We start from the raw sequence: 72,089 nt of genomic DNA, 5'->3' as shown, positions 1-72,089 counted from the left end.
CATGTCTCCAGGTCAGGTTGCTGTATCTGGTTCCCTGCAAACAAATGCTAGCGAGGCCACATTCTCACACACACCTTTTTATAGCTCGCTGGTGCTTTGTAGCATGCGCGCGCACGCGCACACACACACACACACACACACACACACACAGAGCTGACATTTACTGATCTGAGCTCCCTCAGCATCAAAGCCGACCCTCAAAGAATTTATCTCCCATATTAATCCACTAAATCAGCCTTTAACACGCTCTTCCTCCTCTTTCGAGTCTTTACAGTGCTGTAATTAAAGGATAAAACACTTGGTGGGGTGCAGTCAGAGGAAAATAATCAGTGATGAGGTGGTGTGATGAAGCAGAGTTACCATTACCACCCTGACGTTGATTCTTGTTCTGTAACAGCACGATTTATTCCTTTTATACTGTCCCACAGCAATCGATCAACAATTCTAATATTTTATTTTTATCCGTTTTTAGTCACATTTAAAGTTGTGGAATGTCTGTGAAGTGAATTATCACATATTTACTATCACTTAGAGACAACCAGCCTCTTTTTTTTAAATTTCCTTTGAAGTTAATAATACATTTAAAAAAAAAAAGAAAAAGGAAAGAAAAGAAAAACGTAGTAATGGTTGTTTTGTCCGTGTGTGACATACAGCAGGTGAGTTTTACACCAAAGGAAAGTCATTCGGAAATAAATGGGGTCAGGAAGGTGAGATGATGAATGCTAGTCTTAACACAGAAGTGTGTGTGTGTGCATATGTTACATGTTGTCATAGTAGCCTTCTTTCCTCTTCCTGTATCACTTCCTGTTTCCTATTTTCAGTTCAAGTTCCTGATTTCCCACAGCGACTCGGTGACAAGTGTCCTTAATGATCGTTATTAAAGCGACGTGATTAACTTTTCGCTTTCGGGAGGAGTCTCCAGTCTCGGCGCTTCGTAACAGTTGTGACTTTGAAGTTCTGTCATCTTCAGGACAGACGAGTTTTCGGTCACATGACAAGCTGCGCATATTTTAACTTGAAGAGAGATTTTAAAAAAGGCGCTGCTGAGGAAATGACTGTTGCGTGACACCTTGTTTCACAGAAACTAGAAACGGATAAAAAGTACGACGTGCTGTTCTTTAATAAACAGGAAATTGTTGTCGTTGGAAAACTGCTGTGGAGTAAGTGGAAAAAACACTGTTGTTAGACTCCGCTTCATCACAGCACCCGGTCGTTGATTAGTTTCCTAAAACAGTACAACACCGAGAGTTTTTTTCTAATTACTTGTCTTGTTTACATGTAAACATGTGTTGCCGTCTGGAGCACCGTTACAAAGGCAGTAGGTCAGAATGACTGTCGGTCATTTCCTGGTTCTCCTGCTGTGACTCCGCCTCTGATCAGCGTTCTATTGGATACTATTTCCTCGGAATTCCCAGCTATCAATAAATACCAGCCGTGATTTAGGCTACGTTCACACTGCAGGCTGAAGTGACTCAAATCCGATTTTTTCGCCCATATGTGACCTGTATCCGATCTTTTATTGACAATATGAACAACACAGATCCGATTTTTTCAAATCCGACCCAGGCCGTTTGGATATGTGGTCCTAATTCCGATTCCTATCCGATCTTTTCATATGCGACTTCAGTCTGAACCGCCAGGTCGCATTCATCCGACTTACACGTCATCAACAAGCCACAAACGTCACTATTCTGCGCTGAAGTAGGCAGCGGGTCTCTCAAAAAAAGTTACAACAACATGGCGCATAATCACGGGCGCAGATAGAGGGTGGGAGTCGTCCCACCCAGATTTAAATTCACCTCGTTCGGTCCCCCCCACTTATAGGGAGGAAAAAACGTCTATGCTGTCTTTCTTTGCATAAGGCAAACCTCACGGAAAAATCAAAAGACTAATTACCATTCGGTTTATTGAGGTGCACAGCAGTGTATACATAGTTGCAACAACTCACATAAAACAAAACAAAGACTGATATTCGGTTGGTTGAGCTGCACAGACTGCACAGGTTGCGAGCTCGAGCTTGGTTGCTATGGTAACCCACAACAAGTTTGACAGGCATATCGGGGTTGGGGTTGGTTTGCTGGCAGCTTTGTCCCCCCCAGTTTTTTGTCCCCCCCCCCAGTTCAAAAAACGTATCTGCGCCCCTGCGCATGACATCAATGCGAGGGACGCTTCGGGCTGTGAAGGTTCTGAATCTTCTCAATGGAAGGACGCAGAGGTTAGGGAGCTGATTTCCATTTGGGGGGATGCAGCTATTCAAGCTAGATTGGATGGGCAACCGGGCGGTTTTACTTCCGTAAACACTGGCCATGCTCACTGCGTGTGACGTCGTCGTATCCTGCAGTGCGCATGCGGAACACTTTTAGGTCGCTTTTCGTTCATACTGAGGATCACATACAAGTCGCATATATTTGTTAATGTGAACGACCTCACAAAAAAATCGGATTTCACAAAAAAATCGGAATTGAGCATTAAGCTTTGCAGTGTGAACGTAGCGTTAGACAACAGTCTCAATATTGAGACGCTTCCATATTTGTTACTATGGAAACAACCTTTGTGATATAATCTAAAATCTTCAACAAACCATTCTTTTCTCAAGAGATCAATCTGTGTGTGTGTGTGTGTGTGTGTGTGTGTGTGTGTGTGTGTGTGTGTGTACCTTGTGTTCATCGTGGCAGCGGAACACGTAGCAGGTGGCTCTGGTTTCATCCCGAATCAGGCAGCCGAAGTAACCCGGCTCTCGGCTGTTGTGGATGAGTTTGGTGACGTGATGCGGCCGCTGCTGAAACAGGACGGTGCACCGCAATGGGTCCCACATGTCCTGCCCACACGCCACGCCCAGAACACACCGCACCCAGGAACACGAGATCCGCAAGACCACCGAACAATCGCGTATCTGGAAGCCCGAGAGACGGGTTATTACATGTTATTACAGGTTACCTGTATGACATGAATTCATGGGTCTAACACATTCATTTTTACTCACGATGCGATAAAATAGCACTTCTTGAATTTTTGTCATGGCAACAAAATAACGCCAAAACCCCCCTCAACATCCCAAACATCCCTGGTTCTTGTCTGCAGTATTTCTTTTGTACTGAACAAAACTTACGTCTCAAGAATTGTGTCCCGGTTGGCCCTGCGTACACTGTGTCAAAACTTTCCTTCGAAATTTTCACCGATTTGACACATTTTCGTCGCTGCTATTAACCAGTTGTTTGCTCCTCCCTCACCTCTATAGCTTGAGGTCCAGAGATTTTCGTACTGAAGCTCCTTTCCTTCAGCCGAGGCCTGCGGATCTCGGCCACCACCCACGGCAGCATGGCCATAGAGGTCTGGGGGTGGACTGCTAACGAGCCCACCAGCGTTAATCTGTATTGGATCTCTTTCTCCTCCTCTTCCTCATCTTCATCTCCTGATCCTTCTGGGAGGGGCTGGGATGTCGGGGCGGGGTCGCCTCGGGGTTTCACCTCGAAGCAGATGCCCTCCATGAGCCCTGTGCATCAAAAAGTTTAACTGAGACAAAGAGAAACATCTCGTTATTACTCGTTACAAGATAACAACTTACTTGATTAAAAGTAACTATAAATGGATAAAGTGTACACGTCGATTTTTTTAAACATTAAAGCTAAATTAATTATCACTGAATTATAAGAGGAATAAAAGGCTTGTGTGTGCTGGATTTGGAATTGAGGTCAGTGCGTCCATCCTGAAAAACCAGAATCTCCTTTGTTTTTGGTGCGGATTTGTAAAACTCCGCCCCTAGACAAGAAATAAGAAAGCTAAAACTCCGGATGGTAACAGAACCTTCATCATGTCACCCTGATGTTGATTATTTTCCTGTAACAGCACGACCCCAAGTGTTTCGAATTTTGGTAGGCAGGGCCTCAGGGCATCTCACGTCTACTAATGGCGCCATTTTAAGAACGTTAGAATCCGCACTAACAGTCATGGTCAAAGCAGTGTTAGCAAAACATTAGCTTAATTTACACTTTACTGTAATTTACAGTCTAAAAAATGTATGTTTAACAAGATCTTTTGTTTTCCAGTGACACAAAGGGGAAAGTGGGTGGAGCCAGATGACATCATATGTTATGCAAATAAAAAGTGAAGCGATATGGTGATACAGTGAAGCAAACATACAATAATCTCACCGGTTAATTGGTTCAAATTGTGAAAATATGGAAATATGGATGCCGGGATTAAACTACGTAACAGCTGATGCTAAAACACGTAACTGTTACGTCACATCCAAGCAATTCGAAGGTACGGTTACAGTGTCATGGATCCACCATATGTCCTTAACGCTACGCCCGACGCTTGAATCAGTATTTCTATTGTCACGACTGACTGTTTTCAGCCATGTGAAAGTCCTCAGGACGGATGAGTTTACGCTTTGTGGTTTCTCAGTAACATGAAAACCTGCAGGGTTTTTTTCAGTCGTATGAACTTCAAGAAAGAGAAAGAAGGACCGTTTACAGCTGCTATAACGTAAGTGAAAATGGGAAGTAACTCGTTACCTGGACAGCATTTAACGTAAATATGAATGGTTAAAAAGTACCAATAATTAGTCAAATTGCTGTGATATAAGAGAAATAAAACACTTTGGGTGGTGGCAGGAACTCCACTTGGCGCCAGGCTGCATCTATGTGGCATCTAGGTGGAAAAAACCTCTTTAGCATATCAACATACATGAGTTTGTTCCATACCCAGGGATTTTTTTTATTTTTTTTTATTTTATATTATTCTTTTAACAGGGACGATGCATATTAATAAAAACATTTACATGTAAATACGCAAGATTATAGCCAACGGCTAATTTGCATCTTTAGTCCCTGTGGCAGGTTGATCTTTGGAATAATAATAATAATAATAATAATAATAATAATAATAAAAATAAGGTAAATAATGATAATAATAGTATCCAGGCATTAAAGTGCTTGAGTGCAACTTTTGATCAACAGGTCAATACAGTATACACAGACATATAAATAAGGTCAGGTAAAAATCCAGAATATAGACAATCATAAAGTACTTAAATGCTAAAGTCCAAGCATGTTAAAGTGCTATGCTTCAGTGCAAAAATGCTTTAGATGTTAAAATGCAATATGCAATGTCAAAAACAAGCTGATGTTACATGCTTTGCCTTTGGCCTATTTCTTGCACCAAAGTAAATGTACAGATGTTAAAGCACTAATTAACATGTATTTGGATGTATATTGGATATTGGATGTATTTGGATGTATGATTATAGAAGACATTTCTAACCATGGGACCTGAAACATGGCCTTAGGATTAGATCTGGATGAAATCTTGAAGGAGCTTGATCTGATCCCCCAGGGAAGGATCGGTTTTACACAGACTAATTTTAGGTTCAGCAACACACACACACACACACAAACCATGTCATCTGTGTCTGACACAGGTGGTTTCAATGATGTCCATTCTATATATGAACAAATGTGTGTGTTGTGCCCCAGTTGGCAGACCTCTCTCTCTCTCTCTCTCTCTCTCTCTCTCTCTCTCTCACACACACACACACACAGATATATAAATAGTAAGGAGTGTTATTTAAGCTGTGTTTTAGAGGACAGGAAAAAATACAGCAATAAAAATGTGATCACAAACACTGAAAATATTTTTCTTTTCAGGAACTTGATAATGCAGCCATCATGCAAGTGTGTGTGTGTGTGTGTGTGTGTGCATAGTAGGATATGCAGTGTTTGTAATATAAGATGCACTGTAAACTGTGCACTGCATGAGGAAATGTAGAGGAACATTAAAGATAATATTAATTCATGGATGGAGTTTTAATGTTGACATCTGCAGGGTTTTTTTATTTCTATAACAGCACTTGTTTTTGAGAACACATTTACACGAGTATAATAAATGTAACAATCTCTCTCACTCTCTCACACACTCACACTGTCTGTACCTTGATGTGCAGAGGCTCCGCCCACTTCACCGGATTTTCCCGTGAAACCCCGGGACTATCCGCTCCGCTCCCCTCGCTCCGCTCGCTCCTGACCCCGGGACTGTCCGCTCCGCTCCGCTCCCCTCGCTCCTGACCCCGGGACTGTCCGCTCCGCTCCGCTCCCCTCGCTCCTGACCCCGGGACTGTCCGCTCCGCTCCCCTCGCTCCGCTCCTGACCCCGGGACTGTCCGCTCCGCTCCCCTCGCTCCGCTCCTGACCCCGGGACTGTCCGCTCCGCTCCCCTCGCTCCGCTCCTGACCCCGGGACTGTCACTCTCTCACCCCGGGCTGGGAAAGGTCCTGTGACGTCATGTTTGGGAACTAAAACTCTGAGACGGAAGTCTCGCGCTTCTCCTCCATCAGACTTCAGTTGAGAGAGAGACACAGAGAGAGAGAGAGAGAGAGAGAGAGAGAGAGAGCACGCGCGCCGCTCACACAGCCTCCGCTCCTCACCCCCACCCTTCTCGCTGGCTCTTTGCACCGCGCATGCGCGATTGGAAGGTCGCTTCGTTGCTAGGTTACTGCGCGCGCTGAGAAACAGCGGCGATGCGACCGATACTTTAAAAATAAAACAAACAAATAAATCAGTAAATAAACACGGCTGCGGGAATATTATTTAAAAATATATTTGGCATTACAAGTTATAAAAATAAATCAAAATTAAAAAAAAATTTTTTTACCTCAAATTAAAACTTGCTACGATACAAAAACTTGCCGAGTTACAGTTTTTCTCCATTGGTTTGGCTCAGTTCTTGAAACTGAGATGACATTCTCAAAACAACATGGACAAATCCCCAAACTAACTTGCAGTTTCTCACAACAGAATGGCATTTATCATTGCTTTCATCAATATTTCAAATGCTTTGTACATGTCTCAAGCATTTAGTACATCCATGCAAATGGCTATGTACAAATATCCTACAGTTAACACAATCAGTCTACATTTAGTACATTTTTCAAATGAATGTATCTTGCTGATCTATCCCAATTGGTTGGTTCTCAGTGTAATGGTCATTGTCCTCAAAACATGTCAGCACATTTTCATCGTATAAGTCATCATGTGCAGAATAGTCTGCGCAATTGTCAAAATAGTGTTAGGAAATTGGAATAGAATACAGTACATATTTTGTAAGACGGGCGGCACGGTGGTGTAGTGGTTAGTGCTGTCGCCTCACAGCAAGAAGGTCCGGGTTCGAGCCCCGTGGCCGGCAAGGGCCTTTCTGTGCGGAGTTTGCATGTTCTCCCCGTGTCCGTGTGGGTTTCCTCCGGGTGCTCCGGTTTCCCCCACAGTCCAAAGACATGCAGGTTAGGTTAACTGGCGACTCTAAATTGACCGTAGGTGTGAATGTGAGTGTGAATGGTTGTCTGTGTCTATGTGTCAGCCCTGCGATGACCTGGCGACTTGTCCGGGGTGTACCCCGCCTTTCACCCGTAGTCAGCTGGGATAGGCTCCAGCTTGCCTGCGACCCTGTAGAAGGATAAAGCGGCTAGAGATAATGAGATGAGATGAGATTTTGTAAGATGTCATAGTAAATTTAGGATAATCATGTTAGTAGGTAATAGGTGAAATCAGTTTCTGACTAACGAAGGAGGAGTGTCCCACTTTGCAGGTGACCAATCCATCTGTTTGTTGAGTTACCTGACAGGTGTTATCTATGTTTTGGAGTGCTGGCATTGCTGTATATATACAGCTTGGCCTGGTGCTAGTACTTTTTCCTATGTCAACATGGAGAGAGAGCAAGTGCATCAACCAGGGCAATCTCCACTTGGAGGAAGGGGAAGAGAAGGAAGAGGAGGTGGAGGATTGAGGGTGCGTGAAGGTAGAGGAGAGGGAAGAGGAGGAGGAGGAGTGAGGGTTCGTGGTGGTGGAATAGGAGGAAATAGAGTTCGCAGACATCATGTTGTCCCAGATGAAATTCGGGCCACCATTAACTCTGGATGGCCTTTCTGTTTCTTCACGTGCAGCAGTAAAAGACCTCGGGGTGATTATTGACCCCAGTCTTTCATTCGAAACTCACATTGATAACATCACCCGGATAGCTTTCTTTCATCTCAGAAATATTGCAAAGATAAGAAATTTAATGTCATTGCATGATGCAGAAAAACTAGTCCATGCTTTCGTTACCTCCAGGTTGGATTATTGTAATGCCTTACTGTCTGGATGTTCCAGTAAGTGCATAAACAAGCTCCAGTTAGTTCAAAATGCAGCAGCAAGAGTCCTTACTAGAACTAGAAAATATGGCCACATCACGCCTGTCTTATCCACACTGCATTGGCTCCCAATCAAATTTCGTATTGATTATAAAATACTACTATTGACCTTTAAAGCACTAAATGGTCTCGCACCACAGTACCTGAGTGAACTTCTGCTCCTCTATGACCCGCCACGCCTACTTAGATCAAAAGGTGCAGGCTATCTGCTGGTACCTCGTATAGTGAAGGCTACATCAGGGGGCAGAGCCTTTTCTTACAAAGCCCCACAGTTATGGAACAGCCTTCCAAGTAATGTTCGGGAATCAGACACCGTCTCAGCGTTTACAGTTTTTCTCCATTGGTTTGGCTCAGTTCTTGAAACTGAGATGACATTCTCAAAACAACATGGACAAATCCCCAAACTAACTTGCAGTTTCTCACAACAGAATGGCATTTATCATTGCTTTCATCAATATTTCAAATGCTTTGTACATGTCTCAAGCATTTAGTACATCCATGCAAATGGCTATGTACAAATATCCTACAGTTAACACAATCAGTCTACATTTAGTACATTTTTCAAATGAATGTATCTTGCTGATCTATCCCAATTGGTTGGTTCTCAGTGTAATGGTCATTGTCCTCAAAACATGTCAGCACATTTTCATCGTATAAGTCATCATGTGCAGAATAGTCTGCGCAATTGTCAAAATAGTGTTAGGAAATTGGAATAGAATACAGTACATATTTTGTAAGACGGGCGGCACGGTGGTGTAGTGGTTAGTGCTGTCGCCTCACAGCAAGAAGGTCCGGGTTCGAGCCCCGTGGCCGGCAAGGGCCTTTCTGTGCGGAGTTTGCATGTTCTCCCCGTGTCCGTGTGGGTTTCCTCCGGGTGCTCCGGTTTCCCCCACAGTCCAAAGACATGCAGGTTAGGTTAACTGGCGACTCTAAATTGACCGTAGGTGTGAATGTGAGTGTGAATGGTTGTCTGTGTCTATGTGTCAGCCCTGCGATGACCTGGCGACTTGTCCGGGGTGTACCCCGCCTTTCACCCGTAGTCAGCTGGGATAGGCTCCAGCTTGCCTGCGACCCTGTAGAAGGATAAAGCGGCTAGAGATAATGAGATGAGATGAGATTTTGTAAGATGTCATAGTAAATTTAGGATAATCATGTTAGTAGGTAATAGGTGAAATCAGTTTCTGACTAACGAAGGAGGAGTGTCCCACTTTGCAGGTGACCAATCCATCTGTTTGTTGAGTTACCTGACAGGTGTTATCTATGTTTTGGAGTGCTGGCATTGCTGTATATATACAGCTTGGCCTGGTGCTAGTACTTTTTCCTATGTCAACATGGAGAGAGAGCAAGTGCATCAACCAGGGCAATCTCCACTTGGAGGAAGGGGAAGAGAAGGAAGAGGAGGTGGAGGATTGAGGGTGCGTGAAGGTAGAGGAGAGGGAAGAGGAGGAGGAGGAGTGAGGGTTCGTGGTGGTGGAATAGGAGGAAATAGAGTTCGCAGACATCATGTTGTCCCAGATGAAATTCGGGCCACCATTAACTCTGGATGGCCTTTCTGTTTCTTCACGTGCAGCAGTAAAAGACCTCGGGGTGATTATTGACCCCAGTCTTTCATTCGAAACTCACATTGATAACATCACCCGGATAGCTTTCTTTCATCTCAGAAATATTGCAAAGATAAGAAATTTAATGTCATTGCATGATGCAGAAAAACTAGTCCATGCTTTCGTTACCTCCAGGTTGGATTATTGTAATGCCTTACTGTCTGGATGTTCCAGTAAGTGCATAAACAAGCTCCAGTTAGTTCAAAATGCAGCAGCAAGAGTCCTTACTAGAACTAGAAAATATGGCCACATCACGCCTGTCTTATCCACACTGCATTGGCTCCCAATCAAATTTCGTATTGATTATAAAATACTACTATTGACCTTTAAAGCACTAAATGGTCTCGCACCACAGTACCTGAGTGAACTTCTGCTCCTCTATGACCCGCCACGCCTACTTAGATCAAAAGGTGCAGGCTATCTGCTGGTACCTCGTATAGTGAAGGCTACATCAGGGGGCAGAGCCTTTTCTTACAAAGCCCCACAGTTATGGAACAGCCTTCCAAGTAATGTTCGGGAATCAGACACCGTCTCAGCGTTTACAGTTTTTCTCCATTGGTTTGGCTCAGTTCTTGAAACTGAGATGACATTCTCAAAACAACATGGACAAATCCCCAAACTAACTTGCAGTTTCTCACAACAGAATGGCATTTATCATTGCTTTCATCAATATTTCAAATGCTTTGTACATGTCTCAAGCATTTAGTACATCCATGCAAATGGCTATGTACAAATATCCTACAGTTAACACAATCAGTCTACATTTAGTACATTTTTCAAATGAATGTATCTTGCTGATCTATCCCAATTGGTTGGTTCTCAGTGTAATGGTCATTGTCCTCAAAACATGTCAGCACATTTTCATCGTATAAGTCATCATGTGCAGAATAGTCTGCGCAATTGTCAAAATAGTGTTAGGAAATTGGAATAGAATACAGTACATATTTTGTAAGACGGGCGGCACGGTGGTGTAGTGGTTAGTGCTGTCGCCTCACAGCAAGAAGGTCCGGGTTCGAGCCCCGTGGCCGGCAAGGGCCTTTCTGTGCGGAGTTTGCATGTTCTCCCCGTGTCCGTGTGGGTTTCCTCCGGGTGCTCCGGTTTCCCCCACAGTCCAAAGACATGCAGGTTAGGTTAACTGGCAACTCTAAATTGACCGTAGGTGTGAATGTGAGTGTGAATGGTTGTCTGTGTCTATGTGTCAGCCCTGCGATGACCTGGCGACTTGTCCGGGGTGTACCCCGCCTTTCGCCCGTAGTCAGCTGGGATAGGCTCCAGCTTGCCTGCGACCCTGTAGAAGGATAAAGCGGCTAGAGATAATGAGATGAGATGAGATTTTGTAAGATGTCATAGTAAATTTAGGATAATCATGTTAGTAGGTAATAGGTGAAATCAGTTTCTGACTAACGAAGGAGGAGTGTCCCACTTTGCAGGTGACCAATCCATCTGTTTGTTGAGTTACCTGACAGGTGTTATCTATGTTTTGGAGTGCTGGCATTGCTGTATATATACAGCTTGGCCTGGTGCTAGTACTTTTTCCTATGTCAACATGGAGAGAGAGCAAGTGCATCAACCAGGGCAATCTCCACTTGGAGGAAGGGGAAGAGAAGGAAGAGGAGGTGGAGGATTGAGGGTGCGTGGAGGTAGAGGAGAGGGAAGAGGAGGAGGAGGAGTGAGGGTTCGTGGTGGTGGAATAGGAGGAAATAGAGTTCGCAGACATCATGTTGTCCCAGATGAAATTCGGGCCACCATTAACTCTGGATGGCCTTTCTGTTTCTTCACGTGCAGCAGTAAAAGACCTCGGGGTGATTATTGACCCCAGTCTTTCATTCGAAACTCACATTGATAACATCACCCGGATAGCTTTCTTTCATCTCAGAAATATTGCAAAGATAAGAAATTTAATGTCATTGCATGATGCAGAAAAACTAGTCCATGCTTTCGTTACCTCCAGGTTGGATTATTGTAATGCCTTACTGTCTGGATGTTCCAGTAAGTGCATAAACAAGCTCCAGTTAGTTCAAAATGCAGCAGCAAGAGTCCTTACTAGAACTAGAAAATATGGCCACATCACGCCTGTCTTATCCACACTGCATTGGCTCCCAATCAAATTTCGTATTGATTATAAAATACTACTATTGACCTTTAAAGCACTAAATGGTCTCGCACCACAGTACCTGAGTGAACTTCTGCTCCTCTATGACCCGCCACGCCTACTTAGATCAAAAGGTGCAGGCTATCTGCTGGTACCTCGTATAGTGAAGGCTACATCAGGGGGCAGAGCCTTTTCTTACAAAGCCCCACAGTTATGGAACAGCCTTCCAAGTAATGTTCGGGAATCAGACACCGTCTCAGCGTTTACAGTTTTTCTCCATTGGTTTGGCTCAGTTCTTGAAACTGAGATGACATTCTCAAAACAACATGGACAAATCCCCAAACTAACTTGCAGTTTCTCACAACAGAATGGCATTTATCATTGCTTTCATCAATATTTCAAATGCTTTGTACATGTCTCAAGCATTTAGTACATCCATGCAAATGGCTATGTACAAGTATCCTACAGTTAACACAATCAGCCTACATTTAGTACATTTTTCAAATGAATGTATCTTGCTGATCTATCCCAATTGGTTGGTTCTCAGTGTAATGGTCATTGTCCTCAAAACATGTCAGCACATTTTCATCGTATAAGTCATCATATGCAGAATAGTCTGCTCAATTGTCAAAATAGTGTTAGGAAATTGGAATAGAATACAGTACATATTTTGTAAGATGTCATAGTAAATTTAGGATAATCATGTTAGTAGGTAATAGGTGAAATCAGTTTCTGACTAACGAAGGAGGAGTGTCCCACTTTGCAGGTGACCAATCCATCTGTTTGTTGAGTTACCTGACAGGTGTTATCTATGTTTTGGAGTGCTGGCATTGCTGTATATATACAGCTTGGCCTGGTGCTAGTACTTTTTCCTATGTCAACATGGAGAGAGAGCAAGTGCATCAACCAGGGCAATCTCCACTTGGAGGAAGGGGAAGAGAAGGAAGAGGAGGTGGAGGATTGAAGGTGCGTGGAGGTAGAGGAGAGGGAAGAGGAGGAGGAGTGAGGGTTCGTGGTGGTGGAATAGGAGGAAATAGAGTTCGCAGACATCATGTTGTCCCAGATGAAATTCGGGCCACCATTATTGATCATGTCATCAACCATCGCCTCACAATGGCAGAGGCAGGGCGCAGAGTGCAGCCTAACGTGCCACGCTCCACAGTTTCCTCCATCATTCAAACCTTTCGGCGGGAAAACAGGTATGCACTCAGGCAATGACAACTGTTTGACTGTGTGTGTGTGTGTGTGTGTGTGTGTGTTTAGACCCAGGCCGAAAATCTTACCTCGATGTGAAGTCACAGTATTATACAGTTCACTACTGTAGAATGACAAAGGAAATACTGTTGTAAATTGGACAAAATACAGCAAGAATTCGCAATAGAATGGCAGTGCAATTGTAAGTACAGTAGCCTACAAATACAGTAAAGTGGTGTGTAATGCAGTCATTACTGTACAGTGATTGATAATCTGTAACAAACACATAAGGCAAGGACAACAAATAGTTATGTTGTCTATGTGCAGGATTGGCCGACAACCTCATGCGGGTGGAAGAAGAAAACTTCTAACCGATCGCCAAGAACAGGAGATCTGGAACATGGTGATAGCAAATAATGCCATAACACTGACACAGATCCGGGATGCAGTCCTCCAAAACAATGGTGTCTTCCAAAACATCAACTCCATCAGCATATCAACAATAGACCGGGTTCTGAAGAAGAACCTAATCACCATGAAACAGATATACAGAGTACCATTTGATAGGAACACTGCCAGAGTAAAAGAGCTATGGTACCAGTATGTGCAGGTAAGTCAATTATTCATTGTCTATCATTTTGTAACCTATAAGTAGCCAACACTGCAGAGGTTCCAATTTCTGAGGGTTTCAGTATCCTCCTCTTTACCTTTGGATTCCAGCTTTACAATATATGACCACAGCATTTTGCTGAACTGTAACAGAACACTGTCAACAGTATGTCTCTGTTCTCTTTGTATCAAAAACTACCCCAGAAAATCTGCATAAGTCTGCACTCTAGGATTGGAACCACAGTGGGTTATATTGACTTTGTGAAGAACATATTGTGTAGCATTGCTGTGACCATATGACCCATCTACATGATTGATTTTTTTTTTACTCTGTTTATCTCTTTTCCAGAGAATCCTGGCACTGGAGGGGAGTGAAACACCACACATCCTAGTGTTTGTTGATGAGGCAGGCTTCAACCTGGCCAAGGGCCGCAGGCGTGGCCGAAACATCATTGGCCAGCGGGCCACAGTGGATGTCCCAGGCCAGCGGGGGGGGGAATATAACCATGTGCGCGGCTATTTCAGAAAATGGTGTGGCCACCCACACTGCAAGCTTGGGCCCGTATAACACAGAGAAACTCCTCCGTTTCCTGGACCAACTATATGTATATTTGGTCCCAGAAAATGAGAGGGGTCTCGAAGGGCCCCACCTACCCCAGTTTGTCATTGTATGGGACAATGTTAATTTCCACCGTGGTCCACGCATCCGGGCATGGTTCAACATGCATCCAAGAATGCATAATGTCTTGTTACCACCATATTCTCCATTCCTGAATCCTATCGAGGAGTTTTTTCTCTGCTTGGAGATGGAGAGTATATGAACACCATGCCGAAAACCAGAGGTCTCTCCTCAATGCTATGGATGCTGCCTGTGAGGATATAACAGGTGATCAGTGTAGAGGATGGCTCAGGCATTCACGACGCTTCTTCCCACGCTGCATCTCAAGAGAAAACATCAGATGTGATGTTGATGAGAATCTGTGGCCAAACAGAGCACAGAGAATGGATGGCCAGGAAGATGAGGATGGTGACCAGGCGAGAGAGGGGAGTGACCGCGACTAAACAAAATGTCTTCATTTGTGACTCTTTATTTACAGTATTCATTTTTTGTTTGTTTTTGTGGGTTTTTGTATTTTGTGTACACAGTATACACAGCGTATACATTTTCCTTTTTATTGTTCCCTACCTACAGTAATGTGTACAATTCACGTTAGCTGAGAATAAAAATGAAAATTCCTCGGCAGAATGAGTGCAGCGTGTGTGTGTGGTGTGAAAACTGTATTCCTATAGTTAGACATATGCCATGACAAAGCGTCTAAGCATTTTGACTCGCAGTACTTACACAATACCAAAGGGACAATGCATTTTGGAGGCACTGACTAGTTATATGAGAAGGGAATGTAGTTTTGACAGATGGGTAAACTGTTTTGGGAGCTGTACAAACATTGCCAGGTGATCCATGTAGTTGTGCTGTACCATCCAAGTTATTTTGACAGAAGAACTGAATGAATGAGAATGTGCCAAAGCAACTGAGAAGGATTTATGCCATTTTTATGGTACTGACTATTTAGATGGGAAAGGGATTTCATTTTGAAGCATGGATGAGTAGTTTTGGGAGACAAATGACATTTTGCTGGTTATCTGAAGTGTTGTGCAGAACTGTAAGTCTGTTTGGCCAAATTGCCTTATAGTTATGAGACTGTCATCTCAGTTTCAAGAAATGAGCCAAACCAATGGAGAAAAACTGTAAAAACTTGACAGGCAGACATATAGATAGATAGACAGACATTTAGACAGATAGATATTCAGACAGATAGATAGACAGATAGATAGACATTCAGACAGATAGACAGACAGATAGATAGATAGACAGACAGTCAGTCAGATAGATAGATATTTCATTTTTATTCGGAATCACCATTAGCACTTGTTATAAAGAAGGCTATTCTTCCTGGCGTCCAATCATCTCGCATCACAACATCAAACAAACAAATCATACATATACATACAATACACATTCACAATACATTACAACATACAATACACTACAAACCAAACACACAATAGATCACATATTGAATCAAATACAATAAAATTCATAAATCTGTTGATTTCTAATATAAATTACCACAGGTTTCTCTCCACTTTCCATATTACCTTTTCTCCAATTCATCTCATCTCATTATCTCTAGCCGCTTTATCCTTCTACAGGGTCGCAGGCAAGCTGGAGCCTATCCCAGCTGACTACGGGCGAAAGGCGGGGTACACCCTGGACAAATCGCCAGGTCATCACAGGGCTGACACATAGATACAGACAACCATTCACACTCACATTCACACCTACGGTCAATTTAGAGTCACCAGTTAACCTAACCTGCATGTCTTTGGACTGTGGGGGAAACCGGAGCACCCGGAGGAAACCAACGCAGACACGGGGAGAACATGCAAACTCCACATGGAAAGGCCCTCGCCGGCCACGGGGCTTGAACCCAGACCTTCTTGCTGTGAGGCGACAGTGCTAACCACTACACCACCGTGCCGCCCTTCTCCAATTCAAATGATAAAAAACATAAACACCACCAAATGAAAGAAGTCTGAGAGTGACCCGAGGATGCAGACACCCAGCCCCCAACACCTGCCCACCTACACCCCCCAACAGCGGAGGGTCCCTTGTAGAGTGGCACCTGTGAACACGTGCCAGACACCTGCACCCCGAGACACCCCCCACTCCCACTCCTCACTTCCAAAAACATAAATCATAAGACAAACTCAATAAAACAATAAACAATACAGTCCATTTTTATCATATTCAGTAATATTTTGGACTTCTCACAAAAAAATCGTAATTCATGAAATCCTACAAGGTATTGTTTTATCAGCATCTTAAATCTTTCCCTAGTATTCTCATGCACAATATACACTGGCAATGAGTTCCACTTCTCCATCGCTCTACAGTGGTGCTTGAAAGTTTGTGAACCCTTTAGAATTTTCTATATTTCTGCATAAATATGACCTAAAACAACATCAGGTTTTCACACAAGTCCTAAAAGTAGATAAAGAGAACCCAGTTAAACAAATGAGACAAAAATATTATCCTTGGTCATTTATTTATTGAGGAAAATGATCCAATAGTACATATCTGTGAGTGGCAAAAGTATGTGAACCTTTGCTTTCAGTATCTGGTGTGACCCCCTTGTGCAGCAATAACTGCAACTAAACGTTTGCGGTAACTGTTGATCAGTCCTGCACACCGGCTGGGAGGAATTTCAGCCCGTTCCTCCGTACAGAACAGCTTCAACTCTGGGACGTTGGTGGGTTTCCTCACATGAACTGCTCGCTTCAGGTCCTTCCACAACATTTCCATTGGATTAAGGTCAGGACTTTGACTTGGCCATTCCAAAACATTAACTTTATTCGTCTTTAACCATTCTTTGGTAGAACGACTTGTGTGCTTAGGGTCGTTGTCTTGCTGCATGACCCACCTTCTCTGGAGATTCAGTTCATGGACAGATGTCCTGACATTTTCCTTTAGAATTCGCTGGTATAATTCAGAATTCATTGTTCCATCAATGATGGCAAGCCATCCTGGCCTAGATGCAGCAAAACAGGCCCAAACCATGATACGACCACCACCATGTTTCACAGATGGGATAAGGTTCTTCTGCTGGAATGCAGTGTTTTCCTTTCTCCAAACATAATGCTTCTCATTTAAACCAAAAAGTTCTATTTTGGTCTCATCCATCCACAAAACATTTTTCCAATAGCCTTCTGGCTTATGTAGTGAAAGTTCATTATGTCTACCTATTGAAACTATTCTTGAAATTCGTTTCTTAAGACAAGGATTTTTTAAGATGTTACCTTGACAGTTTCGGCGATAATCACTCGACATCTGGTGACTGTTTTGAAGAAGGCGGAAGTTTATCGCCGAAACTGTCAAGGTAACATCTTAAAAAATCCTTGTCTTAAGAAACGAATTTAAAGAATAGCCTTCTGGCTTGTCCACGTGATCTTTAGCAAACTGCAGACGAGCAGCAATGTTCTTTTTGGAGAGCAGTGAGCAGAGTTTTGGAGAGCTCCTTGCAACCCTGCCATGCACACCATTGTTGTTCAGTGTTCTCCTGATGGTGGACTCATGAACATTAACATTAGCCAATGTGAGAGAGGCCTTCAGTTGCTTAGAAGTTCCCCTGGGGTCCTTTGTGACCTCACCGACTATTACACGCCTTGCTCTTGGAGTGATCTTTGTTGGTCGACCACTCCTGTGGAGGGTAACAATGGTCTTGAATTTCCTCCATTTGTACACAATCTGTCTGACTGTGGCTTGGTGGAGTCCAAACTCTTTAGAGATGGTTTTGTAACCTTTTCCAGCCTGATGAGCATCAACAACGCTTTTTCTGAGGTTCTCAGAAATCTCCTTTGCTTGTGCCATGATACACTTCCACAAACATGTGTTGTGAAGATCAGACTTTGATAGATCCCTGTTCTTTAAATAAAACAGGGTGCCCACTCACACCTGATTGTCATCCCATTGATTGAAAACACCTGACTCTAATTTCACCTTCAAATTAACTGCTAATCCTAGAGGTTCACATACTTCTGCCGCTCACAGATATGTAATATTGGCTCATTTTCTTCAATAAATAAATGACCAAGTATAATATTTTTCTCTCATTTGTTTAACTGGGTTCTCTTTATCTACTTTTAGGACTTGTGTGAAAATCTGATGATGTTTTAGGTCATATTTATGCAGAAATATAGAAAATTCTAAAGGGTTCACAAACTTTCAAGCACCACTGTATTATGACCGTCTTCTGAATACTGCATGTATTGGCTCTGGGCAATATAAACCTTCCATCAGCTGCATATCGCGTTTGATATTCATGTTGAACAAAATTAGGCAGTAACCTTTTATACAATATTCTTGGGGACTGTGTTAACATAATATTCCTCAAAAAGGTTAACAAGACATAATAATACCTCTGTCTTACAGTTAACCATCTCGATCGATTATGCATGTCCTTCACGTTGGTTCTGTAAGAACAATGTAATGCACAACGCGCTGCTTTATTTTGCACAACTTGCAGTTTTCTCATGTCTTTCATAGAAGCACTAGACCATATTACAAAACAATAATCTAACTGTGACATCACTAAAGCATTTAGAACCTGTTTGATAACTTCCAGTGGCATACCTTTTGAAATTCTTCTTACAACTGACACTCCCCTTCCCATTTTTCTTACAATTTTATCAATATGGTTAGACCATGATAAAGTATGATTAATAGTAATGCCCAGAAGTTTAGTCTCTTGTACTTGTTCAACAGAAATATAATTTACTTGTAAATTCAATTTTGGTTCAGCTTTCAATTGATACCTTGATCCTATTAATATCCTTTGTTTTGGTCACATTAAGCACAAGTTTATTACTGGTTACCCACTCTACCACTAATTGTAGTTCTTTCTGTAATATATCATTAACAATATCAGCTGATTCTGCTGCTGCATTTCTTGTTGAATCATCCGCGTACATAGAAATTTGAGCTTTACTCAGCACCAAGGGGAGATCATTAATGAAAATCGAAAACAATAAAGGCCCTAAACAGCTCCCCTGTGGTACTCCACAGTCAACAGGACTTACTTTAGAAAAACTACCATTAAAGTAAACAGTCTGCCCTCTATCTCTTAAGTACATGTACTATGGCCGGGCCTATAGGCATGTTGATAATCTGTGTTTAAATTATATACATCAAAATATCTTTGTATTTGTTCAAAAATAATTCTCTCCATCACCTTTCCTAATACTGGTAACAAACTTATAGGACGACTGTTTGTGCCTGAAAAAGGACCAGATGGATTTTTTTTTAAGTGGAATAATTTTTTGCTATCTTCCATGTCTTAGGACAAATACATTTTTCAATACTCAGATTAACAATATGGCAGACAGGAACTGAAATCACACTGGCAGCTAAACTGAGAAATTTAACATCCAAGTTATCCACCCCTGGTGACCTTTCCTTACATTTTTTAATTAAACACTCAACATCCTTAACAGAAACCTTTGCTATTTTAAATTCATAGTTCTTATTATTCTTCACTAACTCTTTAATTCTTGTTATGGAAGAATCAATACCTGTCTGTTGCATATTACTCCTTAAATTATTTATCTTTGAAGAGAAATAATCATTAAAATAACTAGCAATATGAACTGGTTTAGTCAACCATTTTCCATCCACTTCTATATATATAAATAGATAGATGTATGGACATTTAGATAGATACAGTTAGGTCCATAAATATTTGGACAGAGACAACATTTTTCTAGTTTTGGTTCTGTACATTACCACAATGAATTGTGAACAAAACAATTCAGATGCAGTTGAAGTTCAGACTTTCAGCTTTAATTCAGTGGGTTGAACAAAATGATTGCATAAAAATGTGAGGAACTAAAGCATTTTTTAAACACAATCCCTTCATTTCAGGGGCTCAAAAGTAATTGGACAAATTAAATAATTGTAAATAAAATGTTCATTTCTAATACTTGGTTGAAAATCCTTTGTTGGCAATGACTGCCTGAAGTCTTGAACTCATGGACGTCACCAGACGCTGCGTTTCCTCCTTTTTAATGCTCTGCCAGGCCTTTACTGCAGCGGTTTTCAGTTGCTGTTTGTTTGTGGGCCTTTCTGTCTGAAGTTTAGTCTTTAACAAGTGAAATGCATGCTCAATTGGGTTGAGATCAGGTGACTGACTTGGCCATTCAAGAATATTCCACTTCTTTGCTTTAATAAACTCCTGGGTTGCTTTGGCTTTATGTTTTGGGTCATTGTCCATCTGTATTATGAAACGCCGACCAATCAGTTTGGCTGGATTTGAGCACACAGTATGTCTCTGAATACCTCAGAATTCATCCGGCTGCTTCTGTCCTGTGTCACATCATCAATAAACACTAGTGACCCAGTGCCACTGGCAGCCATGCATGCCCAAGCCATCACACTGCCTCCGCCGTGTTTTACAGATGATGTGGTATGCTTTGGATCATGAGCTGTACCACGCCTTCGCCATACTTTTTTCTTGCCATCATTCTGGTAGAGGTTGATCTTGGTTTCATCTGTCCAAAGAATGTTCTTGCAGAACTGTGCTGGCTTTTTTAGATGTTTTTTTAGCAAAGTCCAATCTAGCCTTTTTATTCTTGAGGCTTATGAGTGCCTTGCACCGTGCAGTGAACCCTCTGTATTTACTTTCATGCAGTCTTCTCTTTATGGTAGATTTGGATATTGATACGCCTACCTCCTGGAGAGTGTTGTTCACTTAGTTGGCTGTTGTGAAGGGGTTTCTCTTCACCATGGAAATTATTCTGCGATCATCCACCACTGTTGTCGTCTGTGGGCGTCCAGGTCTTTTTGCATTGATGAGTTCACCAGTGCTTTCTTTCTTTCTTTCTCAGGATGTACCAAACTGTAGATTTTGCCACTCCTAATATTGTAGCAATTTCTCAGATGGTTTTTTTTCTGTTTTCGCAGCTTAAGGATGGCTTGTTTCACCTGCATGGACAGCTCCTTTGACCGCATGTTTTCTTCACAGCAAAATCTTCCAAATGCAAGCACCACACCTCAAATCAACTCCAGGCCTTTTATCTGCTTAATTGAGAATGACATAACGAAGGAATTGCCCATGAAATAGCCTTTGAGTCAATTGTCCAATTACTTTTGGTCCCTTTAAAAACAGGGTGGCACATGTTAAGGAGCCGAAACTCCTAAACCCTTCATCCAATTTTAATGTGGATACCCTCAAATGAAAGCTGAAAGTCTGGACTTTATGTCCATGTCCATTATATAACTATAACTTGAATATGTTTCAGTAAACAGGTAGAAAAAAATTTGTGTCAGTGTCCAAATATTTATGGACCTAACTGTAGATCTATCAACAATTAGACAGACAGATAGACAGATATACAGATAGATCGATCGATCGATAGACATTTAGATAGAGAGACAGATAGGTGGATCAACAGTTAGATAGATAGATAGATAGATAGATAGATAGATAGATAGATAGATAGATAGATAGATAGATGATAAACAGACAGACAGACATAGATAGATTCATCAATAACTTTATGAACCCCAGAGGCATTAAGGGCAATGACCTAAAACTATTCCAGAGGACTTTTATGTGAAATGGAGCTACTGATTGACCCCCAAAATGGCAAAGGCCCCTGGTGTCCCAGACAGAAACAAAGCGAGTGAACATTTTATCAGTTTTCAGCACGGCTCAGTCTCCACTCAGAGTAAACATCACCTGTTACACATTATTCCGGATTTACATTTTACTTCTTAAAAACATATACAGTACTGTTTATCCATCCACTATCTATACCACTTATCCATCAGGGTCGCAGGGTGAGCTGGAGCCAATCCCAGCTGACTCCGGGGGAGAGGCGGAGTTCACCCTGGGCAGGTCACCAGTCAGGGTGAACAGCCATCACACTCACATTTCCACCTGCAGGGGATTTCGAGCAGCCAGTTAAACTAATCCCAGTCTTTGGAATGTAGGAGGAAACTGGAGCACCTAGAGGAAACCCATACAGAAAGACTCCAGTCGAATGGAAGGTTCAAACCCAGAACCTGTCAGGACCAGATTTATCCAGGTTCTCCTTTCAAAGACTCGATTATTATTGCAGGATGTTTCTTGCTATAATCACCATAAAAACAGAGCTTCGAGTCCAAAATGGCTTCCTATTCACCCAGTCAGTGCTGACGCCCTAATTCCATCACCTATGTAGTGAACTTTTTTTTTTCTGCACACAAACTGCACTGGAAACGGCTCCGTGTTAGATATTTAGATCTTCCGGCCACTGAGTATGTCAAATTCAAGAAGGATACCTCAAAAAGTAAAAACCAAAACACAAAGCACTGTGACATTACTTTTATTTTATTCTTTGCTAAGAATGAAGTCAACTGAAGAGCATTCAGCTCAAAGCCGTGTGGAGAAAAGCAGCATGTGTGATATAACAGTGCAGAAAGGACAAAGAAGGCAGGGGAATGTTTAAATATTAAATAAAATCAGGAACAGGTTTGGTATTAAATACTAGTGTACAAGAATGTTTCTGTCGTCTCTCAGCTGGTACGACTGAGTGCGTGTGTGTAGATTAAATCCCAAGAATTTCTGCTTCAGGTATAGTGAGGATTGGAAATGCATTTTCTAACAAAAAAAAAGTAAAACGTGGAAGCTTCGGCATTTATTATTCAAACATGTCCATCACATCACGAGACTTTAAACGGTAGACCAGCGTTGGTGGTTGAGTTTGGATTGGGACCACATGGTGAGTTGAGAAACAATTAATTTATAATGAATTACAGTTACAAGGCATTTCAGACGCTGAGGCACTTTGCAATGATGGACAGAATGATGAAAAGATGATCATTAGGTCACCTCAGGCCTCTCAGACCTGGACAGAGAGTTACACTGGATTAAAAGACCTCACCATTCCTCTTTCAGCTCACATTTCATTATATTTAGATCAGTGCTTTTGAATCAGGAGTGAAAAAGTGCACTTAAGGCCAGTTAAGGAAAAGTACTCAGGTGAACCATCCAGTGAATGTTTAAATATTCACTCATTGACTGTCCGAAATCCTCAAGAAGAAGAGGAGAAAGGATTCTAACTTGCATAGTGGTTTAAATGTTTCAAATTTGACCCATACATATTTTATTGATCAACTCGACAGTTAAAAATATCGATCCATCTCTAGACAAACCTCAGACCTCTATTTTTTAAACATTTATTTACAGTATTTCTGCGGCTTTCTGTGAAGAACTACAAAAACGACACTGAAGATTGAAGACGTTTACAATGTCTTGCAAAAGTATTCATCCCCCTTGGTGTTTGTCCTGTTTTGTCGCATTACAAGCTGGAATTAAATTTTTTTTCGAGGGGAACACCATTTGATTTACACAACATGCCTACCACTTTAAAAGGAGCATTTTTTTTTTCTGGCAAAAAAAAAAAATTAAGATGAACCCCCCCCCGAAATCTGGAGTGTGCATCGGTATTCTCCCCTGAAAGTCAATACTTTGTAGAGCCACCTTTTGCTGCAATTACAGCTGCAAGTCTCTTGGGGTATGTCTCTATTAGCTTAGCACATCTAGCCACTGGAATTTTTGCCCATTCCTCAAGGCAAAACCGCTCCAACTCCTTCAAGTTAGATGGGTTGCGTTGGTGTTCAGCAATCTTCAAGTTATGCCACAGATTCTCAATTGGATTGAGGTCTGGGCTTTGACTAGGTCATTCCAAGACATTTAAATGTTTCCCTTTAAACCACTCCAGTGTAGCTTTAGCAGTATGTTTAGGGTCATTGTCCTGCTGGAACGTGAACCTTCGTCCCAGTCTCAAACCTCTGGCCGACTCAAACAGGTTTTCCTCCAGAATTGCCCTGTATTTAGTGCCATCCATCTTTCCTGTCCCTGCGAATGAAAAACATCCCCACAGCATGATGCTGCCACCACCATGCTTCACTGTAGGAATGGTGTTCTCAGGGCGTTGGGTTTGCACGTGTCATTTTCCATAATGACCAAAAAGATCAATTTTAGTCTCATTTGACCAGAGAATCTTCTTCCATGTATTTGGAGAGCCTGCCACATGCTGTTGGGCAAACTCCAAACATGTTTTCTTAAGCAATGGCTTTTTTCTGGCCACTCTTCCATAAAGCCCCACTCTGTGGAGTGTACGGCTTAAAGTGGTCCTATGGACAGATACTCCCATCTCCGCTGTGGATCTTTGCAGCTCCTTCAGTGTTATCTTTGGTGTCTTTGTTGCATCTCGAATTAATGCCCTCCTTGCCCGGTCTGAGAGTTTTGGTGGGCGGCCTTCTCTTGTCAGGTTTGTAGTGGTGCCATATTCTTTCCATTTTGCTATAATGGATTTAATGGTGCTCTGTGGGATATTCAAAGTTTGGGATATTTTTTTTATAACCCAACCCTGATCTATACTTCTCCACAACTTTGTCTCTGACCTGTTTGGAGGGTCCTTGGTTTTCATGTTGCTTGCTTAGTAGTGTTGCAGAGTCAGGGTCCTTCCAGAACAGGTTGATTTATACAGACATCATGTGACAGATCATGTGACACTGATTGCACACAGGTGGATCTTAATCAACTAATTATGTTGCTTATGAAGTGAATTGGTTGGAGAAGTTCTTATTTAGGTTTTTTTTTAATGAAATACCTATGCACACTGCAGATGTTTTTTTTCATCTTAATTATTGTGTGTTACAATTAAAAAAAACACCACCACCACAACGTGCACCTTTAAAGTGGTCGGCCTGTTGTGTAAATCAAATGGTGCTAACCCTCCAAAAATCCATTTTAATTCCAGCTTGTAATGCGACAAAACAGGACAAACACCAAGGGGGATGAATACTTTTGCAAGACACTGTACATGCACACTAATATTCCCTTATTATTCTGAGCAGAACACAGATCACATAAACAGCATATTATTGTTTGGATATGCCAAATGTGGCCCTATTCTGGGCAAATTTGATTTGACACATGGCCTCTTGCTCCATACACACACCAACTAGACAATCAATCGGAGGACAGATAGCTGCATATAAACAGGAATGTTAACAGAATATTCATAGGAAGATTTTTTTTTTTTTCAGTAAGTGGAATATTTTGTGTAAAACAGCTACTGATCAACTGGTCATTAAATAAAGTTAATGTAAAGGTTTCTAATGAAGTGTTCTGACATTCAGATCATGTTTGAACAGGAAGTTTGATACACACTCACGGGTGTGCTGTTACAGGAAATTAATCAGCGACAGGCCAGGGTGGTGTAATGCAGGAGTTTCTGTCGCTACCCTGCAGCACGTCCTGCAGTGAAGTGTTTTATTCCTCTTGCACCACAGCGACTTGCCAACCTTATACATGTTTCTATTTATATAATATATGGTTTATCCATTGTGGAAATTCTTCCAATCAGATTGGAGAATTTAACAGTGCTGTGGCATTAAATTCACTTCAACATTTGGTTAAGACAAAGATTAAAGCGCCAGTTTGATGAAAATATTTTATTCGTCCCCATTAAGACGTGTTCAAGGTTTGTACTGGTGCTTTGATGCTAATGCTGCTAACAAATAACGAAAGCTTATATCCTCCACCAAGTGCTTCAAGATTTGTTTTAGAGATCCAGTGCTAACTCGAAAAGTGAAAATCAACCTAAGGACAGAAAGCACGTCTCAGTTAACGATAAGTGATGAGTGTGTTTTTGAGGATATTCACAGCTTTGCTAATTCACGTCAGGTGGCCGTGGATCACGTGGACAATTAAGATATTTCTCAGAATAAAAAGTGCTGATCTAGGATTACTGTACTGTTACATTCATTCATTCATTCTAAGCATGGTTTCAGAGCCTCTGAACGCAATCTGTCAAGTGAATACAGACTGAATAGAGGCTCTCTCTCTGTGTGTGTGTGTGTGTGTGTGTGTGTGTGTGTGCGTGTGTGTGGGGTGAGGGAATTTGGAAGCGTGTGAAACTGGAAAGCATGGTGTCAGGATTGTTTGAGGCAGCAGCAGACCGGCTCAGCATTTCTGCTCGCCCTGCCTTTAACCCGACTCCTTTTTGGGGGTCAGGTTGTTCTTCACGGGCTGGAAGAAATTCTCCACAATGGCGTCCACCAGGCTGTTCAACTCACTTTTCAACTGAGTCACATCACTGCAGAGGAGAAGAGAAACAAAAACACACGGATTTTACCTTTAAACATCTAACGATCATGTAATTTCGTACAGAATTTACACTAAAAGACAAAAATGTGGTCTATTAGTTTGATAGTCTTCAGATACAATACACATGCCTTGGATATTATATACACACACATGGTCAGTGCGTTTACATGCACATCCAAATCGAGCTACTGTCGGTAATCGAGCTGAGGGTCCCAGCAGGGGTGCCAGAGAAATCCAATCCTACATGCACACAAGGAAATCGAGCTATTGTGTGAGGTACATTGTGCACCCGAGCCACAGGTGGTGCTACACGCCCCATCGTGTTGGTACACTTCCGGTTGTCGTCATGAAGAGCTATTCAAGAGTATAAACAAAGTTATCAGTTCCGTGTTCACAAGAAGAACGACGACGAGGACAGCAACATCAAGATATAGATATAGATATATATATATATATATATATATATATATATATATATTAGTGCTGTCAAAAATGTCACGTTATTAACACGTTAACTTGACTCAATTTTAACGGCGATATTTTTATCGCGAGATTAACGCTCTGTGACATGATGTAGGTTTTTCATAAGCTTTTGAAACTGCCAGGAACTTGGAACAGAAAACCGATAGCAGCTAGACTGTAATGCCCCGCACAGCCAGAGTACTCTGCCCCCCCCCAAAGAACCAGCGCAGGCAGGGCGCGCTAGTAGAGATGGGATTTATGGCTCTTTGATGGGATCCGCATCTTTGTGATCCGTTCTTTGAAAAGAGCCGTTCAAAAGACTGGCTCATTTGGCTCTTTTTAAATATTTATTCAGTTTTAAGAAGACAGCGTCTAAAGAAGCCAGATCCCTCTGAACTGTAAACTCAATGCTATCCCAGAAATCCTTCCTGTAATATGCAAATTTGGCCGCCTCTGATTGGACAGCGCGACGCATCAACAGGCAGAAAGTGTAAAAGTACAAAATGTGTTAAGTGAGCTGAAACAGTAAAGATCAGATTCAATGCAATATTTATCAACGAACAACTTAAACTTAATATAATAGTGTACTTTATATTATAATCAAGCATGTCAAGCCTACCGTCACTGTGAGTTGTAGACTAACTCAAGCAGAAGATCACTTCACTCATGGTTCTTTTACTAGCACCGGTGCTCGGCTTAGGTTTCACTTTGCAGTGGCTGTGTCAAGACGTGTTATGCTTTGCAATACAAAGCAAGCCCATTCACGTTTTTATGCTGATAAGAGAATTACAATGGTTTTTCATGTGACAAAAATGTGCGATTAATCGCGAGTTAACTATGACAGTCGCAACATTAATCGCGATTAAATATTTTTAATCGCTTGACAGCACTAATATATTTTTTTTTCAACTCCTTAAGCTGAATGAGCATGAACTCTATCTCCTCATTGCTCCAGAAGTGCACGTTTCTACTACTTTTGTCATGCAGACCGAGGCTGTTGTGTTTCCCTTGTGGTCTCGTCACTTCCGGAAGGGGCAGTGCTGAAGTAAGTAGCTCGACTACGTAGCTCGATAGGGTTTACATGCACTAAGTAGCTCGGCTACAATCGCATAATCTAGGTCGTGTAGCTCAATTACGAGAAATCCAGTTCGGTTCGATTTCAGCCGAGCTAAGGTGTTTCCATGGCATTTAGAACTTCGATTTCAGTCGCGCTACAGCAGAAATTCGATTTTCTCTATGTGCATGTAAACGCACCGAGTGTACTTGAGCACTAATGATTTTCCCTCACTTGTGATTCATCATTTAAAAGGTGCAATCGGCAATTTTTTTTCTTACACAAAACACCCTGGAAATACAGTATATAGAACAGGATAAAGAAATGGTTTAAAACTAGCCTCTGCACATTTGTATTCAGTCAGTGAGGAAAACATGGTTGGAAATCTGATTTCCGGTCCAGAACGCTTGTTTGTGTTTGGATATGCCTCCTGTCGGTCATTTTATAGACACTTTACAGTCCACCATAGAGCCTGGGTGGGGAAGACTATTCTTTAATAAAAAAGTTGACCAATCTTTCATGATGCACCTTTAAAAAAGGTGCAACCATTGATGTTTACAGTGGTGCTTGAAAGTTTGTGAACCCTTTAGCATTTTCTGTATTTCTGCATAAATATGACCTAAAACAACATCAGATTTTCACACAAGTCCTAAAAGTAGATAAAGAGAACCCAGTTAAACAAATGAGACAAAAATATTATACTTGGTCATTTATTTATTGAGGAAAATGATCCAATAGTACATATCTGTGAGTGGCAAAAGTATGTGAACCTTTGTTTTCAGTATCTGGTGTGACCCCCTTGTGCAGCAATAACTGCAACTAAACGTTTGCGGTAACTGTTGGATCAGTCCTGCACACCGGCTTGGAGGAATTTTAGCCCGTTCCTCCGTACAGAACAGCTTCAACTCTGGGATGTTGGTGGGTTTCCTCACATGAACTGCTCGCTTCAGGTCCTTCCACAACATTTCCATTGGATTAAGGTCAGGACTTTGACTTGGCCATTCCAAAACATTAACTTTATTCTTCTTTAACCATTCTTTGGTAGAACGACTTGTGTGCTTAGGGTCGTTGTCTTGCTGCATGACCCACCTTCTCTTGAGATTCAGTTCATGGACAGATGTCCTGACATTTTCCTTTAGAATTCGCTGGGAACAATGACTTCTGAATTATACAATCAACAATGGCAAACCATCCTGGCCCAGATGCAGCAAAACAGGCCCAAACCATGATACTACCACCACCATGTTTCACAGATGGGATAAGGTTCTTATGCTGGAATGCAGCGTTTTCCTTTCTCCAAACATAACGCTTCTCATTGAAACCAAAAAGTTCTATTTTGGTCTCATCCATCCCCAAAACATTTTTCCAATAGAGATCTTGCATGTGACGTCACAGCCGATCCAGATTGTGACAGACGCCATCGTGTCGGTCAAACGCCATATTCCACCTTCTACTTCTACTTTTACTTCTACCTTTTCTTCTGGAAAACCCTACTATATACAATTCTACTACAACGGCTGCGGCTACAAGCTCTCCCTACCTGTGCACGGTTTTTATGTTTTTTGTGTGTATTTTTGCGTGTTGTTCGTCTGTACAGGACTTCAATATCCACTACAACCGTATGGACTTACTGGACATGGGTTTCCAGCAGAAAATGACGGTTTGTAGCGATTTCCATCGCATGCACAACATTCCGGACGAGAAAAAAAAAAAAAAAAAAAAAACATTCCGGACGAGACCAGATTGCGAGACCAGCTGGGTCTCCGTGGATTGTTATCGGAAGCAAACCGAAGGAGGCGGCGCCGGGAGCCGAAGCAAAAGCGAGGCTACAGGCAGAGCCGGCCTGTTGACTAAGCTCAGAAAACAGCTACTCAAACCTCCACTGCCAAGCCTCTACCTCTCCAACGCCAGATCCATGTAAACAAGACGGACGATTTGGAATTACCTTATTCTATAATCGGCTGGTCAGTGCTATACTCAATACTTAAGTGACTTACCCATCCAGTGAGGATCATTTTCTTGCTTACAAGATGCCACATCTGAGTCGCTGACAAATCCTGAATTTCTGTAAAGATAACTGTCCAGAGATTTATAAGCACGCAGTGCTTCACCACTGAACAGCGAGGGAAAGTTGATGAGGTAATCATACACGTCCGGGTATTCCGCTGGCAGTTCAAAATCCGGTCGTGAAAACTCCGTCCAGAAAGCCATAAGGGTCACAAATCTGTAGATCGTTTATTTTAGACATATATCTAGTTATCTGTTCATTAGAAAAATGAGCCGTGTAGTCCGTCGGTTGAAATTGATCCATTCTGTACACGAGTGCAGCAGTATTCAGCGGTGTTTTTGACCGACACGATGGCGGTTGTGTACTTTCCGGTCACGTGACTGCAAGATCTCTATAGCCTTCTGGCTTGTCCATGTGATCTTTAGCAAACTGCAGACAAGCAGCAATGTTCTTTTTGGAGAGCAGTGGCTTTCTCCTTGCAACCCTGCCATGCACACCATTGTTGTTCAGTGTTCTCCTGATGGTGGACTCACGAACATTAGCCAATGTGAGAGAGGCCTTCAGTTGCTTAGAAGTTACCCTGGGGTCCTTTGTGAACTCACCGACTGTTACACGCCTTGCTCTTGGAGTGATCTTTGTTGGTCGACCACTCCTGGGGACGTTTACAATGGTCTTGAATTTCCTCCATTTGTACACAATCTGTCTGACTGTGGATTGGTGGAGTCCAAACTCTTTAGAGATGGTTTTGTAACCTTTTCCAGCCTGATGAGCATCAACAACGCTTTCTCTGAGGTCCTCAGAAATCTCCTTTGTTCGTGCCATGATACACTTCCACAAACATGTGTTGTGAAGATCAGACTTTGATAGATCCCTGTTCTTTAAATAAAACAGGGTGCCCACTCACACCTGATTGTCATCCCATTGATTGAAAACACCTGACTTTAATTTCACCTTCAAACTAACTGCTAATCCTAGAGGTTCACATACTTTTGCCACTCACAGATATGTAATATTGGATCATTTTCCTCAATAAATAAATGACCAAGTATAATATTTTTGTCTCATTTGTTTAACTGGGTTCTCTTTATCTACTTTTATGACTTGTGTGAAAATCTGATGTTTTAGGTCAGATTTATGCAGAAATATAGAAAATTCTCAAGCGTTCGCAAACTTTCAAGCACCACTGTATACCTTAGTGGTAAAAATGACTATGGAGGATATGTAGAACATGATTTTAAAAAAAGCTTGAAGTCATAACTTCAGTGAACGTAGATTAAAAATCACTGAGAAAAGCTGTTTGGAAAACCGATAATACTTGTTTGTTTGGATGCGTCTCCTGTCAGTCATTTTATAGACAGTACACAGGCAACTGTAGATCCCAGAGGCAGAGCTTCATGAATATGGGCATGGATCATTCAAATAATGAGGACCCTTGGGGTGAGGGGTAAACCACACCCCTTATGTAATGATGTTCTAAATCATCACGATTACAGACTGCACCTTTAATGGATTTTTAACATTTAGTTAAAAAGTATGATTGTTCACTTCACTTGTTGCGAGTCTCTTTAACCTTCAAAAAAAATTTGCATCCCCTCCCCCCCCAGTGGAAAAGTAGTACAGCTAACCGAAGTGAACGAGACACTATACCTGTCTAATGCTAGCCAAGTCGAACACCTTGACAGATTTTCTTCCTGTATGAGCGACATCAGAACATTTTCACATTTTCCACGTACCAATACATTGTTTCTATAGTAACAAAATCTGAAATGATTAAACACTTGCGTGAATCATTTCTAGAGTCATATGTCGACAGACTCGTCTCACGGCTCTTTTGTTTTTTTGTTAACACCCATATTAGGGTACTTTCGTGTGAAATTGCAAAGCCCCGACACAAAATGTGTCAAGGTTAGCAGGTCTGTTAATATCATTTGGGTGAACACCACTGGATATCGTATGACTTTTTTTTTTTTTTTAAGCCATGAAGTAAAGCTAATATTTAGGGCTTCACACAGATCCATGTCTCTTGCTAGCTTTCCATCAAAATATCAGAATTGATCTTGCAATAATTTAACAAGAGTGCTCGGAGACCACAATATCCCCCGCTGGCAACTCTGCCATAACTCTGGTAAAATGCGACTGAATTGAACGAAACTGCAATATGTGTATTACCGACATATAACAAAGGATCCTATCAAGTTTTGTAAAATTCCTCCGAAAATCTTGAGTTGATTTCAGAAGGCGAGTACCCTTACCAGGATGGACGGACATTGCCATGACATAATCCCCCTTTGGGCCTTTCAGCCAGCAGGGGATTTAAAAAAAAAAAATGGTTCAAACTTGCACAATCTGGCAACCTAATATATTATATATACACACACATTCAAAAGTTTGGGGTCACTCTGAAATGTCCTTATTTTTGAAAGAAAAGCACTGTTCTTTTCAATGAAGATCACTTTAATCAGAAATACACTCTATACATTGCTAATGTGGTAAATGACTATTCTAGCTGCAAATGTCTGGTTTTTGGTGCAATATCTCCATAGGTGTATCGAGATCTTGCAGTCACGTGACCGGAAAGTTCACAGCCGCCATCCTGTCGGTAAAAAACACCGCTGAATACTGCTGCACTCGTGTACAGAATGGATCAATTTCAACCGACGGACTACACGGCTCATTTTTCTAATGAACAGATAACTAGATACATGTCTAAAATAAACGATCTACAGATTAGTGACCCTTATGGCTTACCGGACGGAGTTTTCACGACCGTGTCAGTGGATATTGAACTGCCAGCGGAATACCCGGACGTGTATAATTACCTCATCAACTTTCCCTCGCTGTTCAGTGGTGAAGCACTGCGTGCTTATAAATCTCTGGACAGTTACCTTTACAGAAATTCAGGATTTGTCAGCCGTGGCATCTTGTAAACAAGAAAATAATCCTCATTGGACGGGTAAGTCACTTAAGTATTGAGTACTAATACTATTTATATCAGTATCTAGTATAGCACTGACCAGCCAATTATAGAATAGAATAAGGTAATTCCAGCTGTAATTCCAAATCATCCGTCTTGTTTACCATGGATCTGGCGTTGGAGACAGAGAGGCTTAGCAGTGGAGATTTGAGTAGCTGTTTTCTGAGCTTAGTCAACAGGCCGGCTCTGCAGCCTCGCTTTTGCTTCCTCTCCCGACGCCGCCTCCTTCGCCTGCCAGACCCGATAACAATCCACGGAGACCCCGCTGGTCTCGCTATCTCGTCCGGAATGTTGTGCATGCGATGGAAATTGCTACAAACCGTCATTTTCTGCTGGAAACCAATGTCCAGTAAGTCCATACGGTTGTAGTGGATATTGAAATCCGATACAGACGAACAACACGCAAAAATACACACAAAAAACGTGCACAGGTAGGGAGAGCTTGTAGCCGCAGCCGTTGTAGTAGAATTGTATATAGTAGGGTTTTCCAGAAGAAAAGGTAGAAGCAGAAGGCGGAAATATGGCATTTGACCGACAAGATGGCGTTTATTACAATCTGGATCGGCTGTGACGTCACATGCAAGATCTCTATAGAGGCCCATTTCCAGCAACTCTCACGCCAGTGTTCTAATGGTACAATGTGTTTGCTCATTGCCTCAGAAGGCTAATGGATGATTAGAAAACCCTTGTACAATCATGTTAGCACAGCTGAAAACAGTTTAGCTCTTTAGAGAAGCTATAAAACTGACCTTCCTTTGAGCAGATTGAGTTTCTGGAGCATCACATTATTTTGTGGGGTCGATTAAATGCTCAAAATGGCCAGAAAAATGTCTTGACTATATTTTCTATTCATTTTACAACTTATGGTGGTAAATAAAAGTGTGACTTTTCATGGAAAACACAAAATTGTCTGGGTGACCCCAAACTTTTAAACGGTAGTGTATATTATTTTGACCAACGGACACTTCGTCCATCTACAGAATTTAATTTTAACTATTAAACCACACTGCGCTTAAAGTTTTGGGCTTTATTTACTTGATGCTCGTCTCTCGTGTATCCCTCATGCCATCCTGTTCCCCTTATTGGATTTGACTTTATGTACTGGACAGGCTTTTGCTAACATTTTCTTTATAATGCAATCCAAAAAAAAAAAAAAAAAATCCTGCATTCATCCTCCTCATTTGTGCATATTGTAATATTCACACGTTTGTATACAGATGATAATATACAATTATTTTTTTTGTGGTCCAAATCCTACGTTCTGATTGGCTGGTGAGCGGGTCCGTATCCTACGATACGGACCCCAGTTATGGACCTCTGGCGACTCGCTCGTTCACAACAACAAACTATTAGAATTTTTTTGTCAACATTTATCTTTTTTTTTAAATAAGATTTATTTATAAGATTATCAAAATCTTATAAATTTTTGCCAGCATTTCTCAGGAGAATAGCATTAATAGCGATAATGACAGTGTTCACAGCGAAAGCGAGTTTTACTACCCTGAGGAAGAAGAAATAAAAGAAAACATTTCAGGAGAAAGCTAAAAACTAATTTGCCAACACCGAGCAAAAACATGGCTGAATCCTGAATGACTCCTATTTGTATAAATAGGGGACTACATAGGCGGCAAAATGTAGTTTTTTTCCTGCCATGGAAGTGCACTTGTATACCGAGGAGGAAGCCATTTGCATTACAGCCGTGAATGAGGATTCAAAATGGCGGCTCGGCTCGGGTTTCCCTTTCGGGCGCTCTCGTTTTCTGTTAGAATTTGGTCAAGAAAAAATAAATATATTATTTACCAGCTTAAGGTCGGTCCGTATGGTGAAATACTGTGACCTCAGCCTTGAATACTGATCTCGGACCAGAGGGCCTCGCTCAGTACTTTCAAGACCTCGGTCACGGTATTTCACCATACGGACCTCCCAGCTGGTAAACAACACGTATTTTCCGCAACACCTGCACTGACTAAAACCTCACTACAGAGACCCCTACTGGTGGAATCTGGATTAGCGTTTGTCTTGTTCGTGCTGCTTCACAAAACCCAGTGAAACTCGCTTTATCACGGAGCACAAACCGTGTGGATGAGATACATGGTCACTCAAACACCCACCTGTTCCCTGGAGCAGCACACAGCTCCGTGTAGTACTTGATCTTGGGCTCGGTCCCGCTTGTCCGCATGGTGGCCACGCCTCCATTAGCAAAGGTGAAGGTGATCATCTGACTGCTCTTACTGGTAGGAAGGATCTGAGTGAGACGTATACGGTATGGAGTCAGATATGTGCGATACATCACAGAACCTTTTATACATAAACTAACGGGCATCGCTCACGGCTTTGAGATCGGGCTGGTTGCTGTCGTAGCCTGTAGTGAGGTCGCGGACGGTGCTGACGGCGAAGCCGTGGCACTCTTTAGGGTATGTGTTCTCGCCATTGTAGTTCCTCAGACGCTCAAACAGCTGCCTGATGGTGTCCTGGTTGTGGCAGATGAAGTACGAGTTCTTGGTGATGTGGTAGCCGTACCTGCGTGCACGCAGCGCATGTGTATACAAGACTCTCCATTCTACTAAAGACCAAACATTAGCGCATTTAAAAAACTGTTTTTTTTTCCAGAGAAATTACTTCATATAGTTTTAATACCATTTCTAAAAATTACTTGATCTGTGTTTCACACCAGGGCTACAAGGCTAACGCAGCGAACAAGCAATGGAAGCTTATCAGATAGTCAGCCTTTCCTGATCGAGTATACTTTGAGTAAAACATCATGCTCCCCCCCCCCTTGGACTCACTCATCGTAAATGGCTTTAAGTTGCTGTGAGATGGAGGTGTTTTTGGAGGCCAGGTATGAGATCATCTCTCCGGCGATGGCTGCCGCACTCACGCCATCCTTATCCAACACTGCTGGGCTGCACATGTACCCTGAATAAACAAACAAACACACACCGCATTCAGGAGTTACGACACACAAACTAATTTTCACAATCCTGACTTTTCATTTCCTTTCGCAGGGAAAGGCACATGGCCTGAACAACTTTTGACCTTTGACCAAATTTTAACCCCACAACCTCTTGCCGTGTTGTTGTTTGCTAATTTTTAATGATGACTATTTGTACTGGCTATGACCGTCGTCTTCTTTCCGATTAGGGCTCCCGATTAGGGGTCGCCATAGTGGATCTTTCGTCTCCATTGCTCCCTGTCTTCTCTACCACTTTCATGTCCTCTCTCATCACATCCATGTATCTCCTCTTCGGCCTTCCTCGTTTTCGTTTGCCTGGCAGCTCCATCCTCAACATTCTCCTTCCAACATGCTCTGCATCTCTTCTCAGGATGTGCCCGTACCATCTCAGTCTCATCTCTCTTAGCTTCATTCCCAAGCTCTCCACATGTGCTCGTTCCTTAAAGGAACAGTCCACCGTACTTCCATAATGAAATATGCTCTTATCTGAATTGAGACGAGCTGCTCCGTACCTCTCCGAGCTTTGCGCGACCTCCCAGTCAGTCAGACGCAGTCAGACGTGCTGTCACTCCCATTAGCAATGTAGCTAGGCTCAGCATGGCCAATGGTATTTTTTTGGGGCTGTAGTTAGATGCGACCAAACTCTTCCGCGTTTTTCCTGTTTACATAGGTTTATATGACCAGTGATATGAAACAAGTTCAGTTACACAAATTGAAACGTGGCAATTTTCTATGCTATGGAAAGTCCGCACTATAATGACAGGCGTACTAACAGCGCATTGATACGGAGCTCAGAGATCAATGCGCTGCCGAAGCGCGCAGAAGGTGTTAGTACGCCTGTCATTATAGTGCGGACTTTCCATAGCATAGAAAATCGCTACGTTTCAATTTGTGTAACTGAACTTGTTTCATGTCACTGGTCATATAAACCTATGTAAACAGGAAAAACGCGGAAGAGTTTGGTCGCATCTAACTACAGCCCCAAAAAATACCCTTGGCCATACTGAGCCTACATTGCTAACAGGAGTGACAGCGCGTCTGACTGCGTCTGACTGACTGGGAGGTCGCGCAAAGCTCGGAGAGGTACGGAGCAGCTCGTCTCAATTCAGATAAGAGCATATTTCATTATGGAAGTACGGTGGACTGTTCCTTTAAGCCTCGGTCACAACCGGACGTACGATTTTTTGGCGTTTCCCAAATCGCTGCGTTTTTTTTTTTGTTCGTGGAGAACATAGTTGTGGTGACCATGAAGGAGTAAGATCACCGCGCACCCAACGTACAACCCAGAAGTCGAACGTGCGTACCACGCACGAAATCTGAGGCTGCTCGGACGTACGGCTATCGCTTCATTCGTACAGCCAACGCACCTTCAAACGTGCACTAATCGTACTGACCGTGCGTTCCATGAAGGCTTTGTATGACGGTTGCAAGAACTGCGCACGATCTGTACGCTGTGCATACCAATGGCATTCGTTTGTCGCACTGTGGCGATTGGAGAGGGGTATATATATTTCGGCATACTTTGGTTTCTCACTGTGAAAATGGCAATCCCTCCGCAAAGACTGTCTCAAACTCCTGGCCTGCTGGCCACTGTCGTGGTCTTCATCCTCCTCCTCACTGCTCCTTGTCCTCTCTCTCTCTCCTCCCTCTCCGCCGCCGTCTCTCTCTCCTCCGTCTCCGACACCTTTTCTATCCTCCTCTTCCCTTTTGCCTTCGGCATATCGAATTGAAGCGATGTGATGCAATGAAATGAAATTAAATGAAATTGGGTTTTCTCTCAAAGCCTACGTGTACAAATGGCCGTAGGCACCCTGCAGCTTTATATACCCGAGTTTTCGTGCGATTGACGCCCTCTTGCCGTACGGCCAATGCACGGCCGACTTACTTGACACGCATGGATGACGTACGAAATATCTGAACGTAAGTGGGGCGCACGACACACATACGGAGTCCGCAAGTGCGACGTACGAAAAAAATGGACATTTTGCCCAAACCTGACACCAGCAAATCGTACGAAAGACGCACAATCGGCCGTACGGAAGACACACGAGGCCGTAAGTTTGTCTTGCAACCTAAAAAAAACGTGAGCGCCTGTAGAGTTTGTTTGACATGACAAAGAACCTCTGCGGCCGGTCTGCGGCCAGTCTACGGCTCGAAAATCAGCACGTCACACACGCGCCCTCCGTGCGTTTCTTGCACGTAGACTGGCCGTAGGAGCACGTACGGCCGGTTGTGACCGAGGCATTATCCTGTCCAACCTCCCATCGCAAACCTCAACTCCGCCACCTCCGACTTTGCCTCCTGTCTCCAATCCATACATCACAGCTGGTCTCCATCCATCCAATATCTGTAGCCGCTTATCCTGTTCTACAGGCTCCAGCTTGCCTGTGACCCTATCTGGTTTCCCCGACAGTCCAAAGACATGCGGGTTAGGCCAACTGGTGGCTCTAAATTGACCCTAGGTGTGAATGGTTGTTTGTCTCTGTGTCAGCCCTGTGATAACCTGGCGACTTGTCCAGGGTGTGCCCCGCCTCTCGCCCAGTCAGCTGCTCTCACTACTGTCTTATACATCTTACCTTTCACTTTTGCTGGGACTTTCCTATCACAAATGACTCCTTCTCCAACTGCTACACCCTGCCTGCACTCTTTCTCACCTCACTATCGCAGCCCCCATTTTCCTGCACAGTTGACCCCGGGTACTTGAATTCACCGACTTTCTTTACGTCACCTCCTTGCATCTTCACTCCACTCTCATCCCCATTCTCACTGATGCACATGTATTGTTTTGCTCCTGCTCACCTTCATTCCAATGCACACCTCCATCTCTCCAAACCCAACTCAACCTCCTTTCTACTTCCACCACATATCACAATATCATCCGCAAACATCATGTTCCATGGTGACTCTTGCCTCGCTTCATCCGTCAAGCTATCCATCACTATGGCAAACAAGAAAGGGCTCGAAGCCGATCCTTGATGGAGTCCCACCTTCACCTTGAACCATTCAGTCGTTCCAACTGCACACCTCACTGCTGTTTCACTGTTCTCATACATGTCTTGCACCACTCTGATATACTTCTCATTCACTCCACACTTTCTCATACAATACCATAACTCATCTCTCGGCACTCTATCGTATGCCTTCTCCAGGTCTACAAACACACAATGTAGCTTTCTCTGGCCTTCTCTGTACTTCTCCATTAACATTCTTAAAGCAAAAATTGCATCCGACGTGCTCTTCCTTGGCGTAAACCCGTACTGCTGTTCACAGATTGCTACCTCTCTTCTCAATGTCGCCTCCAATACCCTTTCCCATAGCTTCATGGTGTGGCTCATCAATTTTACTCCTCTGTAATTACTGCAGCTCTGGACATCTCCTTTATTCTTGTATATTGGGACTAGCACACTTTCTCCATTCATTCGGCATTTTCTCATTCTCTAGGATCTTATTAAACAAACTCATTAGGAATTGTTTCTACTGGCTATGGTAAAGGATAAAAGCTAAAGCTTTCTGCATGGCTGCTAGAACGTTACTAGTCGGTTGTAGGGATGGCGAAAACTAAAAAAAAATCTTGACCGACCACCGAGCCTCATTAGCCGGTTAAAGTCGGTTAACCTATGAGTTTAAACAGGGATGCAAACGGCGCGCCTTTTTCACGGCTCGTGCAGATCCAATTTTTTTTTGGGGGGGGGCCGTTGGAGTGTCTGAATAATTTCATCAGAGTAAATTCTGTATTAAAATTACTACATAAGCAAATGCCGTTACAGTCCATGAAAAAGCCGTGAAAAAGTCGGCATCTGCGCTTTTAGTTTGTGTGGAGAGATATGATCTGCAATAACATGCATTGTTGGCTACAGACCGAAACATACTTTCAGAACGCACTGGCCAAGGCAGGACTAAACTCCATGTGCCTTCTAATAATAATTAAAAAAAACAGAATAGTAATTTGTAAGCTAAAAAGCCTGTGTCTACACTTTTCTTTTGCCGAGTGGCAGCCAATGTTGCCAGATATTGCTGACGTTTTCCAGCCCAAAATATGTTCAAAACCCGCCAAAATCCACTTAAAACCGCCCAAATGGGAGGGAAACCACCCAATCTGGCAACACTGGTGGTAGCTGTGTTCAACTGGGGCGGGACATGACTGAATGGGTGCTTCTGATTTGTCAGCTGTCTTTAACTGGGGCGGGACATGACTGAATGGGTGCTTCTGATTTGTCAGCTGTCTTTAACTGGGGCGGGACATGACTGAATGGGTGCTTCTGATTTGTCAGCTGTCTTTAACTGGGGCGGGAGGGCGGGACATGACTGAATGGGTGTTTCTGATTTGTCAGCTGTTGTCCTTACACCGCATGGCATGCCCCAAGCGTTTACAAACACAGAATTCCAGGTTCTCCGCTCCAAAATCGGCAGCTTCAAAACGATTGATTTTTTTTTTTCACCGACAACCAAAAAAAAAATTAACCGGTTAACGTTGATTCGGTCAACCACCGGTCAAACGGTCATCGGTTAACATCCCTAGTCGGTTGCTATGCTAACCCAGCAGGTCGCTAGGTGGCCGTTATGGTACAACCAAGTGGTTGCTAAGGAAACTCGGCAGGTTGCGAGGGTTCCGGCAGGTGGAGCAAGGCAGTTACTGTCCCTGTTAAATCTGAATGAATGAAGGATCTGATCGTGTGAAAGTGGGGCCAATGAAACATTTTCATCGTACTCCTACGTAAAAGTGGGGAGAAGTTATTTGGAGCGTTGCGACATGGCAACTGCAATTCCACACTAATCCCTCCGCCAAGAGCACAAGCGCTCCATTCCCATGTGGGATCGACGTCCGTAAATATTTTCAAGGAGATTACGAAGAACAGTACCGTATTTTCTGGACTATAGAGCGCACCTGTATATAAGCCGCATCCGCTCTATTTTTAAAAAAAATTAAAAAAAAAAAAGATATACAAGCCGCACCGGGCTATAAGCCGCAGATATCTATGTTGAAAAATTAGATATTTACTGCATGTACAGAACGATTTTGTACTGTAAATGTACATGTATGTACCTGAACAGATTCTTTCCGAACAGTGCCTTTTAACACGGCAGCAACTTTGCTGATTAAAACGGAACAGAACCAAGAGAAAATAACCGGTATTTATTTACCTTCATTTCTCCTGTGTTTGAAACCACAAGTCACTTTAATCATCTTCGCTGGATTTGAAAATAATTACCAGTTAGTAATTTGTCGTGCGTGTTCTATCTGCTAAAGATCTGCTAATTCTTCTTTGCATTGATTTTTTGTCTATCTTATTTTTGATTCTACTTCCGGTTAGAGCGCCCCTAGCGGTGGAAGAAAAATCCACAGAATAGCCGCACCTTTGTACAAGCCGCATGGTTCAAAACCTAGGAAAAAAGTAGCGGCTTATAGTCCAGAAAATACGGTACATCGGCTCTGTCAAGCAACGTAACAAAATACGTAGCGACTACTGAACAACAAAACGACGTTCTTCACGAATCGTCCGCCCGTCAGGTCCTTGAGGCACCTTGGGGTTCCTGGTTCTATACGTTTAGCGTTTCTGGATACCGATCCGAAGCCAACTGGAAAGCCTTTAATAAACCATCTGTTGTTGTGAAACATGGTGGCGGTTGTGCTTCGCTAGTGCCGTCATACCGATGGCCTCCTCGAAGGCGAACAAGACGGTCTTTCCCTGATCCAGCAGCTGCCTCGCTCTATTCCCCATCCACTTAAAGCCAGTCAGAGTCTCCTACAGATAGAAATAAATGAGATTTTAATTCGTATGAGGTCAGATATTTAAAAAAAAAGTCAGTACAGAGTGAAACTTCAGGCACCTCAAAGTGAAAGCCCTGTTTCAGCGCGATGGCGCGTAGGATCTTCGAGGAGACGGTGCTCGCCAGCATGTACACATCCTTCACCGAGGACTTGAACTTCTCCCCCTGATTCTCCTTCCAGCAGTGAAACATCCACCAGCCGAGCAGCGCGCCGAGCTCGTTCCCCGTGAACACCCTCCACTCACCACTGTAGAGACACAAGAGGACTGGTGACATCACACCACGTGAGAGGACGGCTGTTTATGCCGATAGCTGGTACACTCTCATACACACACCTCAGCTGTTTCTCAGCCATGGCCAGCCGGTCCGCATCTGGGTCGTTGGCCAGAACCACAGTCGCTCCCTCTCGGTCCGCTAACGCAAAAGACAAGTTCTACACACACATACACGTGACTCCTGAGAACAAACATACTTATAAAGACTTCTCTCTACATGTTCCAGAAGATTAAACGGATAATTAACGTGTGTCTACCAGCACTCCTGCTCCTTCCTCAGGGTTGGGGTACATCACCGTTGGGAACTCCGGATCGGGATCCTTCTGCTCCTCGACGGCATACGGAGGTCGAAGGTCGAAAGCTTTAAAAGCGGCCTGGACGAACACGTGACCCACGCCGTGCACCGAGGTGTGTACGATCTTCACCTCTGAACTCTTGTTCAGCTCTCTGAGGGTGAAACACACACCAACACACTGCATATACTAAAAGGCTGCAATTATACATCCGAGTGCTCACGATCCATCATATTCTTTTTTTTGTCTCAACGTCCTTCTGTGGGCAGCACGGTGGTGTAGCGGTTAGCGCTGTCGCCTCACAGCAAGAAGGTCCGGGTTCGAGCCCCGGGGCCAGCGAGGGCCTTTCTGTGCGGAGTTTGCATGTTCTCCCCGTGTCCGCGTGGGTTTCCTCCGGGTGCTCCGGTTTCCCCCACAGTCCAAAGACATGCAGGTTAGGTTAACTGGCGACTCTAAATTGACCGTAGGTGTGAATGTGAAGGCCAATTTATGCTGACAACCCAGTCCTCGCAGATGGTGTCGCAGATGGTGTCTGCGTAGCCCCCCCACCTTCGCAGACGCTCTGCGCGCACCTCCCAAAAATTGTGACCACCGCAGAAGCCTCGCAGACAGCGTCGCAGACAAGAGGGCTCTGACTGGTCCACTCTACATCCGCTGTACACGCACTGCCGCTTCCCTACTTTCCCGGTTTGTTTTGTTTTCACTACCGGCATTTTTAAAAACACGAGCGAAGATGGAGCAGCATAAAGAGCGGTTGATCGAGGAAGTACGGACATCTATACGACTCCAGTTTTAGTCATTATAAGCATAATTATAAGTACTGTTTTTTCCGCACTATAAGGCGCACCTAAAAGCCCTCAATTTTTTCAAAAGCCGACAGTGCGCCTTATAATCCGATGCGCCTTATATATGGATCAATATTGGTTAGTCACGGCTACCGTAGTCAGGGGGCGTCACCGTAGTAACAACGGTAAGAACGCGGTAACGGTCCCACACCATTTGTGTGTGTCAGAGATTTTATTTGAGGAGATATATATATCGTGGTGGTGGACAAAGAGCAGAAGAGGGTGGTGGTGATAGATGTGGCAATCCCAGCTGACGCCAACATCAGGAAGAAGGAACATGAGAAACTTGAGAAGTATCAAGGGTTGAAAGAGCAGCTGGAACGGATGTGGAAGGTCAAGGGTTGCGTGGTCCCCGTGGTAGTGGGGGCACTTGGGGCAGTAACCCCCAAACTGGGAGAGTGGCTCCAGCAAATCCCAGGAACAACATCTGAAGCCTCAGTCCAGAAGAGCGCAGTCCTAGGAACATCGAAGATACTGCGCAGAACCCTCAAACTCCCAGGCCTCTGGTAGAGGACCCGAGCTTGAGGATGACATGGACACCCCCCCCCCCCCCCCCGCCGGGGGTGAGAAGGAGATTTATATATATACATACACACAGACTTTGTGTGTGTTTAAAGACCCCAAAATGGCTCCTTTGAAGAGACACGCTTACGACGCAGAGTTCAAACTCAAGGCTATCAGTCACGCAGTAGAACATGGGAATAGAATTCGGACACTGAAGAAGAAGAATTCGAGGGATTCGTGGATGAGGAATGAACTGATAAAGTGAAATGATAAAGTGAGCTTTACGTGTTTCTTGTGTGTGTTCACAACTGAACAAGGTTGGTCATATTGTGAATATGAACGTTAACGTTTCAACAACGTTGAGTTATTGATTTATTGTTATTGCTTTGCACTATTTCGAGAGTTACTATATTGTGATTGCACTAACGTTTGATTTACCGTAACGGTATCGGTTTCTTTTACATGTTTACTGAATCGAGGAAAAGTTCCCCTCCACTACGTGATAAAAAAAAGTTGCACTACTTGTTATACCATGCTGTTGTTAAGAGAGAATCTGTTTCGCGAATATCCTACGTCACTGACATTACCTCGGGGAAAACAATAAAACCGTTTATTCATTTTGGGAGTGAACGGAGTTGTCAGAACGCTGGTCTGTATTATATTAATAAAGTTTGACTGCTAACTTATCTGACTGTTTTGTTGACATTCCCTTTAGCACAGCTCCATCTAGTGGATGCATAACGCAACCCCAGCCACTACTGTAGGTTCTATTCTATGCACCTTATAACGCGGTGCGCTCTATATATGAAAATAGTTTTAAAATAGGCCATTCATTTAAGGTGCGCCTTATAATCCGATGCGCCTTATAGTGCGGAAAATACGGTAACCGGAGGATAAACACTCCACTAACCACACCCACCAACTACTCCTAGCGATTTCGCGCCCCCTTGCGTTATAGCGGTGAATAACATCGCACACGCCTAATACTCCCCGCTCAACGATAAATTACAACTGTCTGCGAAAAGCTATCTGCGAAAGCCTTGTCGCAAGACCATGCAGAGGCCTCGAGTGTGAATGGGTGTCTGTGTCTATGTGTCAGCCCTGTGATGACCTGGCGACTTGTCCAGGGTGTACCCCGCCTTTCGCCCGTAGTCAGCTGGGATAGGCTCCAGCTTGCCTGCGACCCTGTAGAACAGGATAAAGTGGCTACAGACAATGAGATGAGATGAGAACGTCCTTCTGGATAAACACGTACTTTCTTTCAGACGTATTAATCATAAAATCAGTGAAGGAATGCGACAGACGAGTGTGTGTGTACCTGTGGAAGCAGTGCTGCTGAACAGACTGCAGGTATTCTCGGTGTATATCCTGATACGGGTCTTTGAGCAGTGCATTCTGGGAGGCAGTGTCCGTGTCCCATGACTCCGCCCATGGCTCCAAGTTTTCCTCTATAGCTGACGCGATACCTTTGTCATGGGGGGAGATGATCTGAGCGCCGTTCTCCCAGTACACCTAACACACACACACACACACAGTCAGTGAAGAGTACATGAATCACAAAAGAGCAGATATTATACTAGACATCTGGATGTACCTTGTACCCGTTGTCCTGTTTGGGGTTGTGGGAGGCCGTCACCATAATACCAGCACAGAGACCCAGATGAGACACCGTGAACGGCTGAGGGGGAAAAAAAAAAAAGAAATTGTTCAAAACAGATGAACGAGGCAGTATGCAACGGATTGCCAGGCCTTTCGATTACATGAAACCTGCGACAGATAACGTCATAGGCGCCCAAATTAAGGTCAAGCGCCCAAAACATGCTACCAAAAATAAAAAAAAAAACCCTGAAATGTTGATTAAATAAACTTGGCTGCATAAAACCCAATGTCTTGACTTTCTTCTTTAAACACACCGAAATTAGCATACATTTCTCATAATTGACGCAAAATCTGCACCATTCCCATGCTGTTCCGGGTTCGTCGAGCAAGCCGCCGTGAGCCTCGCACAGCGCACGAATCCTCCATCAACGGCGATCGGCACGCCGTGATTTTGTGGAGGAGCGAGACTTGCGCACCAATGACCAGAGCGGGATTTCCACATTACGTAAATCTTTTCTTGTTGTTTTATGGAGGTTGGCAAACAGCTTTGAGGTGCATTACCGCCACCTTCTGGACTGGAGTGTGAACCAGAACATTTCACACCCTCGTGCTAAATTCTCCTAATAATTCCTGCATCATTTAAAAACCTAAAAACAGCCCTATATCCCACAGTATCAGACCTCAACTGCAATATCTCTCGGATACCTAGTGTCATATGATTTAAAATAAGGTAAAAGACTGAATAAAAGAGAGCTATTCAGGACACAACGGTGTGCATTTAAGATATAGCTTGCATCTTAAAGACACACAGTTGTGTAAGTGTGGGTGGAATCAGTGACTTGGAGCTTGGGCCTCTTGTTAGATTAGATTGGATTAGATTGGATAGAACTTTATTGATCCCTTTGGGCGGGTTCCCTCAGGGAAATTTAAATTCCAGCATCAAGCTCCAGCTTGCCTGCGACCCTGTAGAACAGGATAAAGCGGCTAGAGATAATGAGATGAGATTTATATATGAGAGATTCCACGCTTATGGGTACTGAAATGGGGACATGAACTTATTTTTAAAAATTCACCTAAAACCATTTCTTTTTTTTTACCATCAGGTCACAAAACGTGTAATCTTTAATGAATGATATGTTAAAAGATAACTTTAATTTTCTGAGATGTAATAAAAACATATTTATATGTCAAAGTCAGAACGTAACAGAAGTGTTGTGGACATATAGATTCTCAATTTTAACAATGTAGAATTACTTTTTGAAACATAGGAAGGTGATGTTTTAGCAAATATAATTAATAAACATGTGTAGTAGAATAAACATACACATTCTTTCAATAAGATTAACATGGTATATAGCTAGATTGTAATTAATTTGTAACAGACGCGAGATGGACAATCGTAACAGAAGTAATGTAACAGACATCATTTTGGAACTCATAGGCTTGACTTTGGCGTATAAATATGTTTTTATTACATCTCAGAAAATTAAAGTTCTCTTTTAACATATCATTCATTAAAGATTACATGTTTTGTGACCTGATGGTAAAAAAAGAAATGGTTTTAGGTGAATAAGTTCATGTCCCCATTTCAGTACCCATAAGCGTGGAATCACTCATATACAAATATAAAAAAAGAATAAGACATGGGGGGGGGGGGGGGGGGGAAGCCAGCAGGAGAGGTATTGCACATTGTCCAGTATTGCTTATTGTTCACAGTCTTAGACACTGGCCTTTCATTTAACCTAAGATCTTTTACCTGACCACATGCTGCGAATTGCACGGCCAATTCTTATGACGTGACTGAGAAACCTTTTGGGTCGCAGGTCCGCTACAGGTTTATCTTTTTGATGGCAACAGTGCAGAACTTGCTTTTTCATTCCCAGGCTCCTTTCCTCCAGGCTCGCCTCAGGCCCCGACACATCTTTTAAATACTAACTAACTGTATTCTAATTACTTTTGTCATGCACATCAAGAGGGATTAATGCTGTAGACACTTTGCAATAAAGGTAAAAATAACATTCATAGATTTCTTTATTTATTCATAACGTTGTAGCTAAAAAAGCAGCAGCGGGTTTAAACAGCACTTTGCGCGTGCAGAAAAGCCCAAGTTACCCTGTATCACGACGGAAAAATTCAGAAATACAGGGTGTAGCCCAAATTATGTAATTGAAAGGCCTGATTGCCATAAAATATTAGCCTAGTAAACTAGACCCACCCGCCTAGCGGCCAAAAATATTTTTGCCTAGCGAATGGGTCTAGCCTCGCACCATATAAACAAAAACACCCCGGGCATCAAATCGTGCCCGCCAATCACAACGCAGGGTTTTTGTTTGGATTCTTTGGGCGGGCTTTTGCAGGAGTGACGACAAAGCTGCGCGACGCTGGAGAAAGCACAGCAGGAAAGATGGCTACGACTAGTGAACAGCGAGCGTTTGACTCCGCTTTGGAATCAGTTTTAGAAGAATGAGACTTGGAGTTTTCGTTGAAACATGAGCAGGAAGAGGCTCTCCGCTCATTCCTTTTCAAGAAGGACGTTTTCGCTGTTTTGCCGACCGGCTATGGCAAAAGTCTGATCTACCAGCTGGCTCCGCTCGTAGCCAAAAGGATGGGGCTAGTTTGTGCAGTACGAAGAATTAATAAACAGCTTTGAAACATTACTTTTTGATTGTTTCTTATTTTCCCGTTATTTTAAATTTAAGGGAAATTATTTCACCAAACACCACTAAATAAAAACTCTCAAAAACAGTTTAAGCAAACCCTTGAAAAACACTTGGGGGAAAAAAAAAAAAAAAGAGTGTATATGGTACAGACTCCAAACTTGTGGTCATTATCTCCAAACTTCTTAATATCTAGAACCTGTTTATTAATTAATACGCATTTTGAAAAATTATTTATTTCAAGGTCTCCCCCACTGCTTTCTGTCGCTCTGACTACGTCACAGTCACTGTTGCGCTGATTGGTCAGAGCGTTGGCCTATACGCACAGAGACAGTTTGAAAGACAGCGGTTTGTTCCTCCTACCCCTGTCGGAAATGTCTACGGATCGAGGCCAGACTAAATATTCACATTTAGTCTGGCTTGCCAGGCTAATAAAATATGGTAAGATGTTTATTTACCGTTTACGCAAGTAAGTGTGCGTCTAATTGCACACGGAGGCCATAAAACCTTCGAGAACCGGAATAACTGTGAGTACTTGACTTCTAAATTGTGCTCATGTTCAAAAGGCAGATAAAATTACTATTTATAAAAAAAAAAAAAACGAGTTACAACACGCACCACATACGGTGTAGGAGTGAAGACGGAGAAGAGGTGAACAGGAACTCCTCGGCTGACGAACACAGCCGCGGCCAGGGAAGCAAAGCGCTTGCTGCTGCTGCCGCTGGGCGCGTGCTGGCGTGCGTCGAACCCGATCACCACACCACGCTGCTTCAGATCCTCGAAATGCTGCTCCAGATAGCGACAGAACCCCTAAAAAGAGAGAAAACAGAACAAAGTATTTTTAAAAAAAGTGCATTTACTCATTTGATTTCACATTTATGGAAGAAATCTCCAATGTGAGACTTTTGTTCCAGCGTTAGAAAGTCTTCAGGATGGGATGTGCTGACCTGCTGTAAAGGAATCATTATTATTATACTGTACATCATGCTCTTTTAAGGGGTAACATTAACTCTGCTGAGAGAGCGAGAGAGATCTGACCATATAACATCTGCATCTGTGTAACAATTCCTCTTTGAATTTTTAGAGGCGTAGCCACAAGGGCAGCAAATCAAGTCAAACTCACCTGGGTGGTCTGTATGATGGTGAGGTCGTTCATGTGCGACACGCCGGGCCCCATGGCCGCCCTCAACCCCGCCGTCCCGAACTCCATCCGGGTGCCAAAACATTTGCGCAGCTCTTCGAAGTTTCCTGTCTTCACCATCTCTCGTACGCTCGCTGCCGTCTTGCTGTTCTGTTTCCGCAGGAATATCAGAGAAAGTCTTCAGAGAACTCATGAGTGAAATACAGAACACAGGGGTTTTTTTCTGCATCATTTTATATTCAAGTTATATTTATTTTATTTGAAACAGTAACACCAGGAGACGTATACATTAGTCAGATCAGTAACGTGCTGTCCATGTTTAGCTGCCTGATTTCCATTATGTGAAGGACATGTGAGCTTCCCCCCTCCCACACAGAGCAACAAAGACCTTCACAATCTCAGTCAGACGCTCACGTCTACATTCCAAGGCTCACAAGACAGGATGGCACACATCCACGCAAATAACGTTAACTCAAATTAAGCCTAAAATCACCAGATTTTCTTTGCCAATCAATTAAGTTTCATCCGTTTTCCATTTAGTCGTTGAATGTGTTTCACGTGTCACTGGAGTTACTACAACGAGTTCGGCTGTAGGACTCGAGCCTGATCCAGAGGTTTTGTTAAAATAAACAAACAAAAACATGTTTTGTCTTTTCGTATACACAAATTTTGACAAGAAAGAACTCCTTCTTACAGTGGTGCTTGAAAGGTTGTGAACCCTTTAGAATTTTCTATATTTCTGCATAAATATGACCTAAAACATCATCAGATTTTCACACAAGTCCTAAAAGTAGATAAAGAGAACCCAGTTAAACAAATGAGACAAAAATATTATACTTGGTCATTTATTTACTGAGGAAAATGATCCAATATTACATATCTGTGAGTGGCAAAAGTATGTGAACCTCTAGGGTTAGCAGTTAATTTGAAGGTGAAATTAGAGTCAGGTGTTTTCAATCAATGGGATGACAATCAGGTGTGAGTGGGCACCCTGTTTTATTTCAAGAACAGGGATCTATCAAAGTCTGATCTTCACAACACATGTGTGCGGAAGTGTATCATGACACGAACAAAGGAGATTTCTGAGGACCTCAGAAAAAGCGTTGTTGATGCTCATCAGGCTGGAAAAGGTTACAAAACCATCTCTAAAGAGTTTGGACTCCACCAATCCACAGTCAGACAGATTGCGTATAAATGGAGGAAAGTCAAGACCATTGTTACCCTCCCCAGGAGTGGCCGACCAACAAAGATCACTCCAAGAGCAAGGCGTGTAATAGCCGGTGAGGTCACAAAGGACCCCAGGGGAACTTCTAAGCAACTGAAGGCCTCTCTCACACTGGCTAATGTTCATGAGTCCACCATCAGGAGAACACTGAACAACAATGGTGTGCATGGCAGGGTTGCAAGGAGAAGGCCACTGCTCTCCAAAAAGAACGTTGCTGCTCGTCTGCAGTTTGCTAAAGATCACATGGACAAGCCAGAAGGCTATTGGAAAAATGTTTTGTGAACGGATGAGACCAAAATAGAACTTTTTGGTTTAAATGAGAAGCGTTATGTTTGGAGAAAGGAAAACACTGCATTCCAGCATAAGAACCTTATCCCATCTGTGAAACATGGTGGTGGTAGTAGTATCATGGTTTGGGCCTGTTTTGCTGCATCTCAGCCAGGACGGCTTGCCATCATTGATGGAACACAGAATTCTGAATTATACCAGCGAATTCTAAAGGAAAATATCAGGACTTCTGTCCATGAATTGAATCTCAAGGGAAGGTGGGTCATGCAGCAAAACAATGACCCTAAGCCTTACGTCATGATGCCCCTTGAGGCAGACGTGTTTGCTTGCTCCGCTCTTGAATGCCGGCTTTTTCTTTTTTTGTGTATTTTCTGTTTTTCCTGCCATGCACAAATGTCATGCACTGCTAACGTATAACAGACAGACACTGCTAGACACACAACCATTTGGAATTTACTGGCTTTGTATCACCAGAGCTACAACTCATTGTTTGCTCCCACAACCACCACCAGCCCCAGGAAGGCCCTGAAGCACCAGGTCCAAGTGAGCATGCTGACCCCAGGAGTGTGCTCTGGAGACAGCAACGCAAGCAAGGCGGGGCGGGCATGCTAGGCTAAAAGCTCGCGCTAGCCGACCACCACTACCCAGCCTCCTGCTAGCCAACGTGCAGTCTCTGGAAAACAAACTGGATGAATTAAGAGCCAGAATCACAGCTCAGCAGGAAATAAGAGTGTGCTGCACTCTAATTTTCACCGAGACCTGGCTCTCAGACAAAATCCTAGAATGCGCCATTCAGCTACATACTCACTCTGTACACCGAGGAGACCGGACCGCAGCCTCCGGTAAAGCTAAAGGGGTAGGTGTGCATGTGTTTATTAACAACTCTTGGTGTGGAGATATACAGACTGTTTATAAGCACTGTTCGCCAAATGTGGAACTGTTATTGCTGAAATGCCGCCCCATTATCTACCAAGAGAATTCACTGCTGTGTTTTTGGCTGCTGTTTACATCCCCCTGCGGGCTAACTCCACGGCAGCACTCAGTAAACTCCACCATGACATCCCCACCCATGATAAGAACACACTGGACCATGTTTACAGCAACGTACGTGGTGCATACAGGGCCGGCCGCCCCCCGCCCCCACTTTGGACACTCGGACCACATCTCTGTTCCTGTATCCGGCCTACAGAAAAAGACTAAAACAAATCCTGTCACCAAACAAGTCAAACTCTGGAGCCCAGAGACTGAGAGCACCCTTCAAGACTGTTTTGCTCGGACAGACTGGGATGTGTCTAAAGCTGCAGCCACTTTGGAGGACTCTTCTGTCAGTAAACAGGACTATGCGGAGTATGGGACTGGGTACATCAGCACATGTGTCTGCAACATCGTGCCCACCATACAGATCAGGAAGTTCCCCAACCAAAAGCCCTGGGTAAACAGTCAGGTACGACGCATGCTGCATGCTCGCTCCCTTGCATTTAGATCAGGCAATAAGATGGAGTACAAAGCGGCGAAGTACAGACTGAGGAAAGCCATTACAGCAGCCAAGAGACAGTACAGAGAGAAGCTGGACGGCTTCTATTCTACTGCTGACTCTGGGCGAATGTGGCAAGGCCTGTAGCACATCACAGACTACAGGACCACCACCAGCACCATCAGCTCCGCAGACAGCATGCCGGATGACCTCAACACTTTCTACACCCGCTTTGAGACCACCAGCTACAGCACAAAGAGGAGGCGCACACACACACCTGGACCACCCAACCCCCCTCCAACAGTCTCATCAGGCTAGGTACACAAAGCTCTGAGGAGGATCAACCCCAGGAAGGCAGCAGGACCAGACAACATCCCTGGGCGGGCTCTCAGAGTATGTGCCAATGAGCTGGCTGATGTTTTCACCACCATCTTCAACTTTTCCCTCAGCCAGCGCACCATTCAAGACCACAACCATTGTCCCTTTTCCCAAGAAGAGCCCACCCACCTGCCTGAATGATTACAGGCCGATAGCACTCACTCCAATTATCGCAAAGTGCTTTGAGAGAGTGGTACTGGCCCACATTCAGAACAGCATACCAGAAACCCTGGACCCCCTGCAGTATGCCTACAGGCCCAACAGGTCCACCTCAAATGCCATCACTGCTGCCCTCCATTATGCCCTCTCCCACCTGGAAAACAAAGACTCTTACATCAGGATGCTCTTTGTTGACTACAGCTCTGCCTTCAACACAGTCATCCCCCACAAACTAGAGCTGTGCAATATATCGTATTTTTATCACGATATCGATATTGGTGTCAAACAATATCAAAATTCATAATATCGATATGAAACGATTTTTTGTCATTTGTCGAAAGGGACGTGCACAATATTTCTACAATGGCAATAAAACAACAATAACATTGACGTGACAGTAAGGTAAAACAAACCCTTCTGTCCCCTAAGGCACACCGTAGCCTTGCATACGTCATCCATTCTACTCCCGCGATATCTCCGCAACAGTAAAAAATCAGTTCTTCTGTTTTCTATACGTGTCGGGTGATTTGATATATTGATTTCTTAATATGTTGTTTGATTTGCTTGCTAATAGTTATAATAATACAATTAACATATATTTACGTCATATTTTTGGATGTGGGACTGGGTAATGTAAAAATGGCATCTACGGAAGAAAACAAGCACAACAATATTAGCACATATCCAGCTTGCTAGCTGTGTTAGATGTGTTAAACCATGTGGATTTAAGTGGAATAATTGCGAGTCGTCCTGTGGTCAAGGCAGCGTTTTAAGGTAAGGCAATTTGGTTATTAATGTTGCCCGCCGCGGCATGTTTACTTGGGTTCATTTGATTTTGACTTGTGCATCTGCAGCTAGCATCATGCTTTGAAGTAGGTTCTGCTAAGGACGGGTTTATTGCGCGATGTAGACGGACTCAGATGTAATTACATTGTTTTTAAAATTCCGTGCGCTTAAAACGGTGTCCCCCTGCTAATCATGTGTTGCTTTTACTTTTCTTAATGGCGAGTGAAATATCTCTGCAAATGGTATTTCAATGCTGACATGCCAAAAAGATAGCGGAGTCCACATTTGGAAGATGAAGGAAGAGAAGCCTATTTTCATGTATGTTAATTCTTAAGGACTTGTCTCTATATTGTGCGTGTTTAATGTTGGTGTCTTAACAACACACAAGCTTACGTTGTAGTGTGTGTGTGTGTGTGTGTGTGTGTGTGTGTGTGTGAGAGAGAGATTTTATCCTTGGCTGGCTACGAGCCAGTGTGGACGTTACGCAGTAATCACTGGTAATACCAGCGCTGGCTCCATCCTCTGTGATCGGAAATGTTGAGTGAGGAGAACGTGAGCCTTGTGCAGGCTATAGGACCTATGCAAAGTACGCGCTTGCACAGTAAATAGTTTAAGTAAAAGGCGTTTCAGGGTACAACGGGAAGGGTTGACAGGTAGCCTATGAGGCCTGTACTATAAAAATGTGGCCCGGTGCCTCAGGTGTTGATGATCAGGGCTTTAAAAAAAGGTGTATAAATATCGTTTTAAAAATCGCGATATCGATATTTACTGAAAAAATCGTGATATTGATTTTTTCCAATATCGAGCAGCCCTACCACAAACTCATCCATAAACTGTCCACACTTGGTTTGCACCCTACCCTCTGTGACTGGCTCATCGACTTCCTGACTGGCAGGCTCCAGACTGTCAGGATTGGTAATAGGACTTCATCCAGCATCATCACAAACATTGGCACCCCACAGGGATGCGTCTTCAGCTCCATCCTCTACACTCTGTTCACCCATGACTGTGTCGCCTCCCACAAGGACATCATCCTCCTGAAGTTCACGAATGACACCGCAGTGATAGGATGCATCACTGGCGGTGACAAAACGGCCTACAGGAGGGAGGTGGCCACTCTTGTGCCATGGTGTGAGGATAACAACTTTACCCTCAACACAGACAAGACAAAGGAGATGATCGTGGACACGAGGAAGGAGAGGAGACCTCATGGGCCACTGTTCATCCGGGAGCTTGAGGTGGAGAGGGTGAGCAGCTTCAAATACCTGGATGTTCACATCAGTGAGGACCTCACGTGGACACCTAACACCACACAGCTGGTTAGGAAAGCTCAACAGTGACTGTACTTCCTGAGGAAGTTTGGTATGTCACCCAAGATCCTCAGCAACTTCTACAGCTGCGTGATTGAGAGCATCCTGACCAACTGCATCACTGTGTGGTACGGCAGCACTACAGCAATGGACTGCAAATGCCTGCAGAGGGTGGTGAGAACTGCTGATACCCCTTTTCCACCAAATCAGTTCCAGGGCTGGTTCGGGGCCAGTGCTGGTTCACAACTCGTTCAACTTGCGAGCCAGCTGAGAACCAGTTTGCTTTTCCATAGCTTGGGGTGCTAAGGGGAGCCACGTCATTATGTCACTGCATACGTCAGTTACGTTGCTGCGTTTGCATAAGCCTTGGCGCAAACATCGAAGCAACAACAACAACACAGAAGAAGCAGCAGCAACAACAACGGATGACTTTGCGTTTGTACAGCTGCTGCTTCTGGCTTTACGGTGCTTCATTGGGATCAGAAAACGGCAGATCCAATATGTCTGTGTTGATCGGCAGGTTTTGAGTGGACGGCGATTACGTTCTAGGAGACAGGTAATAACCTAATAACGTTTTGACTCTTACACTGAATGTGAGATGGTTATGTTAGCCTTTGTTATGAGCTAACGTTAGCCGGTGTTATGTCGGCTTTGGCGGTCTTGTTCTTTCCTCTGGCCCAGCAAAGAGCTGGTGCTAGCCTGGAGCCGGTTTTTCTGGCCCCAGAGCCAGTTCTTTGTCAGTGGAAACAGAAAACCTGGTTCCAAACTAAGCACTGGCCCCGAACCAGCCCTGGAACTGATTTGGTGGAAAAGGGGCATGAGAGGATCACCAAAACTTCACTGCCCTCACTGCAGAGCATCTACCACTGCAGAGTCCACAGGAGAGCTGCCTCCATTCTCAAAAGACCCCACCCACCCCCAGCATGGACTGTTCACACTCCTGTACCTCCGGCCTGAGGGTAGAAGTGTGAAGTGTAAGACTATCAGACTAAGGCTACGTTTACATTAGACCGTATCTGTCTCGTTTTCTTCGCGGATGCACTGTCCGTTTACATTAAAACGCCTGGAAACGCCGGGAAACGGGAATCCGCCAGGGTCCACGTATTCAATCCAGATCGTGTCTGGTCCGGTGCTGTGTAAACATTGAGAATACGCGGATACGCTGTGCTGAGCTCTAGCTGGCGCCTCATTGGACAACGTCACTGTGACATCCACCTTCCTGATTCGCTGGCGTTGGTCATGTGACGCGACTGCTGAAAAACGGCGCGGACTTCCGCCTTGTATCACCTTTCATTAAAGAGTATAAAAGTATGAAAATACTGCAAATACTGATGCAAATACTGCCCATTGTGTAGTTATGATGGTCTTTAGGCTTGCCATCCTTCCACTTGCAAGTGATATGCACTGGGATCTCACACACAGCGGCTCAGTCCCGAACCACTGCTTGTGCACTACACTCGCGCACTGTGTGAGCTGCGCAGGGCCGGAGTGCGCACCCTCCAGAGGGCACTCGCTGTTCAGGGCAGAGTGATTTGGAGCGCAGGATGCCTGCGGAGCCGAGCGTATCCGTGTATTGGCGTTGCTGTGTGCAGGCGAATCGTGTATTGGTGCTGCTGTGTGCACACTAATCGTTTTAAAAACGTTAATCTGATGATCCGCTGATACGGTCTAATGTAAACCCCACCTAAAGAACTCTTTCTTTCCCACCGCCATCAGACTCCTGAACAGCTGACAGGAGTCTATAACCATGGACTACCTCCCTGTAAACGGCCCTTGTCTGCTTACATGTTTGCACATTACTGCCCTTTTTGCTGCTGTTCCTTGATTGTTTGCACATTACTGCCCTTCTGCTGCTACGTCTGATCATTGCCTTATTTTTGTATTACACTACCTATTTTGCAGTACATTTACCTTTATTTTGTACTACACTGGGTGTTTTTGTTGCTTTTGCTTTTCTTCTTGCACTATACTGCCTTTACTTTGTATTACTTCTTCCGCCTATTTATTTATTTGTAATTGGCATTCAAGGTGGACAGCAAACTAAGAATTTCATTGGACAAGTGGACATGTCCTTACTGTGCATATGACAATCAACACTTTGAACTTTGCACACAAGTCGTTCTACCAAAGAATGGTTAAAGAAGAATAAAGTTAATGTTTTGGAATGGCCAAGTCAAAGTCCTGACCTTAATCCAATGGAAATGTTGTGGAAGGACCTGAGGCCATTATTAAAAAATGTTCTGTTTCCGGTCCACCGGCCGGGTGAGTGCCGTTTGTGCGGTTGAAATTTTTTTTTTAACGCCGGTTTTTCGACATTTTTTTCGGGTTCGTAAATCTAAAATCGAACTTGACATTTACGCATTCCCAGGGCTTTCCACTAAGGCTCATACTAGCCAGCCATGACAAATAAGTAGCCAGCCCTTGGGGGGGGGGGCGCACAAAAACTCCTGTGCACGCAGTTCCCAGGGTTAAGTGTATTTTCCACAGACCATTTATTTATTCACTTTACTCAAATACAAAGTATGGCAGTAAATCTTCTTTCTTTTCTTGCGTATTGCATCATGAGGCGTTCCTGGCTTGTAAATCTCTTATTTTCGGTGCATGACACATTCACGCAGCTGAGCATGCTATGAATTAACAACGACAACGGTCTGCAGTGGGGCTACACAATTACACACTCAGCGAACATTTCTCCATTTGTGTATGAAAATACACTCCAACGACTCAGTTTGGGTTCATTTACAACCAACGGTGTCTTTTGCTGCCAGCACGTAATTGAACGAGAGAAGACTGGTTTACCGGAGACAAAATAAGCGTCATCTCTGCTTCTGTTCCCTCCGACACACTACTGCCTCCGCCGAGTGCGCGCACTCTGAACTGAATCAGCTCTGTGCATGCGCCGTGCGGCACAAAAAAATGGCAGCCACCATGAAGGAAGGAGATCCGGAGTTTTCAAACATTTGCTTAAGTGTGAAATCGCAAAATGGTATTCTAGCGAACAACAAAATAGTAAAGATTCAGAAAACAAATCATTCAGTGATCATTTTAATAGTGTAATTTCATCCGAACTCGGCCTAACGCTCGATTTAGAACTACAAAAAGTCCGTGTGTCGGACATTTTAAGTACCTTTGTAAAAGTTTTGCAAATGTTGCAGTCAGCATTTAAAATGCTAACTTAAAGTTTTTGTACAAGTTTCAGTTGATTAAACTGTCATTTTATTAAATGTGTCTGCTTTTGTAATAAAAAAAAAGTACTGAAAGAAAAAGCAAACACAGCATTGCGATTTCTTATCCATCCATATAAAAAAAAAAAAAAAATCCCTCCCTCCCGACTGAAAATTTTTTTGCTCACCCGGTGGACAGGAAACGGATTTTTTTTTTTAAGGATGGCCTGAAGTGAGCAGTTCATGTGAGGAAACCCACCAACATCCCAGAGTTGAAGCTGTTCTGTACAGAGGAACGGGCTAAAATTCCTCCAAGCCGGTGTGCAGGACTGATCAACAGTCAGTGCGTTTACATGCACACAGAGAGAATCGAATTTCTGCCGTTGCTCGACTGAAATCGAAGTTCAAAATGCCATGTATACACCTTAATTCGGCTGAAATTGAACTGAACTGGATTTCTCGTAATCGAGCTACGCGACCTAGATTATGCGATTGTAGCCGAGCTACTTAGTGCATGTAAACCCTATTGAGCTACGTATTCGATCTACTTACTTCAGCACTGCCCCTTCCGGAAGTGACGAGTGCACAAGGGAAACACAACAGCCTCGGTCGGCATGACAACGAATCATGACAACAGCATGAATCTTTTCTTTTTGTGGCATTGTTTGCACTGTTAAAATTTAGCTCACTTACTGTATCACCAAATACATCTGTACAGCTGTTGCATAGCTGTGAATTGTGTACATAAACAAGTCATTGTATTTGTGTGTGTATATATATATATATATATATATATATATATATATATATATATATATATATATATATATATATATATCCATCCAACATCTGAAGAATGTCAATAAAAACAAAACAATTGAACTTTGTGTGTTTATTAAGACACAAGTTAAATTGTAAGCAAAAAAAATATTTTTTTGAAAGCAAAAAATGGACTTTAGAAAAATATTATTGTGCAAAATAAGTTGTCTTACAAAACAGTGGTCTGCGCTGGACAGTTTGTAGCCATACAGTCTGTTACAGCAAGCCTAACAGCTTGAGCACGGAACTGCCAGTGTTGCCAGATTGGGGGTTTTAAGTGCATTTTAGCGGATTTGAACATGTTTTGGGCTGGAATACGTCAGCAGTATCTGGCAACACTATAGCTCTTCTTCATGATGACAACTGGAAGTGTACCAACACTATGGGGCGTGTAGCGCCACGTGTGGCTCGGGTGCACAAGGCACCTTGCACAATAGCCCGATTTCACTTGTGCATGTAGGATTGGATTTCTCTGGCACCCCTGCTGGGACCCTTTGCTCGATTACCGACAGCAGCTCGATTTGGACGTGCATGTAAATGTACTGAGTTACTGCAAACGTTTAGTTGCAGTTATTGCTGCACAAGGGGGTCACAGCTAGGGTGGCCAGACGTCCGGCTTTAGGCCGGACCGTCCGTCTTTTCAATATCTTGTCCGGCGCCCGGCGCAGCATCAAGCCGGACGCACATTTGTCCTCCTTTTAGAGACGATGAGCGGAATTATATAATATCGACTTGCCAGACTGGAAGAGCAGAGTTCTAGAATAACGTTTTGTAGGGAAACTGCAGATCTGTGCTGCACACTAGTTATCTACAATAAAGAGTCGATGGCTCGATGTTTTTTGGCATGCAATGCGAACTCCGCACTGCGAGGCGTTGCGTTCTAGAACGCGTTGCGCTCTATCCTTTGATGATCTTCCTGGCACATGCCTAGTGCCCTGGCACATGCCTAGTGCCCTGCCCCCCTGGCCCTGGCTGGGACTTGGAAACACGAGTCTGTCCGGTAGACCAGCTGCTCACAACTTAACTTGTTAGGATATGGATGACAGTGCAAATGCACATCTACTATATCTACCTTAAGTTTAATTTCAGTGGTTTGTTACTCCACAATGTTTTTAATAAATACAAATATGGTGGGGCGGCACGGTGGTGTAGTGGTTAGCACTGTCGCCTCACAGCAAGAAGGTCCTGGGTTCAAGCCCCAGGGCCGGCGAGGGCCTTTCTGTGTGGAGTTTGCATGTTCTCCCCGTGTCCGCGTGGGTTTCCTCCGAGTGCTCCGGTTTCCCCCACAGTCCAAAGACATGCAGGTTAGGTTAACTGGTGACTCTAAATTGAGCGTAGGTGTGAATGTGAGTGTGAATGGTTGTCTGTGTCTATGTGTCAGCCCTGTGATGACCTGGCGACTTGTCCAGGGTGTACCCCGCCTTTCGCCCGTAGTCAGCTGGGATAGGCTCCAGCTTGCCTGCGACCCTGTAGAAGGATAAAGCGGCTACAGATAATGAGATGAGATGAGACAAATATGGTGTTCTAGCCAATTAAGAGCTAATACATGAATTATAATAAATACTATGAATGCTTTAAAACGTTTTATAAATGTTGCTGGTTATGTTGCCTATTTGTTCTTTGAGAATCTACAAATGTTGTGCTTTTTGGTACTCAGCACCTTAAGTTTAATTTCAGTGGTTTGTTAACTCCACAATGTTTTTAATAAATATAAATACTGTGTGTTCTAGCCAATTAAGAGCTAATACATGAATTATAATAAATACTATGAATGCTTTGACCTTACTCTTTTTTCCCCACAATCATAATCTTTAACCAGCGGTCTCAAAAGTAGCCGGTCACCGGCGGCGGCTCGTTATGCCGCCGGCTATTGTCAGTCGAGTCACACAATTTAATATTAAATATTTCTGACAGCAAAAAAAGTTGTGAACATAAATTACATCCACTATGTCATGTATGTCCGTTGCCGCGTCAACTGTGTTTACATCCTCGACATGAGTGCAGCCATTACTGCTGCCTGTGTTGCCAGATTGCGCGGTTTCCCGCCCAATTTGGGCGGTTTTAAGTGCATTTTGGCGGGTTTTGAACATATTTTGGGCTGTAAAACGTCAGCAGTATCTGGCAACATATTTTTTTACTTAATACAAGAAATTAATGGATGCCAACGTTTTTGCCAAAATGGTATTTTATTTTCCATTGTTTAGGCAGCTTCAGCATCATACTGTGAGATTCTGTTCAAATTGTTTTTTTCTTCTATGAAGCCTGAGCCATTTATTTTATTAGTTTATAATTATTGTTTAATTTAGTCTTCAGGAGAGACTGCCTGCACACAGTACTAGTATTAATAGGTTTTTTTTCTTACATGAAAGCTGAGGCATTTATATTATATTTTAAGGTAACTTCATGTTGTGCTGTGAGGTTCTGTGCACTTTAACTTTAAAACCAACAGGTGCATTTGGATAAGTAAAGCCTATTTTTCTGCATTTTTGTAGTCCTGGTAATCTTTTATATTGGTAAAGTTGTTTATAGGACCATTTCTCAGTGTCTGTTTTTTTAATCAATAGTTTTTCAGTAATAACTTAATATTTAACATATCACTCAATTTTAAACAACCCCCGCGCCTCCCCCATAGTCTCCAAAATTTCTGTGGGAAACACTGGCGTGCGTAACAACGCTAATCAAGCTTAAGCTAGACGACCCGCCTCAAATACCCGTCCCGGGTAAATGTTATCCCAATTTTAGATGGCCTGTTCCAAACCATCCCGCCCCATGAAAAATTCGTACTTGCATGCATATCTATCTATCTATCTATCTATCTATCTATCTATCTATCTATCTATCTATCTATCTATCTATCTATCTCCCTGCACGCTTTGCGTGCATTATGTCTGACATTTTACCATTTTGCGCCCTGCTGTAAATTATTTGCACCCTGCTATTCTCCCAAACTTTGAAGCCCCTGTTTAACCCTACAAAATTGCGATGTTGATTTCACCAAACTTGAGTGACTCGCATAAAAATAATCCATTCTCAATCTTGCCACTGTGGTTTACATAAAAATTTGAGGCCTATGAATCAGATGGGATTTGCCATTATTCACCCTAAAATTGATTAGAATGCAGGAAATTGCATCTAAGAAATACAAAATGTTCTGGGGGAGGGCCCCCAGACCCCCCATCCAAATAATGTCCTCCTTTTTGGTGTTATGGAAATGGTCACCCTAGTCACAGCAGATACTGAAAGCAAAGGTTCGCATACTTTTGCCACTCACAGATATGTAATATTGGATCGTTTTCCTCAATAAATAAATGACCAAGTATAATATTTGTGTCTCATTTGTTTAACTGGGTTCTCTTTATCTACTTTTAGGACTTGTGTGAAAATCTGATGTTGTTTTAGGTCACATTTATGCAGAAATATCGAAAATTCTAAAGGGTTCTAGGGCTGGGCGATAAAATGATAATGATACGTATCGCGATAGACACATACTTGATATCAATAGAAAATGTGTTCGATAGAACGTTTCGATAGAATGTTTTTTTTTTCTTCAAGAAACAAGCGTTAGCCAGAGCCCTCTCTGGTTTAGGTCCGCTTTCAATCAACTGTTGTTGCGAAGCAAGCTTGGTTGCATGAGCAAAGGCACTCGTCCTCTGGTGCCTAGCAACGCATAGGGAGTGACACGCTGATAGCCAATCATGTAACAGTATCGCGTTTGGTTGCGCCATCTCGTTGTCTCGTGGTCGTGTTTATTTTTTTTTTCCAGAAACAGCGTGGCCAAGAAAAGATGAGTGCCGGAACGAGCGAGGAAATTGTGGATAAAGTCAGTAAGGTCAGATGTTACAGATGTAAAGTCTTAAGTCTACCTCAGTTTTACTTTAATTTCTTCTATGTTTACAAAACACTATTTTTATTTTATTAAACCGTCAATGAAAATATACTTGAATAGTTTAAGAATAGTCTAAGTCTACCTCAGTTTCACTCAATTTCTTGTATGTTTATAAAGCACTGCATATTTTTATTTATGTTTTTAAATGTTATTCACCAGAGGGTGAACTTTTTTTGCACTAAACTTGCAGTAAAAAAATTAAAAATATGACAGTCCTTCTCACATAGCAGGTTTTGCTATGTTTACATTTAACACTTTGCTCATGTTTTTATAACACTTGAGTTTTTTAAGCACTTTATTACTGATAATTGCTCAGTTTTCGTTGTGATCGTAACATTGAACATGCGTGTTGACATTCCTTGCTTATTGGCTGTCAGAGGAAGTTTAAGTTTAAAATAAATGTTTGAATTTAGTATTGTTCCCTCCTGGTCCTTATTTTAAATAGGTCATAAAATGTTTCAATAATTATCGATATCGACCAATATGAAACACTTATATCTAGGCCTGTGTTCAAAAAAAATCGATTTTCCGATTCTGGATCGATTCGCATATTAATTACTTAGGATCGATTCGTATGTTCAAAGACCGATTTTTTTATTTTAATTTTTATTTTTAGTAAATTTTTTCCACCACGAACATTTCCCTCAGTGACCCCCGTCACGTCATCGAATTCTCGCGGGCGCACTCGGTGTGTGACCCCGCAGTGTATGACCTCAAACAAACATGGCGTCGGAGAGTAGTGATAGAGTTAGCGAAAACTTTCTGAAAACACCGCCGTCTCTCAAGGCTCCAGTCTGGAGATATTTCGGGTTCCGAAAAGAAAAAGACACAGATGCGCTCGACAAAACCAATCCCGTTTGCAAGTTGTGTCAAATCGAAGTGAAGTATTTTGGAAATACGACGAACTTGAACAAGCACTTGCAACGACATCACCCAGGGATCAAGCCGTCCACAGGACAAACAGGACAGCAAATGAAGCTGAAAGAAAGTTTAACACTGCCAGCCAATTCAGCACGATCTCATAGCATAAAAGGTGAAAGTGTTATACTTTGTTTACAGGCTCTTATGTTCTTATGTTATGTTCTTTTGTATTTACAGGTTATTTATGTTCTTATTTACAGTTTCTTATGTTTCATGTTACATTGATTGAGAGGTCTTTTTTATATTGATTAATAAAAATAATGCATTTGGTTGCAACAGCTTTTGGGTGAATTCTTATTGTCAAATAATGCATTGGTTGGTGTCCCAGCTGGAGGTGGATTGACCCTTACCATTTTAACCAGTCTTACAGCCATCAGTAAATACAAATACTTATGATTTGCTGTTAAAATTTTTGCGTTCCTCGTCCATTCTGAGCAGGGTTTTTTCTAGAAAAATTTAGTATGAGGGCGCTCACCATGGCGAGGGAGCGAAGGGGGGGGGGGGGGGGGGATGGTGCCGGTTGTCCCCCCCCCCGCCGTGCAAAGCCTTTGAAAAATGCTCCAATGGGACATTCTGAGGCTATCTGAGGGGGAAATTGTAACAAATTGTCTGTCAACATTGAAAAAGAAAGAAGTAAGGCCAAAAAAAAAAAAGTGTGTTTCTGGTAACATGAAATACTAAAATAAGGTCGGTGGGTAGGAAAGTTTTTTTTTTTTTATTTTGTTCGAAAAAATTAACACAAGTAAACATCTTACAAAATAGTATTTTGGCACAGAATCCTTTATACCACACATCATAATAAAATAAGCGTTTTAAATCTTTAAACGAATAAAAAAAAAATATCGCGAGAGTTCGAGTTATGATCTACGGAAGCGATATTTCATGACATTTTCATGTAATAACGTGAAAACACCTCATCAAGAAATAACGTGAAAATAATGTCCTAGGCTAGGCTACTTCCATTAAAAGCAGACGGCCTCGCCTAGCCTACTGTAGAACTTGGGTCGAGCAAAAACATGGCTGAATCCTGAATGACTCCTATTTGTATAAATAGGGGACTACATAGGCGGCAAAATGTAGTGTTTTTCCCTGCCATGGAAGTGCACTTGTATACTGGAAAGGAAGCAATTTGCATTACAGCCTTGAATGAGGATTCAAAATGGCGGCTCGGCTCAGTTTATGCAGGAGGGCTGATAGAAGTGGCGAAACATTTTACTTTTTATCGTGTCTTTCACAACTTGAATGCGTTGAAACAAAAAATTATGACAAACTAACGCCGCTTACACTAAAATATCGAGGGAAATTTGTAATAACTTTACGGTCGGCAATTTCGACGCAGAAATTCTCGATCGGTCGGGTTACCGGAAACACACTTTTTTTTTTTTATTTGGCCTAATCATCTTCTGCCCCGGACAGTCTTTGGCTTTCTTCCGCTTCGTGCCGCAGGATGACATCTTTAAATGCCCAAGTGTCAACAAAAACAACTCGCGAACTACTTCTGTCAAAAGCTCCCGCGCCGGTGGGTGAAAGGTCATTCAGTCTCGAGAAATCTCGCGCTACAAGTCAGCTGACCTTGTATGGAACCCATGTCAAATCCCGCGAGAGCAGCCGCGACAAGTAAACAACTAAACAACATGGCGCCTCAGTCTGGAAAACGCCAATTCGGATTGTTTTTGCACCGTCTGGCGGTGTATCTACCAGACATGTAGACTCGAGTCATGTGACTTGGACTCGAGTCACCATTTTGATGACTTGAGACTTGAAATCCCTAGATGAGGAATGACTTGCAACTCGACTCGGACTTGCACGCTGTTGACTCGAGACTTGACTTGGACTTGACAGTTTTAGCTTGCAGTGACTTGGCGTATCAGGTATAAATATTCTTTCCCCCCCCTCGATTTTGAATCCAAGCACACTCATTATTTGAATGCGGTGTAGCTCCTTGTCCTAGGCTACGGCAGCTCAATCCACTAGCACTAGGTGTCACTCAAGCACTTCAACTGGTTCAAATGAAAAACCAAACGGTGATGGGCAACGAGGACGCTGAATGATGAACGGACGGATAAAAACATGATTCCCCGCGTAATTTCCTTTGGATTTAAAGAATACTCCAATACAGATGGCAAACGCATTGCTACGTGCAGAACATGTGGAGCCACAATTTCGGACAGCCAGTCAACCACATCAAACTTCGCTCGTCACCTGAGGCTGCATAAGGACAAGTAAGTAACAAAGCTAGGCTACAGCTAGCAAGAATCTGTACAGGCTAGTTGGTGGCTAGAAGTGGAATGTGTTAATGTATTAACGCTGTCAAGGATTTGTTTTGCTTTGCTGAATATAAAATAGTGAAGTAGATTTTTTTTATTGGATTGCTTTTGTGTTCAGTCTAGTGTTAGATTATGTGGGCTAGGCTACCAGTTAACACACATTGGGAAGGCATAGCCAGAAGGTGGTGATTTGGTCAGAGCAGAGAACGTTTACAAGATTGTTATAAAGGCTCTGGTCAGAACGACACAGACTTATGATAAGAACCGGACAGCAAAGGATAAAACGTGAATCAAATAAACAGTTACCCAGGCTGCAAACTAAGTATGTAAAACAGAAGTTCGCTCTTTGCAATGGGAAAGTCAGTGCTTGTCATGAAGGCATTTAAACCACTGAGACGAGATAACAAGCAATGCAAGTTAAACCAGGCGTTTAACTGTTTGCTACATACTGCACCAAGTCGTGGACGCTGTGCGATGTGTGTTATTAGTGCTGGGATTACGTGTCATCAGAGACATTCTATTCTCTTCCTCTCTCTGGTGTCATGTAGGCAATGTGAATAATGGGCCATTTGGGCTATGTAAAATGTAAGCTCAGCTGACGTTTTGTAGCGCAGTACATCCCGACAAATTGGAGTGTAGCCTACTCCGACACGAAGCATTATCCCACAGTCTTTTACCCAAACGACAGGGCACACAATGCCTCTACATAGCGTGGCTTTACCAGTGCATTTATTAGTCTCTGGCAAGAAACCAAATTCGCCAAAAGCACGCAACTTGGATCTGGAGGATTCCGCTGAACATTCTGAAATTCACAACAACTGTTTATTCTACTTTATTATACGGCTCTCTAGAATGTTGCCAGGGCTTCATTCTCACATTCTGGCCAGAGCCCTAGAGGACTCTGATTCTGGCTACATCGTCACAACGTTCTGTGTTTACTGAGGCTACCGATATTTTAGCGAGTGTTTAGTGAATGCATTGTGATCTAGCTAAACTGCTTAAGGGAACATCCTGGCTGGCTTGTATTAAACATTATACTGTGTATAAACAAATATGTTCAGATTAAATGAACTCAGACTTTGATATTGAAAATGATAAAAACATGTTAATGTCTACATGATTAAAAACAGAAAACAAGTAGGCCTACTAATTTTACATTTTTTTTTCTTGTTTAGATTTGCAGAATATCTGAAGAACAAGATCATCCCAAGAGAGACAGAGCAGCCGTCCATTTCTGGATTCCTTACTGCAAAAGACAGACAGTACAATGCTACCCACCCACAACAAAAAGCCATCACAAATTCAATACTAACAGATTTGGTCATTGGATGCAACATCCCTCTCTCAGTAGTGGAGAACAGATATTTCCGGAATTTTTTGTCAGTTAGTTGGTCTCTCTCACACACACAAACGTACTCATGTCATGTTGTATTGTGTTAAAGGCATGTCATGTTGTATGTTGGGACAGTGCCTAACTTCAGAAGGAAAACCATTCTTTGATTCTAAAAGTACACAGATCATCTGTTAGCTTGGACTTTGAGTTTCATGTCTTAAAATGCACATGAAAAGCATTTTTATGTGAAAAATGACATGAATTAAATGAAAAGAAAATGATTTTTGTTACACAGTACCAGTACTAGTTTTGTTTAGAATTTTGTTTTAATTTCTCACTAATTTTCCAATAAAAAAATGTAAGGAAATGGTCATACTTTCACTCATTCTCACACCCTTAGCCTCAGATGTACACTGACTCACTCAAACTAAACTCACTGAAAATTTAGGATGCTTTACTAACGTTAACTAACTAATCATTGTCTCCTGAGATTCTTTGATTGTCTTGGGGCACAAGCTCTAAAACATTTTAAAACGGAAAAGAATGGGTGTACTGTAGTTACTTGTGCTGACTCTATGAATCATTGACATTACATTTAGCAGACATTTTTATCCAAGGTGACTGGCAAAGGAGGACATACACTGCAGTGTGGAGAGGTAATACATTTGTGATCAAAAATGTGTTGATTGCCTGTAGAATAAATGGTGACTTGTTAGGGACTTGGAAAAAAATGAGACTTGGACTTGACTTGGTCAAAAGTGCCTTGACTTGTGACTTGACTCGGACTTGAGTGGTAGGACTTGAGACTTACTTGTGACTTGCACATTAGTGACTTTGTCCCACCTCTGGTATCTACTATGATTGGAATATTTTTGGAGCAATTATAACGTATTTGATGATCAGACACATTGTCACGTAGTGTTGCTGGGATGTTTTCAAGGAGTCGGTAAGGGGGCGCACGCTGAGAGTAAGAGGGCGCAGCACCCCTGTTCCCCTGTTTAGACGAAAGCCTGCTGAGTATGTAGGTTGGCAACAATATTGTTTGAAGTCACAATGCATTTGTTCATCCCCTGAATGTTTTAAAAGTTAAAAGTAGTTAACAAAAATAGAAAATAAATAGATAGTTCTTTATTTCTGGCTTCCCTGAAAAAAAAAAAAACCTGGCTGCACGCCACTGCGACATAGTCATGAAATTAAAGATTTTTTTTTAAAGAACACTAACCTGAATCGGATCGGATAGAATTTTAAAGAATCGATTCTTAATCCAAAAAAAATCGAAAAGAATCGATTCTTAATCTTTAGAATCGGAATGATTCTTGAAATTTGAATCGATTCCCAGCTCTACTTATATCGTGATACAGATTTCAGCCATATCGCTCAGCCCTAAAGGGTTCACAAACTTTCAAGCACCACTGTACAGAAAACACTGCACTCATGGAAGCAGTGCTCGAATGAATTAAACGTTCGGCCTCGATCTTGACTAGTTCTGGTCTTGGACTTGACAAACTGGACATCAGATCCTAAGATGACATTTCATACCGTCAAGTTTCCATGGAACTTGTGGATTTGTTCCAGCTCAAATGATCCGTTTCAGAAATCTGACTCATGCAAATCACTGGCACAAAGTATACAATTTCTCAGAAACACACTTCTACAGGACAAAAAAAAGACTTTCTGGAAGAATTCGAAAAGATAAAAACTGCCAGACTTAAGATTTTACAACACTTGTAAACTAATAACACGAATAATTAAGTAAAGTTGGATCCAGAGTCACTTGCGAACCGGTTCATCAAAATGATTCGTTCATGAGAATGATTCACTCAGGACTCGCACATCACTGACTCCTAAAGCACATTTAAACACACCAGGAACACTTAAACTTGCTCATAATTTGGAAAATATTTTGCTGTCTGTACACACAATCAAGTCACCAAAGCAAATTCCTTGCATGTGAGAACAGACTTGGCAAAAAAAAAAAAAACTCGGTTCTGATTCGGATTCAGAGTCAACATTTTAAGGATGAAACTTTGTTAAAAAAAAAAAAAAGAGCTGCTGTTATTAACCAAGTTACAACTTCCTATTTCTGTGTGTTAGCTTAGTTAGCTATAACAGCATTTTCACTTTCGATACATGTATTAGCTTGGGAATAATCAAACAAACATTCTTTTAATCCTTAAATAGCTCAGCCAAAACACTGAAACGCGAGCAAATCAGTGAACCATCAGCTCGCCAACAGACTGCTATCTTGGGCCGTATCCTAAATGAACCGTATTATACATATAGCGCACTAAATCTAGTCGAAGTGTCAATTACGTTACACCCTACAGAGTATACATAAACAACCAACACGACGCTGTTTGAGATTCAGCCTCACTTCCACCAGCTAGCAAAATCCATTCAGACTAGCTAATATATACGTAAACTTAATTTATATAAAATATAACTCTGCTCACCTTATCAAACTCTAACCACTGTCGAACAGCATCATCCAGAGTCGCATCTCCAGTACTTTCCACCCCGTTCTCCGACATTTTGCTTGTTTTTCTGACTAATAACACAACCCGCTAAACCGATCCAACTCTCACACATCCACCGCTCTGCTCGAACTCAGTTAGTTTTCACTCCAATCCGCTCGATACCAAACGGCTCCGTTTGTAACTTCATAGTACACTAGGTAGGGTGTCCAAGTTATTAATTCAAGTCCGACATAGTGCACTGATATAGGAATCGAAGAGCTGTTTGGAGCGCAGCCTCTGTGTTGATGACGTGTTACAGAAAGAAGCTGAGGCTGCAATGTGATTGGCTCGTAGGTTCTGAGGAGAGCGAGCCAGTTGATAAAGTAAAAGATACTGTCATACTAATAATTGTATGATAATTTTGTGTTATTTTTATGTTGTAGCCATGATATGTGTCATTTTGAATCTATATTATCATATAATAATTATTTTTTTAAATAATTACGCAACAAAATTTTCCAAGAAACATATATACCTCTCCAAAATCTACCTGAGTAACAAACTGCTAGAGCGGCGGTTACAATTATCGACACCTTAATGATCTTTTGGCCGCTGCAAAAGTAGAAAAGACTTTTAGTACGTAAATTGTGCATGAATAATTACTCAAACTTCCACTGGAAAAAAAAAGAGTTGATTCCCGATTACTTAGCGTATCAGATCACGTGACACTGTTCCACAGTTATCAACACCTTTGTCTATAGTTATCGATACCATTCCACAATTATCGACACCTTAGTCCGTAGTTATCGACACCATTCCACAATTATCAACACCTTTGTCCACAGTTATCGACACCTTTGTCCATAGTTATTGACACCATTCCACAATTATCAACACCTTTGTCCACAGTTATCGACACCGTTCCACAATTATCGGCACCTTTGTCCACAGTTATCGACACCTTTGTCCACAATTATTGACACCGTTTCACAATTATTGACACCTTTGTACACAGTTATCGACACTGTTCCACAATTAGACACCTTTGTCCACAGTTATCAACACCTTTCCACAATTATCGACACCTTTGTCCATAGTTATCAACACCGTTCCACAATCATCGACACCTTTGTCCACAGTTATCGACACCTTTGTCCACAGTTATCGACACCTTTCCACAATTATCGACAACTTTGTCCACAGTTATCGACACCTTTGTCCACAGTTATTGACACCGTTTTGCAATTATCAACACCTTTGTCCACAGTTATTGATACTGTTCCACAATTATTGACACCTTTGTCCACAGTTAGACACCTTTGTCCATAGTTATTGTCATCATTTCGCAATTATCGATACCTTTGTCCACAGTTATTGACACTGTTCCACAATTATCGACACCTTTGTCCACAGTTATCGACACCATTTCGCAATTATCGACACCTTTGTCCACAGTTATTGACAGTGTTCCACAATTATCGACACCTTTGTCCACAGTTATTGACACCTTTGTCCACAGTTATCGACACCATTTCGCAATTATCGACACCTTTGTCCACAGTTATTGACACTGTTCCACAATTATCGACAACTTTGTCCACATTTATCGACACCTTTGTCCACAGTTATCAACACCATTTCACAATAATCAACACCTTTGTCCACAGTTATCGACATCCAGATGATTATTTAATAATAATAATAATAATAATAATAATAATAATAATAATAATGTGTTAAGTTAACAAAACATGTTTTTTTTTTAAAATTTGTTTTACAGAGACTTATATTTAGTACAAAATATATTTTATATAAATATATCGATGTCGTTGCTTATGTAAATGAGGAAGTAAATGTTTGTAAATAAATGAACTAATAATATTTAACCTGTCAGAAAATCTTTTTGTTCCACTTTCTACCCACTTTCTAAGTATTTTCGTAGATCACATTTTGTTAATCATTCATTGTTGTTTGTATTAATTTCTAGTTTTGTAAACAGGCAATTGACATTTTAACCCCATGAAAATCCAGGTCGATTTTTTTTTTTTTTGAATTGAGATTTTAAATTTACATCTAAAAATATAAAATGTCTACTGATATTGTAATATGTGGTAGATATTTACAACAAACTGTAAAAAAAAAATTCTAAATGGAATAGAAAAATCTGAATATTTCAAGCATGTAATTTTTTATACGCTAGGAATTTAATTCTGCTCTAATTCTATTTATTGCAATCGGACTCCAAATACTCTACAAACATTCCATTCTGTTATGAATCAGAACATTTTTATTCTAAATCACAGCGCTTTTATTTTTTTAAAGTACTTCATCTACTTTAACAATGTTATGCAAAGATCGATCCATAACAGTTGTAAATGTCACTTAATTCCACAGGGTGTCGATAATGGTGGACACTGGTGAAAGTGATCACTATTATCGACACCTCACGTGAATCTCAAACGCACGTTTAGTTACAAAATGGTGACTGTCAAATGAAAGAGTAAGAAACACAGTAGGTTTCAACAAGGAGATCATGAAATATCGGTGAATTTGATCAGTAAAACATGTCCATGATCTTTCCACCATGCTTACCTGCGATGATAACGTCCGGGTTTTCCTCAACTTGTTGATCACGCTAAAAAAATTCCATCTCAGGTAACGAGCTGTGTCATCAGACGACAAGATCAAAGGGCGAG

At 42.5% G+C, this 72,089-nt stretch overlaps 2 protein-coding genes across 6 annotated transcripts in view; both read right to left on the bottom strand.

Moving 5' to 3' along the window:
* Positions 1-6,386, bottom strand: part of tbc1d1 (TBC1 (tre-2/USP6, BUB2, cdc16) domain family, member 1) — a 164,746-nt gene extending 158,360 nt beyond the window's left edge. Inside the window, exons 1-3 of one of the 5 annotated variants that reach the window (XM_060916684.1) lie at positions 5,933-6,386; positions 3,231-3,513; positions 2,657-2,893 (exon numbers count right to left, since the gene is read on the bottom strand). In XM_060916684.1, coding sequence (XP_060772667.1) covers positions 2,657-2,893; positions 3,231-3,488 — 495 coding nt within the window. In that variant the 5' untranslated portion in view covers positions 3,489-3,513; positions 5,933-6,386. Of the gene's footprint in view, positions 1-2,656; positions 2,894-3,109; positions 3,126-3,230; positions 3,514-5,932 lie in introns of those variants that run through there. The other 4 variants (XM_060916685.1, XM_060916686.1, XM_060916687.1 and 1 more) reach the window with 4 other exon arrangements.
* Positions 6,387-25,723: 19,337 nt separating this feature from the next.
* On the bottom strand, positions 25,724-69,560 carry pgm2 (phosphoglucomutase 2). The gene is made up of 13 exons (XM_060916683.1): positions 69,391-69,560; positions 48,910-49,077; positions 48,405-48,596; positions 45,125-45,208; positions 44,849-45,042; positions 42,146-42,335; positions 41,949-42,046; positions 41,674-41,860; positions 41,495-41,588; positions 35,678-35,807; positions 35,222-35,411; positions 35,003-35,136; positions 25,724-26,382 (listed from the first exon to the last, which is right to left on the bottom strand). The coding sequence occupies exons 1-13, from the start codon at positions 69,466-69,468 to the stop codon at positions 26,274-26,276; spliced, it is 1,848 nt and encodes a 615-aa protein (XP_060772666.1). The 5' UTR covers positions 69,469-69,560; the 3' UTR covers positions 25,724-26,273.
* Positions 69,561-72,089: the final 2,529 nt, after the last annotated feature.

The sequence above is a fragment of the Neoarius graeffei genome, chromosome 3 (assembly GCF_027579695.1).
Source record: "Neoarius graeffei isolate fNeoGra1 chromosome 3, fNeoGra1.pri, whole genome shotgun sequence".
NCBI lineage: Eukaryota > Metazoa > Chordata > Actinopteri > Siluriformes > Ariidae > Neoarius > Neoarius graeffei.
This window is presented reverse-complemented; position numbering and strand designations above follow the sequence as displayed.

Coding starts and splice junctions, on each gene's coding strand:
- pgm2 (XM_060916683.1), bottom strand. CDS start 69,468: ATGTCGGAGAACGGGGTGGAAAGTACTGGAGATGCGACTCTGGATGAT. Junction 42,336..44,848: donor CAGCAGCACTGCTTCCACAG/GTACACACACAC, acceptor TTTCACCCTCAG/AGAGCTGAACAAGAGTTCAG. Junction 41,861..41,948: donor ATGGCTGAGAAACAGCTGAG/GTGTGTGTATGA, acceptor GTGTCTCTACAG/TGGTGAGTGGAGGGTGTTCA.